Below are 72,089 nucleotides of genomic sequence, written 5' to 3' on the forward strand. Positions count from 1 at the left end.
GGATCAAAATTCTCTTAATGTTTCATAGCCGGGAAAGCTGTTGTTCATTCTGTAGTGAGTATGACATCTAGAAAAGTGACATCACATAAAGAAAGCCCCTTTGGACCATTCGTTTCCAGTTTAGGATAAAGGAACATCTTTTTCACCTTGGCTCCTAGAATGTTTTACAGATGTCACGTAATGTGCATTTCCTCTTTGTTCTACGATTAAAAGGATACTGGCTTGATAGGATACCCAAAAAGGAGGAACACCATGCTTATACGGAGCTGACAATATCTGCTGCTCGTGTAAGGACTCCTGAATTAAGAGTAACCTTTCCACAGTGGCCTTGGTGCTGGGCACATGGAGGCTGAGCGTTTAATTGTCAGGGGAGTTAGCCTGTGCAGTGCAGATGATCTCACAGGAAACAGGACGAAGGCCTCACAGCTACTTGTATACAAAGGAATAATTTGCAAGGGACACTATATACATTTTGGGCATTAACAACTACTTTTACTATTTGTTATGCAAATAGATTTCCCAAGAACATTTGCAGTTTGGCTTGATGTTTTCTTTTTAAATGAATGTCATCAGGATTGAAAATCAACCCAAGACGCATTAGGTCAGTAGAAATAGTAGTTAAATTTCAAGTGACCCATTTAATGTAACCTTAAGCTAGAATTGCGGAGGTTGGGGGAAAGCTTTCATTTTCGGGCCAGACACACTAATTTAATATCATTCTATTGGGCTTTCCTTCTTAGAGGAAAAGGCCACAAATTCTCTTTTCTCCATGCTTACATTTACATCTTATACCAACTATCAACAGAAATTACAAATACAGTGAAAAATGACTGACCTTTTACGATCTGGGTCCTGAATATTTTTATTTATTGTCAATGTGCCATTGAAAATAGGATTGGCCACTTATATAGGTGGCAGTAGCAATATCACCAAAATTCTTTCACTATCTTAATGCTCATGAGCTACAACATGAAATCCATCTAACCTAAAAATATCAAATGTGGCTGCCATTCAACTCAGATGGAATGCTGACCACAGTCACATGGAGTAGTCAATAAAGCCTTCCTCCTGAAGCAGAACCAGTTATTGCTACTCAAAGACAGGGTTTCTTACACCACTCAATACCAAGCTGGTGGATCCCTTTCTGTGTAAAAGGGCCATGGAGCACAAGAGGAGCGAGAAACACGTGACTCCCAGAATGACGATGCCCGATATAAGAGAGCTGGTGACGGCATTCATCTGAAAGGGAGGCCCACTCAAGGAACCTGTAAGAATCATACACACTGTTAGAAAGTCTTCAGGATGTAGTTATCGCTCTGCCTTCCCACTTTGTTCCTTCAGAATTTCCCCGATGACTATCTCACAAAATCACCCTGGAGCATGCTATATTGTATTAACTATAATTCAGCCAAGAACCAAAGTATTGTATATATCAGAAGTTTGGCATCACAAACACAGGCAAAACAAACCAAATTAAAAGCTAAAGATTCTATAAAAATTGACCAACACATCACATACAGATTTTAAATTCCTCTGTGAACTGTTTTTTAAAACTTAGAAAATTTGGGAAACTAGAGTTCATTTCATTAGTAGACTAGTTTCATAAAAGATCACCAAAACATTTGGAAACATAGGACTTTCATTTGCTAATATCTTACCAAGCTGTGAATTATTGGTTGGCGTCTCATCTGAGGAGAAATAACAGAAAAATAGAAGTGAAAATGTATCGCCAAACATTAGCTTTTGTGTGTTCTAACTCCATCAGTTTTAAACTCCATCCCTATTTATTTTCTTCACCAACCCCTCACCAGAGCTCCATGGAGAATTCATGAAGGAAAGCTTGTAACCCTTTCTGTTTTCCCATTTTCTACTCCCCATAAACCAGATCTCATCCTCAAGTCTACAAATACGCTCACAAAATATACTCTACTGTAGTCTTTCCTGCCAGATTTGTTTCATCATTTTTTCTCTGCCAGGTTAGTGAGGTCAGTAATTGTTAACAGCTATTACATATTTTTATGGACCTATAACCTACCATTTATTATTCTGTTGCAGAGAAATATTCATTTTTTAGTGTCACTCTATTTTAAGTGTTGCCAATTTGTCTAACATAATCTGCAGAAACATCATTCTGAGATACAAAAGATAAATTCACACTCAGTAACTAAACACAAAGCCAACTGGACTCCTGAGCTTGGGTTTAAGCTCTATTTGCAACTGCTAAGTAGAAGATTGAGGCTGATGATTTTCACGTTTCCTTGGTGGACATAACAGAGGCAATGAGCCACAAATACTTAGTTTTCTTATTCTCATGGCCCAATTTGCAACCATGTTAAAATTAGCCTTTAAGCCATCAACTAGAGTAGTCATGATTTACATGTATGTCTGTGGTTGTTCTTTAAATCATAACATATGCATACTTGCTTATTCATGGATTATACACTTTTTTGTTACAACTAATGCATTTGTAACTGTGTAGCACTGTAGAGATCATAAAGTGCTATTTCATGTATTGTCATATTTAATCCTCATGATAGCCCTGTAGCTTAGATATTATTGATACTCCAGTTTTTCACAGGTGTGGAAATTTTCATCTGTCATTGACTCTATGGCAAGGTAAATATATGATAAAATCAAGAGTCCAGTTCAAAGTGTTTTGTCTAAAATAATATAAATCAAGTATAAAAATATTTAATATCTGAAATATTATTCTCCACAAACAAAATATTTTACATACTTGGCTCTGGGGAAATATTTATAAAATATCTGATTATGTTTCCTTTCAGAAATTTGAATATTTTTATCCTGTATTATATGGCTAATATCCACTTATAAGTGAGTATATACCATATGTTTCTTTCTGCTTTTGGCTTACCTCACTCAGGATGATCTTTTCTAGTTCCATCCATTTGCCTGCAATTTCCTGATTTCCTTGTTTTTAATTGCTGAGTAGTAACCCATTGTGTAAATTTACTAAATGTACCATGATTTCTGTATCCATTCTTCAGTTGAGGAAATCTAAGTTGTCTTTAGATTCTGCCTTTTATAAATAAAGCTGCTATGGACATAGTTGAGCAAATGTCCTTGTTGTGTGGCTTAGCATCTTTTGGGTATTTGCCCAGGAGTGGTATAGCTGTATCTTGAGGAAGCTAATTTTCTGAGAAAGTACCAGATTGATTTCCAAAGTAGTTGTACAAAGTTACAGTCCCACCAACAATGGAGGAGGGTTCCCCTTCCTCCACAATCTCTCCACCATGTGTCATATATTCCTAAAGAAACTAAACAATACAGAGGACCCTAGGGAAGAGGCTGAAACCTCATTCAGAAGGGCAAACATGATAGACATCAGAAGTAGGAGAAGACAGAAGCCTTCCACAAAGGGCCTGTGAAAGACTCTACCCATCAGGGTATTGAAAGATATGCTGAAGCTCATAGCCAAACTTTGGGCAGAGTGCAGGGATTCTTATGGAAGAAGGGGAAGATAGAAAGACCTGGAGGTGACAGGAGCTCCTCAAGGAGATGAGCAGAGCCAAAACACGTGGGACCAGGCGGGGTCTGCAGAGACCAACACTCCAGCCAACAACCATGCATGAAGAAGACATAGAGCCCCTGCTCAGATGAAACCCACAGGCTGCTCAGTCTCCAAGTGGGTTCCCTAGTAAGAGGATCAGGAGCTGTCTCTGACATGAACTCAGTGGCTGCTCTTTGATCACTTCTTCCTGGTGGTGCAGACTTGCCAGACCATAGAGGAAGATGATGCAGCCAGTCCTGATGAGACCTGATAGGCTAGGGTCAGAAAGAAGGGGAGGAGGACCTCGGGTAACAGTGGACTAGGGCAGGAGCATAAGTGGAGAAGAGGGGGGCTACAGTAGGGATAAAATGTGAATAAATTGTAATAAATAGTATTAATTAAAAAAGAAAATAGGTTTCATGGAAAAAAAAAGAAGAAAGAAAGAAAATTGATTCATAGCAAAAAATACAGTCCTGTTACGAGGTCCTGAAATTCAGATGCCAAAGGTAATATGGCATCTACTCAGAGAACTATTTGCACTGTGCATGGACTCACTTTGGGGAAGCTTTGCAGTATGTATAAGTACTCACTAAGAAGATGTTTTACAATGTGCACTGCATTGTAGTAGCACAAAAAAAAAAAAAAAAAAAAAAAAGAAAAATGACAGTCACAGGAACATCCTAACCTCTAACATCTCTATGTAAAGGTACTGCCTTTCTCATGGAAATAAATGGGATGAATGGACTGTGGTGATTCATTCAAAAGACATCCACGTCTTGTTCACAAGATAAGCTGAACCCCCCCTTTTTAATATCCTTTTTATTTATCTTAATTCCTTTAAGCTTGCATTAAATACAAAGCTCCTTCTTAAGAAGTGTCCAGAATGAAGCACAGAAGCCCTGACTAACCGCCCCCTCCCACACACACCACTATTTTCTGAATCCCGAGGATTAAGAAAAATCTATCAAAACATCTGCATTCCCATTGCTACCCTCTACTGAAAAATCAGTAGATACCCCCATATTCTGGATACCCCCGTGAACACTTTGCTATGGACAAAATGTCCCCGTGTGTTAGAACCAAACCTTTCATGTCAAATGAAAACACTAGTTCCAGGTTCCAGAGCAGAAAAAATGAAAGCATTATAGTGCTGTCAGATAGCTTCAATCAAACCATGCACTGTTTGGATGCGGTTTGAAATTGCATTTGAAGAACAGATTCTAGTAGAAGATTGCCTTTCTGATTGTTGTTGTTGATATCCTCTAACTTAATGTGCTCCTGTAATAAAAAGAACTGTCTAGCCCCAAAGAGGAGGTAAATGTTTTTCTGGAGGGTTAGGTCACCACCCACTTCTGCATTTCCTCCATTCCTTTTGGTCTTGATGTGTACATACATGTTAAAAGAAAGGCATGAAGCATTAAGCAACAAGCTAAGTTTGAATATTAAACTCAGTGAGCTCCTGAAAGAATATTCAGCTGTCTAAGGATTCATACAGGAGAAGCAACAGTGGCAGTTCCACAGCTGTGTAAGCCAGTAATGGCATACACATTGCTACGATATGTTTTCCTCCCGTCTAAAAAGCTGTACTAAGTGAAAAATGTAAATATCACTCACTGAGAAGATATACACAGAATAAATATTTCCCTTATCTTTAGCAAAGTTAAAAAAATGTTTAATTACTTATGCTGTAAAATGAACCCCATATTTTACACTTTTAAAAAAGCACTAAACGTTAAAAAAAAATCTCATTACGTAATGTATGTTAATAGTCTGTCCCTGAACTCTACAATCCTTAAAGGGAAACTTCCTGGGTTAGTTTCTAACAGAGTGTCTGTTCTATGTAGAGAATAAATAAGTGTGCTCTTATGAATTATTAACTACCCACAAAATTCAAGGATGGTGCTTGAACAAGAGTTTGGCTTTGGGTTATTTGTAACAATTTATGTTAGCAACACAATTAAGTGTTATTGTTTTCCAGCATTTGTAGCAGAATTTTTTAGTACAGGCGTTGTCTGCCTTAGAAATGTTAATATTTCAAAGCTTTTAGTAAGAATACTGCAGAAACATTGAAGGTTATACATTTCAAAACATGAGCATTTTTAGAAATGAACTAACAGAAGGGGTTAAATGAGCAAAATAACCAAAGCAGATTTAATTTCATTAAAAGCAAACTAGAAGAAGATTCCTAAGTTTTTTCAACTTGGTGGATTTAATCCAAGCCAGACATCTCCAGGCAGGGAGTATCTGTTCACTCAATAAATTGAGCAAAATTTCCAAGGATCAGGACTTTGAAGAGGGAAAACTAAGCCTGAATTGGACTTATCTATAGACAACCCATCACTGGACCTGGAGAGATAACTTTTAGAAGACTCCAGGAGAAACTTTAGTGAGACAAAGGAAAAAGGATAGCTCAGGATAGCTCAGGTCAGGAAGCTGAGTATGAAGTTTACATGAAATTTGTCTGAAGGCAGTCACGGCCTGAATTCTGTATTCTTGTGGAATTTTGAAGAGTGCATGGATCTTGTAGTATTCCAATGTTGTTATATTGAACTGTAAACAATGAGGCCATTTTATGGACCAACCTCATGCTACTTATCAAAATAAGAGCAATAATAAAACAAGGTAGAACGATACTGGAGGACTCCCGAACAGCGTCTCAAGATGACCCTTTCAGGCTTTGTCAGTGGAGAAAGCTCTCCTGACACAGGAGAAAGTTCTCCTGTGTCATTCAGGACATGCTTGACGTGGAAACAGTTCACCAACCAGAAAGGACGAACTCTGGGCATGACAGCAGCGGCACTCTGCTAGGTCTCTCGGGTTTTCAGGATATAGACTTTGGTGGCTTGGGTGATGACACATCAATTAAAGTTTAGACCTGGGTCTTTTACAAACCTCCAAAAACTCATCTTCAAACCATTCAGACAAACCCTCAGAGAGTAGAGACTAAGTTTGAATATTTCACATTTAATAATCATCTGCATTATTTAAAGGTCCTCTTAGCATTTTTTCAATAATGGTATGTCTATTCAAACACAATGAACTGAATTATTAACTCAATTTCAAGCATTTTAAAGCTAAAAGTACTTTTTACTTAATTATTTATGTATTTCAGGCAAACTTGCATTTTTTTTTCTATTAGATGGGTGACACTGGCAAAAGGTAAAGGCAATTTAATGGAAAGACAATAACAGCCTTACAGATAATAGAAAATTGAGGAAACATTAATATCATAAACCCAAACCAAAATTGTTCCCTTTATTTTTTGAGAACATTTGCAACTACGTTATTAAGAATCCTCAAACCTACCTTTAAAAACTCTACATATCGAACACGCAAAAAAAAAAAATCATACCTCTAGAGAAATACAGTAATTAGCAGCCACATGGCTTTTTAGAATAAAAGCTAGACCTAGAGTCAAGTGTGTCCAGCATCAGTTTCAGTATTATTTACCACACATGTCTGTTTTATACAATCAACTCCAGAAGCTTCTAGAGTCATACGGAATTAAATCCATACCCCCCCTTTTTTTTTTTTGAGTCAATGTGATTTTGTGCATAAGCATGTGTGAAAAAAATGTTTGTGTCTATAAGAATGTAAGTGTATTGATACTGTGTCCATCTGCTCATATAAACGTGTGAGGGCGGATGGGTTCACTGGGTAGAGAAGGAAGCAATGAAGCAAGTGGTACCAAACCTGGGCAACTCAACAATGTTTAATAGTACAGTTAACGAAGAAGTAGCGAATTCACACGAGGAAGTAAGGTTTGAGGGTAGTAGCCTAAAGAAGGATTTTCAGAACACAGAGAGTGTTACGCTAGAAAGAAAAAATGTTGCCTTTTTTAAAAGATCCTGTCCTTTTTATTTATATGTGTGCATTTGTGCATGCACACACACACACACCTGTGTGCACAAGTGAGTGCGAATGTATGCCAGGGAAGGCTAGAGGCATCAGATCTCCAGGATCTGCAGTTACAGGAGATTGAGGACCGCCTGTATGGGAGCTGGGAAACAAACATGGGTCCTCCTTCCTCTGAAAGAGCACAGCCCGTGCTCTTAGCTATGGGGCCATCTCTTCAGCACCAAGGAAACTATCTTACAGGATCAATTTTCACTTCTGTGTGCCTGCCAGGTCTCCGACAGGGCCTCCTGGTCAAGTTCAATGATAAGATAGATAACCGGAGAAATAGATACAGTCTTCACAGGTGTGCCACAATAGGGAGACAATAAGCAGAAAGTGCACGTTGGAGGCACACAGATTAAGAAACATTTGCACTGTGTGTGTGTGTGTGTGTGTGTGTGTGTGTGTGTGTGTGTGTGTGAACACTGGGGAAATAGGAAAACGCTGAGATATTAAAATTGTTAACTAGTCTCACGGCTAACTAGTGTTTTTTACAAACATGGGGATCGCCTTAGAGGCCAAGAAGCTGGCCATTTTGGATCCCTCTCCTGATATATAAATATGGAGGGGCCTGCTTACCACTCCGAGTGATGATGGGGCCAGCAGACAGGACAGCATTTCCCGAAGTCCTCTGAGGGGTCCAGGTTGTCCCACTCCCAGCATCTCTCTTTTTTCTGTTGCCACAAATCTGAGGTGTTAATGAAAACAAGTGAAATTCCACACCAAGCACAAAATTGTTTCTTCACGGCCATTTGGAAAGCAGATTATTTTGGAAGACACACCACATGTTTAATTTTATTCGTTTCCTTCTGTGAGTTTATTTAATTACTTTGCATATAACTACTACAGTGCTTCTTCCCCTGGCTTGGGCCACATTTCTTATTTCCTCCCCGCTATAATTGTGCACTGCCTCATTAGTTTACGTAGCTCAACAGCTCTCCTGGAAACGAGCTGTGTTTATCAAACTTTGCCACTTTTATTTCTCTCAAGCCTTTAATAAATTCTTCCCTAAAATGTTGGTCAGCACAGACCCAGGGTAATATGTACTCTGCTTTTGCCTCCACCTCATTCAGTGAGTTAAGACAAAGGGATCAGTGAGTTAAAGAAACAACATCATATTTAGGCATAGATTAATTATAAATATAAACATTAAAGCTAATTTAAATTTGAGAAAAGTGCTTACATTTGTTCTTGGGTTACTATTAATGTAATTCTAGGGATATCGTCTTAATAAAACTTTAAACATTTTTAAATTCCCTGCTCGCTATATCAGTGTTTTAATGGTGGCTCCCTTCCACTTGGTCCAGATCTTTCAGAGACTTCTTTTTATTGAAAGGATTCCTTAACCCTCTGGCACTCATCTACCTTCTACAGTCATCCTAACCCTCGTGTTTCCCTTCCTCCCACACCATTACACGTGTCTGTAACTTCTGAGCATCCTTTGGTAGGGACTGTCTCTCACACTTAGTTTTGCCCTGCTGAGGTTCACCCATCCTCAAAATCACAAGCAGAATCATCTGCCCTGTCTATCCCTCCAACAGTCCCCTCTTTCTCAAAGGGTGATCACTCCCTCTTACTACAACCCCTGGACTCATCTGCCTTTGTTACCGTTTTTGCCTTGTTTTGTTTTGTTTGGGTCATTCTTTCATGATTCTAAAAGATAAGCCAACTGAATTCAAACCCATTATAGCTCCACCACTCCACCACTCCATCACCCCATCACTCCATCATTCTATCATTTCATCCCCAAGTTGGCACGAAGTAGACATTCAATAAATCCTTACTAGATGAACCATCAAGTCGTAGTTCACCCTGACCTATGACTTTCCTGAGATCTGATAGTCTTTCAGCTTTAGTTAATTCAGTGACTTGAAATAAAATTGCTTATAAACTTACTGGCATGAGGAGGGGACAGTCATCCGCTCTGCAGAGCTTCGTGAGGCAGTGCAGGAAGACCGTGGACATCTTCTGATTCTTGTGTTTCACGAAACGGAAGACCTCAAATGAAAACCGTCCACGCTGGCTTCTGCCATTTTCAATAACGGTTGTCTGAGGATCTTTGTCACAGCTACAGTTTGGAAATGTGAAAACAAGACACAATTGGCAGGTACATAAGGAAATCAGGTAGTTATGATGACTGCAAACAAATCAGAAAATGTAAAAAGAGCAGTTTCTGATCTCATGATAACTAACATCAAGTGTTAGGAGTGCCATACTATCCCAGGATTCAAAGGTCCTGATAATAAAAAGTAAAACCATGAAATCACCCATCCATCACCACACCATGCTCACATGGAAACCTCAGGAAAAAAAAATATTGTATCTATTTTGTATTCTGACAGGCTGTATGAAAGTAAGTTCATATTCATATAAAAAATACTGTTATTTTAGTCTATTATATATAGACCATGTTTTTTATTATATTAGTATTCATTTTACAGATCTTTTTTGTATATGTATTTAAAAGAGCCCTGCCATTATTTTTAAACAACTGTTTAGTGTTCCAGTGTGCACATATGCTGGAATTTGTTTAGTCAATTCCTTATTCAGGTAGTATTTATTTCTTTAATTATTCATTATAATCAAAAACTTATATCCTAGAAGCAAACAATTTTAAACATGTACAAAATATTACACATATCAAGATAATCTAATATATATTACCATATTTCCTTCTACAAATGTTTCATTTTTAATATATTATGTATAATATATCATGTATATATTAGTGAATTGTTCTCCTCTTGATTGATAGTAACAAGAAAATATCCCAATATAATTATGAGGTACACTGTTATTACTACAAATTAATCTGTCTTTTCATATACATTGTAAACTGTGTACTTCCTTTACCAAAATTCAACTGTAGCCTTGGGCTTCCTTTTTCTGATTCATAAAAGATTTTCATGTTAACGAGAATAGTTCTTGATGTAGTACGTATATTGCAAGTTGTCTTGTTTTGCTGTTCGGCCTTATTCCAAAGTTTTTCATTTGTTTATTTGGTTGGTTGGTTGGTTGGTTGATTTTTGTTTGGTTGGTTTTTTTTTTGTTTTTGTTTTTGTTTTTGTTTGTTTTTGTTTTTGTTTTCCAAGACAAGGTTTCTCTGTGTAGCCTTGGCTTCCCTGGACTTGCTCTGTAGACCAGGTTGGCCTTGAACTCACAGAGAGCCGCCTGCCTCTGCCTTCCCAAGTGCTGGGATTACAACCTTGAGACAATGCACCCAAAGTTTTAAAAGAAAGGGAATAGGGCAAAACCTTACCCCACAGAACCTCTGAAAGAATCTACCCAGCAGAGAGTCAAAGCAGATGCTGAGCCTCATAGCCAAACCCTAGGCAGAGTGCAGGAAATCTTATCAAAGAAGGGGGAAAGAGAAAGATCCTGGAGGGGACAGGAGCTCCACAAGGATACCAACAGAGCTAAAAAACCTGAGCCCAGAGAGGACCTAGACCCTCTGCTCAGATGAAGCCCATACACAGCTCAGACTCAACGTGCATTCCTTAGTAAGGGGGGCAGGGGCTGTCTCTGATATGAACTCAGTAGCTGGTTGTTTGATCACCTCCCCTTGGGGGGGCGTAGCCTTGCCAGGCCACAGAAGAAGACAATGCAGCCAGTCCTGATGAGACCTGATAGACTAGGGTTTGATAGTAGGGGAGGAGGACTTCCCCTATCAGTGGACTAGGGGAAGGAATACAAAGTGAATAAATTGTAATAAATAATAAATAAAAAGGAAAATGTGTTTTATGTATTTTATTTTCTACTTCTGAAGCCATATTTTAAGCATTTAAATTAATAATATATTTGGAGTTTATTAGCATTGGAGTGTGAAGTATAGAACTGATACTTTTCTCACAATTATTCATTGTCCAGAGCTTTTCTCCTTTTTAAATCCTGTTCATCTCTCATTTGGGGCCCTGTACTCTTGAGACACTGAATTCTCCTGTTCCAAGATCTACTTCTAAACTTATCGCTCAATACTTCCTCTTCCTTTCTAGCCCAACACTGCATCCTTTGCTAATTTTAGAGCTTTTGCTACAAGATCTGGTGGACCATGTTCTCTGCGTTTCCATTCTCACTCCCTACCTGACAGTTGGCATTTTCTGTGTATCAGTCAGCCATTTTTTCTTTATCTCATTAGCTGTGGCTATGTTTTTTTTTTTCAGTCTTTTTTTTCTAGTGAATTTTAATTTGTAAACGTACTGTCTTTTTAAAACCAAGTGTTAATTCTGAGTTTTAGAACTTCAAAGGAATAGAACATTTTGTTTCACGATATTACTATAATCACTATCTCTCAATATACAGATCGTTGTTTGTGTATGTTTACGGTTGTGGTTGTGGATGTACATGCCCACAGAGTCCAGGGTTTGAGCTGAGATACCTTCCTCAATCATCCTCCGCCTTGTTCTTTGAGACATGTTCTCATTTTCTGATCTCAGCTAAGTTTCTTGAGAGATAAAGTCTCCAAATTGTAGGGATTGTTGACTAGATTTTATCAGTTTCTTCTTGTTTCCACTTTAGGAAACTTTAAATTTCACCTCGTACATCTTTTCGCTAAGTCAATGTGATTTCTTTTATTTTTTGTTTGTTTAGTTTAGGAGAGTATTCTTAAATTATACTTTTAAACAATGTTCTATTATTTTGGATATTTGAAAGATATGTGTTTATAATATAATTGATATATTTCATATAATATATGTACACAAAATACATATGCACACACCAATATGTTTTTATTCTTATTTATCATTTCTACATAAATCTTTTTGTCTTTATAGTTGTTTCTTTTTATTTGCATTTATTACTTTTTAATTTATTATTATTATTATTATAAATTACAATTTATTAACTTTGTATCCTGGCTGTAGCACCTTCGTCATTTCCTCCCAATCCCGCCCTTCCTCCCTCTTCTCCCTCTCTGCCCCTCCCCATTTTCCCTAATTTATGTTCTATTTTTATCTGGCTCTAGTCTGTGACTATATTCTAATCACAACTCTTTCCATCTTAAATTTGTCCAGTTCCGTTTTCACATCTTCATAGCCCTACCTTCTATTTTTCTGTTTTCATTTTTCTGAGTTCTAAGAATTTGATCAGTGTTACTAAAGTAGCCTTTTAATAATTTTAGAATTAGTGTTGAGATGTTCAGTTACAAAAGTTTTCTATTTTATGATATTTCTTTCTGATGAATTCATATTTAAAGTTCTTTTTTGCCATTTTCAATAACTTTTAGTGCATTTCAAAGTCATTCCTGATGTGATCTGATAGACTAAGATCAGAAGGAAGGAAAAGAGGACCTCCCCTATTAGTGGACTTGGGGAGGGGCATGCATGAGAAAGGGGGGGTGAGATCGGGAGGGGAAGAGGGAGGGGCTTATGGGGGAATACAAAATGGATAAAGTGTAATTAATAGTAAAAATAAATAAAAAAATGCCCGCCTTTGATTACAGTTGCTGTCTGAAATATCTGGATTTAGCCGAACTTGTTGCTTTCAGAGGCTCCTAAAGCAAAGTAGAATGGTAATGGCCTTCTTCATGGTTTCTTCACCTCAAGGGTTCCATGCTTCCATTTCATGGCGGTAGAAGTGTTTAAATACACTGCAGTTCTATGGCTGAATTTCCTCTGCCTAGCTGAACTCTAAGACATTCAGAGACTTTGTTGACTGTCCTGGGCTCCAAGAATAGAGAAGGGCATTAGAAGGTGAGTCTTCCACCTTACTGACAGGATCCCTTCCTTCCGTTTACAAGTTCTACCACGGTGGGGTCTCCAGGAGCCCTCTCCAGAATCACTTCTGAGGCTCCCCAGCCAGGCAGCTGTTAGACACCAGCCCAGCTCCCAGCATCTCCAGTTCAGAGAAAACTTCTTCTAGCCACACTTCTTAGAGTTGCCTCTATTTTACCATCATCAGCACCTGTCTTTTACCCTCTAAAATTTCCAATAAGAAACCTAAATGATCCAGAAGTTGCCACCATATTTACTCCAGAAGTCCCATGATGACATTGTATATAATTGATTTGTGATCATTACACAAACGCTGAAAAACAAATGTCAAATCAAAATAATGCATAGTGCTTCCACTTATAAATACCCACAGTAAAATTTTTGGCTTATAGTCTTTTCTCATTATATACAAAATTACGTATGCCAGTTCTTAAGCTTTATTCTTTAATACTTAACGCTTTAATTTTCAGAAATGAAAGTATCAAGGAGAAAATGATAAAATAAATTGCTTATTTTTTCCATTTAATAACTCACTGCATGATAGTGGCACCAGTGGGAAGTCCTTGATTTACTGGTCATCTGTCATTTCATTCACTTGGTAAATTTTTTTTCTGCTGTATATGCAGTTTACCCCCATACTTTACTATTTTAATAAAACTGATAAACTAGAATACCATTAATGCTGCAAAATATACTTCTAAATCTGGAAAAGTAAAATCATGCAATCTGAACTCTTTTAAACCTTTTCATACACACTGACATTTTTCTTTTCATCCAAAACCTAGCTGAGATTAACATTTCCAGCAATCTAATATATTAAAAGCGGTAGCTCGGCCATACCCTCTGCACACCATTTTAACCTTGGTTAGCCAATAAAGCACATTCGTTGGTTTCTCATTATGCTTCACCCATCATGTGTCAATAACTGCAATGATCTGAGCCAAGCACATTTTACAAGCTTGATTAGAAGACATTGCTTAACTCTCAAGTCTGTTCTGCTGTCAGATAAAAATGCTGAAAGGGAGCTGGAATGATTGAGTGGTTTTATGATCAATGTCCCCTTTTCCTAGACATAGATTGCATTCACTCTATCACTGTCTATTGGGGAACAAAGTTAAAGTTATTGGCGCTGGTTAAAACAAAAAAAGAGTAGCATGCTATATTGTACATCCATATTAAATACTGATAAATGAACAAAAGTGCTTTGGGATCTAGATTTTTCAACCATTACTTTAATTTTACTGTCTTTTTGACGTATGATAAGATAGTAGAGCTGCCAATGCACAATATCGTCCTGCTTCCTCTCCTTTATTGAGAATGATAACCTTACTGTGCAATACACATAAGACAGTGAAGTATCCCATAGCTCCCAAACATGAATAAAACATTGTTAGTGGATGTAACTTAGTTACAGTTCTCATTCTGCAATAGACTTGTCAACATTTTGTGTTGCAAACTTTTAATTTTTTTTTTTTGTACTTCAGTCTAGAAGTTCAAATTGTAAGTTTAAAGTCCAGCAAAATGTACAGCAGTGATGTATAATTTATCTGGCCTATGTATTACATTTTAATTGTTTATACCTGGGTCTCTGGTTTCCATGTGGGGCTTAGACACCTACCTAAGAAAGAGATCATACCGAGTGTCATCATTAGGGTTCCCAGATGGGGTTGTGTAGCAATAATCCATTAATACATTCCATCTGCAGGGAGAAACAAACAGGATCTGGTGTCAAGGTCCTTCCTGGAGTGTTGTAATTAATCCAAAGACATTGAGTACTAGCCAAGGTCTTACCACGGGAATCATGTTCTCAATACTTGCTATTTGCACAAGTTTCTTGTTTGTTAAGATTTCTCTAAAATCTGTGTATTTAAACATTCTGCGGCAATTGTCAAGTGGAATGGAGACCAATGCCACAAACAGTAGAAGATAAGGCAGGTGAAAGGTCAAAGCCTGAAGAACAAAACTGCCAAGGAAGCTGCACCTCTACCCAGGTTGTTTCAAAATGAACCCTACTCTGTTTATAGAAGTTACTGTAAACCCATAAAAAGAGAGTAATAATGAACAGAGAAAATGTGTTTGCTGTATGCATTGACTTAGTAACAGTAGGAGTGGGATTTCCTGGTGGCACTTTATTAGAAGAAGCCATAAGGTGGGTGCATAACTTTCTTCCATAGGGTCATATTGGAATAAGATTTATAAATTTCATCATTCCGGTTCTTCACATTATGAAAAACTGGGAAAAAAAGAAACTACCAGAGGAAATAAATGTCAATAGTATGAAAAGAAATTCCTGTAGTTGGTAAAAATGACTTTAAACAGCTGCATGTTGCATAATCCATGGTTAGCGGAACAGGGAGAACATGAAGAGAGAAGAGACACCCCATTTCTATGGTATACCAATCTCCCATGGAGTCCCAAATCTAAAATACAGTACATGGCCCCCAAATAAACCACCCTGTATCACATAGTTTTAACAGAGCTGGATTCAATCTTTAGTTGTCTAGTTCTCTCATAAGATTTTTTTTGTTTTGTTTATGTTTTAAACAATATCATGATATGATCCCTTTAAGTTTTGAGAGGGTTTATTTTTGAGGTGGGCTTTCTTTCTAGAAAGTTTAAGTGAATTTTGCAGATGTTGCTTCTTTAATTGCAGAGTTCTTTCTAGAAACTGTTTTATAGAATTTCCATACAAGATTCTTTCAATGACAGATATTGTTATGAATTTTAAATACACACACACAGAGCCAATACACAAATCACAAGTGTATAAAATGACATCAGGCTAGTCATCTTTCTGATGAAGATATATAGAACATTCTGGCATTCCAAAAGATCTCTGAATGGTCTCTTTCAGTCACTGCCCCTGTTTGTTTATGGAAAGTTTAGTTGTTTACCAATTAATGACATAAAGTGAGTAGCACCGCCTTCGACCTTATAATTTGTCGCTTATTTTTATTAGCATAACTTAACGGTGTGCCAATGACCACATATTTCAAGTAAAACTTCAAAATGAATAAGCTAATATTAGACTGAGGAGAGTTAAGCATTTGAGCTAATTCAGCTAGCAGTGCACAATTACCTGCCATCCAGATTCGTAGCTTGCACAGCTGCAAACACTTTGGTTTTCAAGGGTAATCCTATACTTGGGATAATTAACTGCTCTCTGTAGGTTGAATCCTAATGATGAAATAATAAATAATCCACATGTCATTATCTTCTATGAATAGAAACTTTACTACTTAAAACTGTTAAAGAAACAAAGAGCAATTAAATCAACATCTATCTACATAACTGATTCCAAGGGGATTTATTTTACCTTCATCTTGGCAGAATGTGTCCTAACCCATATGAATGCAACAAGTTGATTTTGGTGCATAAATTAATCCTTGTTTGCATTATTTTATCACACGTGTTGGTTAATGTTTAGTACATGTAATTTATATTTGATAGTCACTGGTAAGTATTTGTTTAGTATTTAACTACCAATATTGAGTTGATTTAAGTTAGGATTCCATTTATTTATATTAGCCTCTAATTTCAGTTTTCTTTAATTAATTGAAACCTTTTAATTAATTGACCACCTGACACTTGTTTGAGTGTCAGGTGGTCACTTTGGTAATCTTTCATTTACTTAGAATCACGTATCTGATTGACAAAAAATTCCAAAATTTAATTTAAAGCCAGAGGGGGGGGGGGGAGAAGACATAGAGAGACACAGACAGAAAAAAAAAAAAAAAACATAATAAAAATAAAAACATAGTCTTTGAGTTGTCAAAATGTCTGCCACAGAAGTCTTGTTCAAAATTTCCTTTTCCTTAAAATTTTTAGAGCAATTCTAAATAACTTATTTTTATTATTCCTCACACAGTAATACAGTATCACACTAGAAATTGCAAGTTGCATCTACAAGTTGATAATAAAGAGAAACAATTAAAAATATAAAATACCAAGGGAAAACATTCATGGAAATATAAGTAGTCAAATTATCTAACCATCAAAAATATTTTCCAAAAATTAATAACTAATGAGCTTTCTGTTTTACAGCAGAATAATTTTTGCCATTCCCTGTGAAAATTGAGTCACCAAAGAATACGGAGCAGATCATGTTTATTTGGCTAGAAGAAAGCAGCACTTTAGAATTTTTAATAATAAATTTTGGGCGCTTGACAGATGATAGAATTGTATCCATGAGAGAACACTCCATTTTTGAGACAGACAGGTACATGAGAGACTGCATGCCACATTTGGGGAAATGTTAGCTCCTACACTTCTAATTATTGTCTATGTCTGTGTGGTAAGTAGTGATGGCTTCTATATTCATGGCAGAGAGCTAGTATTTTTATTCAGAATGTTTCTGGATTCCTCTCCCAATTTCTGCAATTTCAGTTCATTGCCTATCTTGCTCTTGCATCGTATGTTTGCAATAATATTGCCCCAAAGAATGCTGGCTTTCTTCACAAAAAAGTAAGCTCAGAAAACGTCTACAAATGATATGCAACCCCTTTGTGGTTGGGTCATGAGTCATCAGATTTTTCATGACTGTTTGCACGGCCCTGTTTATTCAGCCACTCAGCACACACTAATAGTTAGGAACAAGTCAAACATAAAAGGTGTCTTCGCTTTCTCTTTCTACAGAGGAGAAAACAGTTGCTTTTGTGTTACACAAAGAGAAGGACTCAATTCTAGCTGAAATAATTCTCATGTATAGAAATTTTATTATCAATAAAAGTTATTTTTCACAAATATAACTTTTTCAAGAACCTACACCGTGTTCTATCATACATAAACACGAACGATAGAAGAGGGCTGTGTCCAGACAGTGTGCAGCTGTTTCTGTCCTAACATCAAATCAGAAAAAAAAGAGTTCAGCAGTTGGCATGTAAAATAACTTACAAGCATGCCTGAGGACTTATAAACAAAAACTCTTCTAGGGGAAAATACGGTTCTTAATGGCTATAAAATGACATTAAAATTTAAATGCTACAATACAATTACATTTGGGTGACTAAATATTAATACCCCAAATAAATAATAAATGTGGCTTGGAATCAATTAATGAAAGCATTCCAACATTTTCTTTTCTAATATAAATTCTTAATCTTTAATATCTTGATCTATAGCAAAATAATATGACATTAAGACTAGTTTAGAGCAATGATATTTATATGTGAGTGCAGTGAATGATACATGTCCTATGATTTTTAAGACTCACAGAACATATAAGAAGAAGGTGAATTAAACATAAATGATCACTCTTACCTAACAGTAATGTCTCCATACTAGTCCCTTTTTTTTTAAAGTAATAAACCATACTAGTAAAAGACACAGAAGTAGAGGAAATGTTTACAAGGGTATAGGGGTGTGTTGGGATGTTTTCTCGATTTATTTTAAGTCAAATTGTCTATAAAATTAAATTTGCTCCAAAAATAGTAAATCTGATAATTTTAAAGAAAATATCAAACCTTGTCTAGAGAGAGGGCTCAGTGGTTCAAGGTCTCTCTGGACAGGGTTCATCCCCTCCAAAGAACTCAAGGTCAGGTAAACTTGGTCGTCCACCTGTAATTTCAGCATTCAGGCACACACAGGGATCCCTGGAGCAAGATCCTTTACCAGACTAGTCTGCTTCATGGACAAGCTCTGGGTTTAACTGCAAGATCTTGACTCAGTGTGGAAAGTCGGAAAAAAATGGGGGAAGACTGCTGACAATAACCTAGAGCCTCTACATTCGCTTCTGTACACACGTATGCATCCACACACCGAGAAAAATACACATACACACACACACATCCATCACAGCAACACATAAAAGAAAAAATAAAACTCTTTGTTGGAAATGATTTCTTTTTAAAATGTAATTGGTAAGAAACTTTTAAAGTTCAATTTTTATTTTAATTCAATTATTAATATTTTTATTGAATACGTATTAAAATTCAACTTTTGGCATTCTCACTTACAGCAAGAGAAAAATGATTATATTCTACTATAAAATTGAAATATGGAGATTATTAAGTAATAGGCTTTTATTTGGCACCAATAAAAACTCTGTGGGAATACGCCCGGGCCATAGGACTGTCATGCTATTTCTAATGGTAAAGACATTTTAACATGAAGATTGTCCTCAAATGTATTCTGCCATAGTTTGAGCTTCTACTTTTCCAGTGGAAAAACAAGTTTAATTTCACAGAAAACAAATATAGCATTGAGTGACATATGGATATATTTTTCACTATATTAATCACAGAAATTCTTATCTCTGTTTCAATAAGTATTGTTGAATCTGACATGGTCCATCTTGATTCTACCTCAAAGAGTTTGCACACAGAACTCAACAGAGAATAATCTTGCAATTACAGGCTACTTTTCTAAATACTTTACACAAAAATAATACATACATGGCCATCTTCTGAACAAAATATCTGTTCATAGCAGCAAAATATATAGAACCAAGTAGACTTTCTGAAAACAGTTTACAAATGACAGAAAGGCAATCTTCAGTCCAACACATTTTAATGTGTTGTTTAGAACTCTGTGGTGTCAAACCACAAACTTATAAACATGATTTTTTAAATGCCTTTGCAAAATGTCCTACTACAATATTTATAGCTCATTATATTCAAAGGATAAAGCAGTGACTTTTAAATCAGTTGCATGAATTATAACTCAGTGCCATGATGACATGAATAATAATGCAAAAATCAGATTCATAATTTACAAAAATGTTGGTTGATAGATTGAAAAATTGATATTTAAATCAGGCATTTAAAATATATGAATAAAAATTTTAATCAACATGAAAATATCATTTGGGGGATTAATGTTACAGTTATAAATAGAAACCCATGTATTTTTCACGTGTTACTGCCACTCTTGATATTTACATGACAAAAGTTTAGACAATCCTATGTCATCATTCCAAATTATTTCTGATGTGACAGAATTGTCATCAGCCAAAACCCATGTTCAAAATATTAACACACACATTCATCACCATTGATGCATCCAAGAGAAGTATCATTTGAACTGTGTGTAACTCTCTCTCTCACAAAGCCATTCCCCCAAATCATAACCCTGACTATGAACAAACAAACAAACACACACACACACACACACACACATAGGAGTGGGGGGGGAGTGATGCAAATTAATGTAGATGGATTCTTGGAGTAACCATTACAGAATTATATTTATGGTATGAAATTTCAATCACTTATCAATTTTTAGAAAATTTAATGGTGCTTATATCACACCTTTATGTCTAAGATATATGAAAATGAAACTAAAGATGGATAAATGTTACAAAACTGCAGGAGGGTTAATGTGACTCTCAGCAGGTTTTTAGAGAAAAGCTATTCACATAAGTGACTCCTCACAACAGTGAAAGGGGAAATAACGTCTTTCACCCATCAACTTACGTTATAAAGGAGCAAGTTCAAAGTGCTGACAAATGTTCCATTGTTCTCTCTCACAGAAATAGCAGCTGAGGACCTAAAACAGATTTGAAAGAGAAAAGGTCCTGATGAGATTGTAAATTAAAAGTTTTGTTTATACCCAGATATTATATTTTAGACAATAAACTCTTGAGTTAGCGTGACATACTTTCAAGTAGGCCTGCAATAGTTGTGGTGTTTAAATCACCGAGATGGCAAGTTATCAAAAAGCAAAAAAGATCAAATGAAGACAGACTGCCATTTATGATTTTTTTATTGAAAAAGTCATCTTTTTATTTGGCATTACATATGTAAGAATTCTTTTTTTCAGAAAAACTCATTTCCTAAAATCTTAAATTTGAGGCAAATAGAATTTCATCAGTTTCACAAGAAGTTCTGTGATGCCAGGGATTTGTTCAACTTTTTTTCATATTAGAACAAACAGTATACGGTAAGTAATAGTGGTTTGGGCTTAATAAGCATTGGTTGAACAAATGCTCAGGTATGCCAGGAGAAGACAGAATGAGGGATGTGTCTCCCCCGATCTTTATCCTCAAGGCCTTGCCAGAGCTAATCTTCACTGTTGACTGAAGGACATGCCATCAATGTGCTATGAAAAACTTCTTTATTTTTTTAATCCTAAAGCAAAAAGTAATTTCCATATTCCCATATAGTAAAAATTAAACAATAACTGGAGCCTTATAATACAGACCCTCAAATTATAAAGAAAAGCTTTTGATTCAATTAATCCATTTCATCAAAAATAGTTGACAAAGTTGGGTGATTATATTGTGGACAAACTGTGTCTTCATGTATGTATTTTTGGAAATGATAAATAAGGACATGGATATATTCTATAGCTCCAGTTCTTGTCTAGAATTCCTTGGACCTGTGTCATGTCACCTTTCTGTGCCCCTCTCCAAAAGTCATAAGAACTCAGAGTCTGGAACTGTAGAATCCAACAGTAAGAGCAAGTGGCAGTTGGGCCAAGCGGGACCCAGCAGTACAGTGATCAACTGCCCTACGCATTGGGAACACTGCAAAACTTCAGAACTACATAAGTACTCGTGGCATTTGTACAAAGGAATTAAGGACAATACCAAATAGATAGATCATAAATAGATATATGATTGACAGATGATAGACAGATGGACAGATAGATGATTGATAGATGATAGAGATAGATAGATAGATAGATAGATAGATAGATAGATAGATAGATAGATGATACGTAAATAGATAGATAGATGATAGGTAAAAAGAGATAATAGATAGTTGAGTCAATGCTGTGCTCCATTTCACAGAGTTTGACTACAAATTCAAAATCAGAAACAAGCAGGAAGACAATATAAGAAAGCAAGAATAAATAAATATAAATAAAGCATGAACTCACGAAGCAAGCTGTGTGTTATTAACCAAATATTCCAATGGATAACTACAACTAAATTTGTAAAGGAGCCCAGGAAGGTAGCTAATGACTGCTGGTGGGTCTGGAGTATCAATATATCCAGAAATATTTCCTATCTGTACTGAGGTTGCATTCCCAGAAGTACCAACGCCAGGAATTGTGGACACCTGTTAAAACAACAAATCAAGTTCAATGATTAAATGTTTGCATATGCAAATATATGCAATTTACATGCAAATAAAACATTATGACAGCCTATTTCTCATCTTGTTTCAGCTCTAACCTAGTATAGATTTGAAATTATACATACTTTATAAAATTTATAAGTGACAATGCACTTTTAAAGTCAATGGAACTTTATGTGTACCAAAGACATTTGACTCCTATTTATTCTATTGGAGAGGAAAAATAACATGTACAGAAGTCTACAATTAATTTTTTTAAACCTCATTGATAAATCCCAACTTTTTTGGTGACTCAGCTATTTAAAAAAAGATGTCAGGAATTTTACAAGCAAGTGGGTGGAACTAGAAAATATCATCCCAAGTGAGGTAACATAGACCCAGAAAGACACATGTGGTAAGTACTCACTTGATAACCAGGCAAAAATCCATAGACCCAAAGATGCCAAGTAACTAGGAGGGCCCAGAGAGGATGCTTGAATCTCATTCAGTAGGAAAAGTAAAATACACATCTAGGGTAAATGGAGGAAGGGAACTGGGTAGGAGACAGATAGGGAGAGGAACAAGGGTGGAAATCAGGAAGGAGTAGGGAGGAGGGAAGGATGGAAGAAAGAACAGAAATCAACAAAGGGGCACATTTCTGGGATGGGGGAGGCCTCTGGGTGTCTATGGGAGTGACCCACAGACTAAGACTTCTAGTAGCAGGGAATAGGGAGCTTGAAGAGGCCACCTCATGTGGTTAGGTGGGACTTCCCCCGATGAGAGGGGAACACTAATTCACCCCCAAAACCTTCCCCCCAAAATTTACCCTGCCTACAAGCAGTGTGGAGATAAAGATGGAACAGAAATCAAGGAAATGATCAACCAATGACTGGCCCAACTTGAGACCCATGCCATGGGAGAAAGCCAACCCCTGACAATATTAATGATACTCTGATATGCTCACAGACAGGAGCCTAGCATAACTGTCTTCTGAGAAGCTTCATCTAGCAGCTGATGGAAACAAATGCAGAGACCCCCAGCCAAACAATAGGTGGAGCTAGGGATTCTTACAGAAAAATGGAGGGAATTATTCAGCTAACAGGAGAGAAGGACACCACAAGAAGACCTGCAGAGTAAAGTAAGCTGGGCTCCTGGGGCTCATAGAGCCTGCACCACAAACCAGAGAGGAGGCATGGCCGCAAGCACATATGTAGCACATGTGAAGCTTATTCTTCATGTGGGTCCTCTAACAGTTAGAGCAGAGGCTTTCTCTGACTCTGTTGTCTGATTTTGGATCCCTTTCACATAACTGAGCTGCTTTGTCTGGCCTCAGTGGAAGAAAAATGCATATAGTGCTTCTGTGACTTGAGATACCAGGGTGGTTGGTATCTGTGGTGGGCCATCCCTTCTCTGAGGATAAGGGAACGGGGAATGGGGGAGGGAGTGTGAGGGTTGGATTGGGAGGAGTGTAAAGAGGGAAGCTGCCATTAGTCTTTAAAGTGAATTTTTAAAAAGGGAAAAATTTTGTTTTGTCTCTGTTTGTCACACTAATTCCAGATTGTTATTATTGTTTCTGTTATTGTTATGCATGTGGCCTGAGGGCCATGGTGCACACAGGGTTCAGAGGACAACTTTGTGGAATTGAAGCTTTCCTTCCACCTTTCTGTGGTTCTGATACTAGAGTGCAAGTCTCCAGTCTCTACCTACTGAGCCATCTTAAGAGCCTGTTTGGCCTTCCACTCTGGGTAGAACACTCCTGCACCAATCCCCTCCTTGCTCTGATCTTTGAGAATATTCCTTCAGCTGTCTTCTTTTCAGCTCATCAGGACCTGTTACTTTTTTTTTTTTTTTTTTTTTTTTTTTTTGGTGGATCATGGAGATTCCCATTCTCAGACAAATTTCAAGGAGACCAAGAATTCACCTTACAGGAAATGTTACTTACATTTACATTTTCTTAACTCTGCCTAGCTTTCATTGGATTCTCATATCCTATTAAAACTGAAGAACAATTATCTTAGGAAAATAATGTTTATGATTTTCATGAAACTCGGGAAGGACACGGTTGTTCCCTCACCATGCCAAATGTCACACAGCATTCACTGAATACTTGGAGGAGATATTTCTGAGATAAGTAATATTATATTTTCAGTAATAGGATAAGCTTTTATGTCTGAACCTAACAGTACAGAGGCTAAGGCAAATAGTAGCTCATGCATCAGGCAAAAATCAGTAGGAAGAGAACATTCGTCTTAAAACTAACACATTGATATAGTAATCTGTTTACTTTTTCTCATGTAGGAATGTCCTCTGAGGAAGCTCCAAAGCTAGTGGCATCCAAGGAAAAATATGAAAATTAAGAAAGTCTTCTCTTCCTTCACTCATTTGCCTGACTTACTAGGTAAGGATATCAGTTTTGTGAAACATACACACACACACACACACACACACACGCTTTAGTATCCACTAGCTTTCTAAAATTCAAAAAGCACATATGTGCAAAACAGTATTTTTCCTGCCTCTTCTCCTGAGTTATTTTCTACCCAGCAAGGCAACAGTGACCTCAATCTATGAAAGTGAGGCTATGGAACATGATGGGAGAGAGAGAAATTCTGCTGGTCCTTACCTGTGCTCCTCCACTAGGAAACAAGCATGCAATAATCAACTAGCTGCCCTCTCCCTTAGGCCTGCTTCATAACCTCTGTGAACACAACTCAGAGAGATGAATAAATGTTTTTAATAAAAAGAGTCAACAATACACAACCTGCAGGCTTAGAAATGGTCATGGGCACAATATTCTAACTGCCCTTCGGGATAAGATAAAGAAGGAGGCTCAAACAAATCTCTTTCCTATATCCTAGCCCCAATCAAATTTTAGAAACCATGCCTTAGGATGACCAAGCCTTCCTTTTTAATCCCTAGGAATAACTTTTAGGGCAGAAAGCCATTTTCCTTCTTTGCTGCACTAAGCAATTATGAGTATTGTATGATATTCGCTAGGATTTTTTGATAAGATGATATTTGAGCAAGCGCTTATAAAATATAGTACTAGGTGAAATTTAATGTAATTAATGCTCCTACCACATATTATTAATTTCAATTAATCTTTATTCCCTTGAGTGTCAATTTTTCTTTAATTCTATTTTTGCTGTTGAGTGAATTAATAAAATAGTGAACGATATTAATTATGAAATCTCAGTCAGGGTACAAATGTGCAAAGCACTGCTTTGGTTGTCAAAATAACTGGAAAAGGGTGCTACCAGAATGTTATGGGTAAAATTGGGTATGGAAAGCATTTTTAAATGCAAAGGGCAGTCTCAAACCAAGAAGAAATTCATACAAGAAACACAGCCTTCTAATACGAGGTATCAGTGGAGACCAGTCATGGGTAAATGTGAAACAAGAACTCAAGTTTCCTATTCTACCTTCAGTCTTTATTACTGAACGAGGGCATCAGATCTCGATCACAGCGAAAAGACAAAAACTTATCATCTGATGCATCCATAAGAGCATAAAGAATATGGCTCATGGTTAGAGATGCCCATCAATGTCAGTCTAACAGAATGCTGCTTGGAGTAGCACAGCTGATCCCATACCTCTCCACGGCCCAACTCCTATCAACACAACCATTATTAAAAGACAGAATTGCATATTTGGGAGTTCCAACTTCAAACAGGCAAAAGAAAGTGATTTGTTTGGCTTTCTTAGAATTTTTTTTTCCCTAAAGATAGATTGGGCTCCTGATTATTTCATGAAATGGAAGCTTGTTTATTTACGACCTTAGGTATAGCACAGGATTTCATAGTAATCTTACCACTAAGTTGTTTCCACAACCCTCCAAGGTGCTGAGATTAATGATGAAAATGACCACTGCTGGAAAGGTGTTGTTATTGATGAAACCCCTGCAGTGGGAATCCCCATGCCTTCCATTCAGTGCCAGATCTGTTTCAGAATAACCCGAAAAAAGGACCGTGCAAAAATTAATCTTCATCGTAATGGCCTGCACTCCACAGTAGACACTGATGTCTCTTTCAGCTGAAAAAAAATGCACAAAAGCAAAAGTAAGTCATAAAATCACAGTAAAAAGCAGGTGAATGGTTTGCGTGTCCTCTGCTTTACTTAACATCTTCTTTGTCTAAGTCATTTCTAGTCCTGAGCCAATGTGCAAGTCATTAAGAAAAGTAGGTGTGAAAACAGTCATTGATTTAGTTATATAAAGAGAGATTTTTTACTTATTATAAGTCACCTCTGTTTTCTTGAGCCTGCTGTTCAGAGGATATGCATAAAGTGTAGGTTCAGGGTTGTTGAATGACAGGAGAATTGAGTGGGGAAAATCGGGTTACTGAAGAAATTTAGAACTAGAGTAACTGAATTATTCAGATCTCTTGTCTAGAATGAGGCAGTATAAATACTGTTTTTTCTCAAGAGAAGGAAAGAAGTTAAAAATGCCATCCACCAAATTATTCAGTGCATTGCTATTTGATGACTCATCCTGCCCAGGACAAAAGCCATCTTGAATAGGCCCATTTTACTTAGCATATAATAAATCTTATCAGAGAAAGAAAATGAAAAATAGTGTGCTGATACTATGTACAAAATGCTTTAAGAAAATCAAATGTTGCCAGTGATTACGCATGCTTTAGCTGGGCATAGAAAAGCAAAATGTACATTGCATGGTTCTCCGTGGCTCAGTGAGTTATCAGGAAACATTCTAGACATGAGCACTCACAGAAACACAAATGCACACACAAAAGAAAAAGAGACAGAGACAGAAAGAGACATTTCATGTCTCTATTCATTTTCCTATAAATAGTGAAGAAAAGCACACAGAAAAAGGAGAGCTCAGTGGATAAGTAATTCCTAGCAGCAGGCTTTACTTTTGCTGGGCTGTGTCCAATCCGAAGAAACAATAAAGCAGAGCTCTAACCTCTCTTGCTTCAGACCTTATTAGAAAATGGGAGTGCTACAAATTTAATTAGTTGAGTGATGATGAGGTCACTGCAGTAAAGTGAGCTCCAGCTGAAGATGACTGATGCAATTAGAAGACCGAGGAAGAACATGAACTGATGGCAAGAGTGGAACCATGTGTCTGGAAGACAAGGCACATCAGGATTATCTGAAATACCATCACCAAGCTAAAGAGGGACAGAAAAGAATGCTTAGCAAACTCTTGAAGGGAATCTACCTTGATCTTGAATTTCTGGCCTTCGGAACTGTGAGATAATCATCTGTGCTTTTAATTCACCCTTGTGAGACAATATGTGTCTGTTGTTGTAAATCACTTTCTGGGTGGAATGTTGTTATGTCAGTGTTAGAAAATGAGTACAGTGCGTCCACCGCTCTTAACATGTTTTCCCAGTAAGATGAAACATCAGAGCAGACATCAAATTTACAAAATGTGGAAACAAACAAGAGCTGATTGAATCACTTGGATAAATTACCTTAATTATGACAGGGATACAAAGTGAATAAATTATAATAAATAACAACAATAATAAATTTTTAAAAACTAAACAAAATAAAATAGTTTTGACATATAATATAGAATGTTCATCTAGAAATATGTAAAAACCTCATTCAAGATATTTAGCAAAAATTTAATTTGCTTAACCAACTCAAATCTCCTTAATAGTGTCAGTAATAGAGATTTTAAAATGCGATTCTCTATACTTTTGCCAGTAAATGGACTACATTTTGAGAAAGTAGCTAAGTCAATATGGAAGTTTTCATGTTTAATAATAATTTCAAATTCATTACAATTATGTGAAATGACTGCAATCTTTTGTGGACAAGAGAAAAATGGTAGTCTAGGTGTATGACAAAATCTTAATAATCCATTCATAGCTTGAATGGAAACATAGAAAATAATAAATTCACTTAATTTGGGGTATAGCTCTACAGCCATAAGCAACATTAACTATTTAAATGCAACCTTATCTTTTAAATGGCCTCTTTTCTAGAATAAAATTGTTTATTTTATAGGGATATATTGAGTATATATGAAGTACTTTTGCCCCGTTTAATTTTGTGCACTGTAACTCAAATATGTCACCTTATTAGAGCCTAAATAGTTGGTTATCTCATATAGGCCAAAGCTCATAACTCAACCAGGTCTGCAAGATTCTCTCTCATCTTTAACACACCTCACTCAGCATTCTCTTCTTTATATCATGCTTGCTTCCCACATTGATTTTCCATTTGTTTAAAAGGGTTAAACTGAGTGATAGATACCAGAATGTATTTACCTAATGGAGCAACATGTTCTGTCAAAGGGACATAAAGAATGTTTAGAGCAGTTATAATGAGTGATCTATATGGGATTTCTTTAACTGTATCCCAGGACAAAAATGCCAATATTTCAAAGTGCATCTTTAAGATTGGCACGTCTCACTACCAATGCTTTAACACTCTACAAGATATTGTAGCTCTTCCTATTCCCAACCTTTACCTCAGTAACCCTGACTCACCCTTCAGGTCTCAAATTTTCTTTCTTTTCACAAAGATGTCCCTGATCCCAAATACAAAATATGCCACTTTAGTTTTTGTTGTCATTAAAATTATGCATGCATTTTGATGTTTGTCCAATAAACTGAATATCCCAAAGGTAACAAACCTATTATATTCACTAATGCACTCTAGAGAGGATTTAATTAATTGTATAAAGTATTGGAGCAAGACTGCATTGAGGATTTTAAAAGCAGTGGTCCTGCATATATCAGTCTATTCAGGGAAGCAGGCATAATAGCATAACTCACAGAAAAATTGGACAGAGTGTGTGAGGGATGACAGAAAAAAAGCCAGAGCCGCCCAGATGCACTCATTAAAAATGGCTGCTCAACATCCTTAGTCATCAGAGACATGGGAATCAAAACATCTCTGAAATTCCATCTTATACCCATCAGAATGGTTATGATCAAAATCTCAAGTGACAGTGCATACTGGTGAGGATGCTGAGGAAGGAGAACACCTCCTCCTTTGCTGATCAGGATGCACATTTGTGAAACCATTTTGGAAATCAATCTGGCCATTTCTCAGGAAATTGGCAATAGAACTCCCTCAAGAGCCAGCTATACCATTCCTGGGCATATACCCAAAAGATGTTCTACTTTATCACAAGAACACTTGCTCAGTTATGTTCATTGTATCCTTATTCATAATAGCCAGAAACTGGAAAAAAACCTAGATGCCCCTCAAGTGAAGAATGGATAGAGAAAATATGGTACATTTACACAATGGAATAATACTCAGTTATTAAAAATAAGAAAATCATGAAAGACAAATGGATAGAACTAGAAAAGATCATTTTGAGTGAGTTAACTCAGACTTAGAAAGACACAATTGGTATGTACTCACTTATAAGTGGATATTAGACATATAGTACAGGATAACAATATTAAAATCCACAAACGCAAAGAAGCCAAGGAGAGCCCAAAGGAAGATGCTTGAATCTCACTAAGGACAGGAAATTCAATAGACATCCAAAGCAGATGGAGGGAGGGAACTGGGTGGGAGATGGGGTGGGGAATCAGGTCTGTGGAGAGAAGAGGAGAGGGGATAAGGAGAAAAACTGGGTGAGAGAGTAGAAATCAGTAGAGGGCCATCTCTGGGACAGGGGAGGCTACTTGGAGTCTTTGGGGAGATACTAGCTGAGCTTCCAAGCAAGGGGAGTTAAGGAGCATGAAGTTTGCACCTCCTGTAGCCAGGTGGTAGGAAGGCACAAACCCACACATGAAACCTTAGATGCAAAATGTGACTTGTCGACAAAAAGTGTAGAGACAAAGATTCAACAGAGATGGAGGGAATGGCATACCAATGACTGGCCCAGCTTGAGACCCACCCCAGGAGACAGCACCTACCACAGTCACTATTAATGACACTCTGCTTTGGTTGCAGTCAGAAGTCTAGCCTAACCGTCTTCTGAGAGGCTTTGTCCAGTAGTTGATGGAAATAGATGCAAAGATCTAAGGCCAAGCAATGGGCCAAGCTTGGGAGTGCTGTGGAAGAGTGGGAGGAAGGATAGAGGCAGCTGGAAGACCTATAGAAAAAGAAGATCTAGAGAGTAATCTAACCTAGGCCCCTGGGGTCCCACAGAGACTGAATCACCAATGAAAGAGCTTGCCTGGTCTGAATTTAGACCCCTACACATATGTAGCAAATGTACACTTCACTGGTCATGTGTGTCCCTAAACAATAGGAGTAAGGGCTGTTCCTGAATCTGTTACCTACCACTTTTTTCTAGCTGGGTTGCCTTGTGACTCCCTGGTGGGAAAGGATCTGCTTAATCATACAGTGACTTGAGATACCAGGGTGTATTGGTACAACTGGAGGCCTCCCCTTCTTTGGGAGAAAAGAGAAAATTGGGAGGAGAGGAGTTTGGGGGTGGGACTGGGAGGAGACGAAGGAGGGGAATGGGACAGGGATGTAGAGTGATTAAATAAATAAAACATGGAGAAGAAAAAAATGAATCAGGGCTTTCTATAGAAGATGGCATCGAGCTTAGACTTGAATGAGTTAGCAATGTAAATTAAAAAATATGTAAAAACCAAAGAAATAATGTGACCAAAGAATTATTCAGAGTTTTGGGGATGCAGGCAGTTTTATTTTCATTGTGATTTTAAATTACAAGGCTAAAACAGTAATAAAAACTTCATGGTCCTGGCATGGAAGCAGTCTGGTGGGTCAAAAGAATCGAATCAAAGACCCAGAAATAAACCCACACACCTACGGAATCTTAACTTTTGACAAAGAAGCCAAACTATACAATGGAAAAAGGACAGCATCTTCAACAAATGATGCTGGTCTAACTGGATGTATACATGTAGAAAAATTCCAATAGGTCCATATTTATCACCCTGCATAAAACTAAAGTCCAAGTGGATCAAAGACCTCAACATAAAACCAGACATATTTAAACCTGTTAGAAGAAAAAGTAGGGAAAAGCCTTGATCACATTGCCCAGGAGATAACTTCCTGAACAGAACACCAACAGCACAGGATCTAAGAACAACAACCAATCAATGGGACCTCATAAAACTGAAATTCTCTGTAAAGCAAAGGACACTATCATCAGAACAAAACAACAGTCTACAGACTGGGAAAAAGTTCTTCACCAACCCTACATTTGACAGAGGGCTAATATCCAGAATATATAAAGAACTCAAGAAGTAAAACACCAACAAAGCAAGTAATCAAATTAAAAAATTGCCAAACTTTGGGCAGAGTGCAGTGAATCTTATAAAAGAAGAGGGAGATAGAAAGACCTGGAAGGGACAGGAGCTCCACAAGGAGAGCAACAGAACCAAAAAGTCTGGGCACGAGGGTCTTTTCCATCAAGGATCATGCACGGAGATAACCTAGAACCCCTGCACAGATGTAGCCCATGGCAGCTCAGTCTCCAAGTGGATTCCCTAGTAATAGAAACAGGGACTGTCTCTGACATGAACTCAGTGGCTGGCTCTTTGATCACCTACCCCTGAGGGAAGAGTAGCCTTACTAGGCCACAGAGGAAGACCATGCAGCCAGTCCTGATGAGACCTGGTAAGCTAGGGTCATAGGGAAGGGGAGGAGAACCTCCCTTTTCAGTAGACTTGGGAAGTGGCTTGGGAGGAAATTAGGGAGGGAGGATGGCCTTTGGAGGGGATTACAAAGGAGGGGGCTACAGCTGGGATACAAAGTGAATAAACTGCAGCCACTTCTGATGGGAACTGATGGACTAAGATCAGAAAGAAGGAGAGGGGGACCTCCCCTATCAGTGGACTTGGGGAGGGGCATGCATGCAGAAGGGGGGGGGTGGGACCGGGAGGGGAGGAGGGAAGGGCTTATGGGGAGATACAAAATGAATAAAGTGTAATTAATAAAAGTTAAATAAAAAATTAAAACAAATTGATTTTTTTAAATGGGGTACAGAGCTAAACCAAATTCTCTGTAGAGGAATATAGAATGGCAGACAAACAAAAAATGCTCAGTGTCCTTAGTCATTTAAACCAAATGCAAATCAAAACGACCCTGAGATTCCACCTGACACCCATCAAAATGGCTAAGATCATAAACTCAAGGAATTTATGTCTTCTGTCTACAGAAGTTGTGGAGAAAGGAGAACCGTCCTCCATTGCTAGTAGGAATGTAAAATTGTACAACTACCTTGGAAATCAATCTGGTGCTTTCTCAGAAAATTAGGAATAGTGCTACCTCAAGATCCAGCTATACCACTCCTAGGCATATACCCGAAAGATGCTCAACCATACAACAAAGACATTTGCTCAACTATGTTCATAGCAGCATTATTCATAATAGCCAGAATCTAGAAATACCCTAGATGTTCCTCAACTGAAGAATGGATGCAGAAATTTTGGTACATTTACACAATGGAGTTCTACTCAGCAATTAAAAACAAGGAAATCATGAAATTTGCAGGCAAATGGTGGGAACTAGAAAAGATCATCCTGAGTGAGGTAACCCAGAAGCAGAAAGACACACATGGTATATACTCACTTATTAGTGGATATAATATAGGATAAACACACAAAAATCTATAGTCCTAAAGAAGCTAAATGCAAAAAGAAACCTAGGCTAGAGGCTGAAACCTCATTCAGAAGGACAAACAGGATAGATATTGGACATAGGAGAAGACAAGAAACAGGACAGGAGCCTTCCACAGTGAACCTCTGAAAAACTCTGCACATCAGAGTAAGAAGGAGATACTGAGACTCACAGCCAAACTTTGGACAGAGTACAGGAAACCTTATGGAAGAAGAGAGAACTAGAAAGACCTGGAGGGCACAAGAACTGCAAAAGAAGACCAACAGAGCCAAAAAAATCTGGGCCAAGGGGCCCCTGCAGAAACTGACACCCCAACCAAGGAAATGCATGGAGAGGACCTAAAACCCCTGCTCAGATGTAGTCCATAGACTCAGTCTCCAAGTGGGTTCCCTAGTAAGTCATACAGGGGCTGTCTCTGACATGAACTCAGTGGCTGGCTCTTTGATCGACTCCCCCTAGGAGTGCAGTCTTGCCAAGCTACAGAGAAGATGATGCAGCCAGCCCTGATAAGACGTGATAGACTAAGGTCAGATAGAAGGGAAGGAGTTATTACAAATAAAGCTGCTACAAACATGGTTGAGCAAATGTCCTTATTGTGTACTTGAGCTTCTTTTGGATATATGCCTAGGAGTGCTATAGCTGGATCTTGAGGAAGCGCTATTCCCAGTTGTCTGAGAAAGCGCCAGATGAATTTCGAGAGTGGTTATACAAGTTTACATTCCCACCAGCAGTAGAGGAGGGTTCCCCTTTCTCCACAACCTCTCCAGCATGTGTTGTCACTTGAGTTTTTCTTTTTTTTTTTTTTTTTTTTTTTTTCCTTTAGAGCATTTCGTTATAATATTTTTTTTTTCAATGCAGTTTATTCAGGAACATTGAACAATCCTCGGACCCCGGGGAAAGCCAGCCCCCACAGCTTAAATAGCCTCTGGGTAGCCAACCCAGGCGTGCCACGGGGGCAATGCAGATAGGTCCACATACATGGAAGCAAGCCAGATCCTCGGCCTTAGCCAAATGTGGAGTTGTTCGTGACAGAGAGCACTCACCATCGGGAAGGTGGAAGGCGGAAACCAGCTCCATCTTTAAGGCATAGCATTCCGCAGCTCTCTACAGTTCCCCCTTTTTGTTTTAGACGCATCAGGCAAGAGTAGAGGTCTGATCTCTGATATTAGAAATAAATTGGGACTTTGTACCGATGTTCATTTAGGTGTCATCCACCCAAAGAGCATCAGACCCGTCTGATACCTTTTTCTCAGAGGCGGGACCTGGGGCATCAACCCACATGCAATCAGACATGCTCTTCTCTGGGTCCAAAGCGGCTGACCCTGAGTGCAGTGCTTAGCCTCGCATCCTGAGCGTATCATTTTAGCTTTTTATGGTATCCAACCATGCTTGGGGAGAATGTCCTGCTTCAATGGCTGTAAAGGCCTGAATGATCATGGCTGCATCACACTGTTGTGAGACTCTAATCTTGCATATATACCATAGGCAAACCAAGGAGACCATCACCAGAAGGCCTGCTAACACTCCCATGCCCGCCCATTCCTTCAGATGATTCATGGCTGCAGCAATCCATGTTGATAATCCTGTGGCTAGTCCTGCGTCCACTCCATTCTGATGGGTATAAGATGAAATCTCAGGGTCGTTTTGATTTGCATTTTCCTAATGGCTAATGAGGTTAGCATTTCTTTAAGTGTTTCTCTGCCATTCGATATTCCTCTACAGAGAATTCTCTGTTTATCTCTGTTCCCCATTTTTTAATTGGATTACTTGATTTGATGCTTTTCAACTTCTTTAGTTCTTTATATATACTGGATATTAGCCCTCTGTCAGATAGAGGGTTGGAGAAGATTCTTTCCCAATCTGTAAGCAGTCGCTTTGTTTTGATGATGGTGCTGGAAACAGCCCAGATGCCCCTCAACTGAAGAGTGGATGCAGAAATTGTGGCATATCTACACAATGGAATATTACTCAACAATGAAAAACAAGGAAAACATGAAATTTGCAGGTAAATGGTGGGAACTGGAGAGGATCATCCTGAGTGAGCTATCCCACAAGCAGAAGAACACACATGGTATATACTCACTCATATAGACATATAGACATATAATATAGGATAAACCCACTACAATCTGTACACCTAAAGAAACTAATCTACAGGGAGGACTCTGGCTAAAATGCTCAATCCTCATTATGAAAGGCAAAGAGGATGGACATCAGAAGAAGAAAACAGGAAACAAGTTAGAAGCCTCCTACAGAGGGCCTCTGAAAGGCTCTGCCCTGCAGACTATCAAAGCAGATGCTGAGACTTATGGCCAAACTTTGGGCAGAATGCAGGGAATCTTATGAAAGAAGTGGGAAATAATAAGATCTGGAGACGACAGGAACCCCACAAGGAGAGCAACAAAACCAAAAAATTTGAACACACAGGTCTTTTTCTGAGAATGATACTCCAACCAAGTACCATGCATGGAGATAACCTAGAACCCCTGCACAGATGTAGCCCATGGCAGTTCAGTGTCCAAATGGGTTTCATAGTAATGGGAACAAGGACAGCTTCTGACATGAGCTAATTGGCCTGTTCTTTGATCACCTCCCCCTGAGGGGGGAGCAGCCTTACCAGGCCACAGAGGAAGACAATGCAAGCTCTCCACTTGTGATGAGACCTAACAGACTAGGATCAGAAGGAAGAAAAAGGAACCCTCCCCTTGGGGAGGAGCATACGTGGAGAAAGGGAAGATAGTGATTGGGAAGGGAGGAGGTAAGGAACTAGAGGGGGGACAGAGGAGGGCTTTGCAGCCAGTCCTGAAGATACCTGATAAAACAGGATCAGATGAATGGGGAGGAGGTCCCCCCTATCAGTGGACTTGGAAAGGGGCACAGTGGAGATGAGGGAGGGACTGGGTGGGAATGAGGGATTGGGACACGGCTGGGATACAGAGTTAATAAAATGTAACTGATAAAAAAAAAAAAAGACATAGACTTGAACCTGTAAAAAAAAAAATCTTATTTAATGTTCAAAAAAAAACAAAGTAAATAAAGTGTAATTAAAAATTAAATTAAATTAAAATTAAAAAAAAGAAGGGAAGGAGTTCCTCCCCTATCAGTGGACTAGCAAAGAGGTATAGGGAAAGAAGAGGGAGCATGAGTGGGACTGAGAGGAGACTGCAGCTAGGACACAAGAGATACAAAGTGAATAAACTGAAATAAACAAACAAACAAACAAGCACATGAATGGATAATGAATAAATACATAAAATTTTAAAAATACAAAGTTAAAAAAATAAATGTCAGGAAATGAGGCCATATGGCAAGCACAGTTAAGATCAAGGCAACCTTCACATAAAAAACGGACAGTCTCTTTACCACAACAAAATGTCTACCTAACAGTTAAGTGGCATCTCCTACTATTAATGGGTTCATTAAGAGTTTGCTTTGTGCTCAGTGAACAGGTAAGATTATATTACTTGATATATTAGAAACTTACAAAAAAAGAACACATCGATATACATGTCAAAAGAGACAGATTTCCTTTCCTTGGCTTAAGCCAACCAGTCTTCACCTTCAGCACCTCTGTTTGAGGGGATTAATTGCTGTTTAGAATTCTCCTTAGCTGATGAAGATGGTTTCTGTGTCCAGATGTAAGGAGTTTCTATTTTCTGCTGTACTGCAGAAGCCTTGTAACCCTGCAATCGAGCTGAATTCACCACAAGCTGATTCTACTTGAAGATGTGGTAACAAATTAAAAGACTTTTGCAGAGGAAGAAAGCGATCTGTTCAACTCCATTCTGGCATGGATTTCTAAAGACTTCACTGTCCTTCAGAAAAACACATTTTTTTCTTTTTCTTTTTTCCTGGTTGTAGGTACTAAAGATATTCATTCAGCTCAACTGTACCATTTGTGAAGATTTGAGACAGAGAAGAAAAATATTTCGAGTTACCAAAGGAGAGTTACTGTCAAACCTAAGATATTTTCCAGCTATTGTATTATACTTGTTTTCAATAACTAAACTTCTTGGAAGCTTTGATTGCAGTGACTAGTTGGATGACATTTTCTTTCATGATACTTAGGTATTAACCCAATGAGTGTGCATTAATGACAGCAGAAAAGCAGTGATTGTCCCAACTAGATGACTTCTAATGTTTTCTGTTTAAAGAAAGGGAGGACATGCAAGCCACAGACCTGCTTACACAGTCTGTGTGCACTTACAGTGTCAACATGCCAAGGATTTTCACTGAGATCTTAAACAGGCTAAGCTTCTCATTAAAAAACAGGAAGTACGTTAATAAATCAAATCAATCTGGTAAAAAAATATTTTATTTTTTTAAAGTTTTTATTTAACTTTTATTAATTACACTTTATTCCTTTTGTATCCCCCATAAGCCCCTCCCTCCTCCCCTCCTGGTCCCACCCTCCCCCTCTTTCTGCATGCATGCCTCTCCCCAAGTCCACTGATAGGGGAGGTCCTCCTCTCATTCTTTCTGATCTTTTTTTTTTTTTTCTTCTCAGTGCAGTTTATTCAGGAACCTTGAACAATCCTCAGACCCTGGGGAAAGCCAGCCCACAGCTTAAAATAGCCTCTGGGTAGCCAACCCCAGCGTGCCTCATGGGCAATGCAGATAGGTCCACATACATGGAAGCAAGCCAGATCCTCAGCCTTAGCCAAATATGGAGTTGTTTGTGACAGAGAGCACTCACCATCGGGAAGGTGGAAGGCAGAAACCTTATTTTTTTATTTATGGAAAATTTTATAATGTCCTTGTAATTTAAAGCAGCAAAGGGCTGTACACACCAGAAATGGGAACAATACATCAGTAGAAGGTGAATATAGCAGTGCAGAGAACATCCCCATTAAGAAACAGTGTGGCTAGATCCCACATGTCCTCCACATACCTCTCCACCAACATTCTCGCGAAGAACAGCTGGCAGCCTGACTTCCTACTATAAATTAATTAGCAGCAGGATTTTTGAAAAGCAGAATATACTACTAAAATTAAAATGTGAGGGGACTTCCATTCATTACTCTAAATGTTAAACTGTATGATGTCTTTTAACAACATCCGCTCACCTCTGACTTATGCAAACGTTTACTCATGCCTAACCCACACTTTGGCTAGAAACCTGCCACAGAGGGCCTCTGAAAGGCTCTGCCCTGCAGACTATCAAAGCAGATGCTGAGACTCATGGACAACTGTTGGGCAGTGTGCATGGAATCTTATGTAAGAAGTGGGAAATGTAAGATCTGGAGAGGACAGGAACCCCACAAGGAGAGCAACAGAACACATATATATATATATGTTATAGTCCTTCCACCTATCAATGTGGCCATGCCTTTGTCTGATATAGATTTACTGAAGTCAAAGAATAAATGTGCCCTCACTCTGCCAACCATCTAACTCTTTGTGCATGAAAAAAGAAATGTATCCTAGTTGGGAATTCATAGACTATACCTACCATATGAACAGAGTTAAAGACATGATGAACCTCAGATGAATAAAAATACTACACAACTTCTTTCCCATGAGTAAAATCCCATTCCTTGAAAAACGTAATTGACTTTTGTCTCTAGACAGTACTTACTAGTAACATGTTTGCAGAACATCGTTTATATATTTAATAACTAGAGCTGCTTTTGTTCTTTTTCTCAACAATTCATAGTTAATTTGTGTCAACCCAGCAGAATATAGATGAAGCCACAAATTCTGAGTTTGTGACAGCCTGACTCCTTTTCATCTCATCTTAGTACTTTTAACTTGGAGAGCTACATCACTTTTTAGTGCCATTCAGAAGGCACTAACATTGTCAAATTATATTATTGAATTGTAAAAACATGGATCAATGCAATTAATCACATCAGCTGTATGCTTTTATCTTCTGATGTTAAAATAGAAATATCCTAAAATCTAGTTGCAAGTTTGTACTAATCACTGGAGTGAGGTGGTTCCAAATGCTAATCTTTTTTGTTATTATCATTTATTACAATTTATTCAATTTGTATCCCAACTGTGGCCCCTCCCTTGTCTCCTCCCAAGCCCTCTCTCCCTTCCTCTTATTCCCCTATGCACCCTAGTCCATTGATAGGTGAAGTCCTCCTCACCTTGTATTTGACCCTAACCTAGCCTATCAGGTCTCATCAGGATTCTTCTCTACTCATAGAGGTATCTAAACAGAGGCTGAGACACATAGCCAAACTTTGGGCAGAATACATGAAATTTTATGAAAGAACGGGGTGGTAGAAAGACCTGGAGGGGACAGGAGCTCCAAAAGGAGAAAAAAAAAAAAAAAAAAACAACTGAGCTCTGGGGGCCCTGAAGAGACTGACACCCCAACCAAGGACAGTGCACGTAGAGAACCTAAACCCCCTGCTCAGATGTAGCCCATAGACTCAGTCTCCAAGTGGGGTCCCTAGTAAGGGGAGCAGAGGCTTTCTTTGGCATGAACTTGGTGACAGGCTCTCTGATCATCTCTCCCTGGGGGGCGGGAGGGGTGCAGCTTTGCCAGGCCACAGAGGAAGACGAAGCAGCCAGTCCTTATGAGATCTGATAAGCTAAGGTCAGATAGAAGTGAAGGAGAACATTCAGGTAAAAAAGAGAGAGAGAGAGAGAGAGAGAGAGAGAGAGAGAGAGAAAGAAATAATAAAAAAGCAGCATCAAAGCCATTCTTTGGCATGACTACCTAGTTTCCCTGGTTCTCATGTGCCTTGCTCCATATGGATTTAAGAATGAGGACATAAGACTGGCAGCATTGTCTTCTTCTGTGGCCTGGCAAGACTACTCCACCCAGGAGGAGGTGATCAAAGAGCCGGCACTGAGTCCATGTGAAACAGACCCTCCTCACTTTACTAGGGAACATACATTGAGACTGAGCGGCGCATGGGCTACATCTGAGAAGGGTTTCTAGGTCCTCTCCATGCACAGTCCTTGGTTAGAGCATCGATCTCTGCAGGCCCCCTTGGGCCCAGATTTTTGGTTCTCTTGGTCTCCTGGTGGAGCTCCTGTTCTCTCCAGGTTTTTCTGTCTCCCCCTTCTTCCATAAGATTCCTTGCACTCTGCCCAAAGTTTGAGACTCAACATCTGCTTTGATACCCTGCTAGGTAGATTCTTTCAAAGGTTCTATGTGGTAGGTTCCTGCCCTCTTCTCTATCTTCTCCTGATTCTGATGTCTATACTGTTTGCCCTTCTGAATGAGGATTAAGGATCTTCTGTAGGGTCTTCCTTACTGTTTAGCTTCTTTAGGACTGTAGATTTTAGTATGTTTATTCTACATTATTTGGCTAATATCCACTTAAAAGTGAGTAAATATCCTGTGTGTCTGTCTTCCTCTGGGTTACCTCACTCAGGATGAGACCTGATAGGCTAGAGTCAGATAGTAAGGAAGGAAGAACTCCCCAATCAGTGGACTAGGAGAAGAAGGAGGAAGGGTAGGACTAGGAGGAGATGAGGGAAGGAATACAGAGTGAATAAACTGTAATAATAATAATAATAATACATACATACATACATATATACATACATAAGAATGAAGCCATAAAATCACTTTTATATTATCGGTGAGTAGATATTTTTTCCTTAGATTATAAACTTATCAAAAGTTCTAGTTTTTCTTCCAAAGTACCTAGCAATAATGACAAATATTTATATTACACACTTGTTGTAATTGCTTCACAAATAGCACTCATGGTTTCTAAGTATTTAATATGAGGTTCTAAGTTTCACAGACAAAGAAAATGCATGGCAACAGATAGATTCACTTTGACTATCAGTACCATATTTCTGTCTTGACCATTTGCCTAAGAATGTCTCTACCTTCCGAACTTCATAGTGAACATCAGTAAACATATTGGCAACTATTACCTGACTTCACATTGAAGAACTTAAACAGTATGAAATTCATGGGGTCTTATTATTTCTTATTTTTAAATTAGTCTTGGTAACTTGTTATCTTACCTCCTCCCTAGTAATTCTAAAATCACTTCCTCTTCCCATTGACATATTTGGTGATGCCTGTCCTCACTTACAGCAGCAAGTGTCAGGCAACCAGTCGTGGCTGTAGATGGCACTCATATGATGGCTTCGGTACGTAAAGCCAGCAAGAGCATCATGTGCTAAGTGTCACCTCTTACACGTGATGGAAGAAGTGAACTAGAGAGGAACCTCATTAAGATACAGACTCTGCATCAGTAGATTGTAAGTGGGGCCTGCACTTCTCACTTCTCTCACAGGCTCCCAGGTGATGTTTATGTGATAAGTCTCTCTGTCAGTTCGGTTGCTAAGATACGGCTAATTGCTTTGATGTGGGCAGAAGCTCTTAGGATGATTTCATTTGGGGAACTAAGAACTCCCACCAAACATGTATTGGCTGGATGTACAGGTGAAGAAAAGGGAATGTTCAAGTATAAAAACAGTAAGAGACTATGTGTATGTCTAACTCCCTTCTTAGTCCAAGAAGATATCTCATTTTGAATCTGAATGAGATAAAACAGGAGTGTCTTTAGCCTGAATTTACCCCTGCTTTAATACACTACTAACAGCTCATGTGACAGAACTGAAAAATAAATAAATAACACACACACACACACACACATACACACACACACACACACACACACGTCTCCCTTTTCATCTTTATGCCCCATTCCACAAACAAGAGCAGAACAGTCCACTTCAAAACACCATTATGCCCGGTGGAGTGGTGCCTTCCGAGGTGGTGCTTCTGGCAAGGACAGTGCATCACAGTCAAGAGACTGAGAAGAAACAACTCCTCCCTGCCCGTGACCCTTGAATGATAAGCAGTGTGCAGCAGAGATGGTCAAGTGTGAGCAGATAGAGGCTCTGCATCCTTCAGATGCGAGGATCATGTGAACAAAACCACACTTATGTTCACAAGCTGATGTGCATGCCCGAAAAAGAAGTGTTGGTGCCGAGTTGACGCAAAAACAAAAGCCAGTTGACTAGAAAAGGACACAATGAAGAACTCCAGAGTTTCATAGAACATTTCGCCTGGAAATCACTGACCTCCTGGACTGAAATAAATATTCTAATACTAACTTGTGCTATCACCGTAGGCTTTAAGAATACTTTATATTTTTATGCTTTACATAATGTTTCTGCTTCTTCCATTCCTAAAATAAAAGGGGAAGTTATTCGTGCTATCTCAGCTTACAAATTACCTAGAGAACAGATGTGTGTGTTTCTTTAACTCATTTTTAAAGTTATATTTCCTTTCCCAAAGTTTTTATAAAACAATGAGGCTTTGGTACTAAAACAGCAAGAAGTCCTTAAGGGGTATTGATATTTCATCTACGCAAAATACCAGCAGCTGATGAAGAATTTAAAGTGGATTAGGGATTCGAGTTTCCTCTCTATATTGAACAGGTTTCTTGCCACCTTATTTTTTCATACCAACATCTGTTTCTCGTTAGCAAATACAAGCTGCTGTTTCCCGGGCTTTCACATATTCATGTGGCGTCGGAGGCAAACTTTGAAGACTTATAATCACATTTGCTGCTATACTTTGGAACCAAAGAAGTCTGCTACACGTTTGAAGGCAGAAAAAAGGAAGTGGGGGGTGAGAAACACAGGATTTTACTTGTACAACGGAAACGCAATTTTCACGTAGTAAATAATTTTACTATTAAAGGAGGTGGGACTGGACCCAGAATTAATAAGTTGCTGCTCTTTCTAATTGTTCTTTTTCTCACAATACTTTATCACTATCCATTAATAAGAATGTGACCAGTATCCAATGCCTGGTTCAGTTCTTCAGCCTCATCTCTGTAATAATTATGGTCACAGGTACAAAGCAGGAAGCAGGCATCCCTCTTGACAAATGGAAGACCAAAATACTGCCTCAAGTAGGAAGGGAGAGGAGAATTGGCCTTTTTTTTTTATTTTAAACAGAAGACCAGACACGTTCCCTGAAATTATTATTCTAATACCTCCTCTTCAGGAATGGAACAATGCAACAGTTAAGAAGCAGAGTGCATGGAATCTTATGAAAGAAGTGAAGATAACCTAGAACCCCTGCACAGATGTAGTCCATGGCAGTTCAGTGTCCAAGTGGGTTCCATAGTAATTGGAACAGGGACTGCCTCTGACATGAACTGATTGGCCTGCTCTTTGATCACCAACCCCTGAGAGAGGAGCAGCCTTACCAGGACACAGAGGAAGACAATGCAGCCATTCCTGATGAGACCTGATAGACTAGGATCAGAGGGAAGGAGAGGAGGACCTCCCCTATCAGTGGACTTGGGGAGGGAAAGGGAAAGGGATGCATGCGTGGAGAAAGGGGAGAGAAGGTGGGATTGGGAGAGGGGGGGCTTATGGAGGGATACAAAGTGAATAAATTGTAATTAATAAAAATTAGAATATAAAAGAAGCAAAGCCAAACACAAAATGAACCCATTAATTCTACCCGATGGATGAGTGTCTCTGCTTTTATTTTCTGGAGAGCACTCAGGATCATTTAAATATCTGATAGACATAACCAGAAAAAAAAAAATTTTATTCGTGACCAAATCTTGGAAAGGCTAAACAAATATACTCACCATGTGGCTCTTTGATTCTTTAATGAAGGGATACTTTTATGCATGATTCTTTATCCTAACATCATTTTTAAACTTGCTAAAAAAAAAAGGTCACTGTGGGGCAGGGGCTTCAGCATCGCTTAGAAAGAGTCTAAGCTTTAATATCACCATCGAGTGCTAACCTGACAATACTGGACAAAATCTGATTCCTTTTTCCTACTACAAGATGAGGCTTAGAAGTGGCTTTGCTTATTTGTTGTGAGAAACAATATAAGGATGTACCTCACACTCAATATATAAAACACTATGTAAACATACAGTGTTATTCTAAATAGAATCTACCACAAAGAGACCAACAAATCTAAAAGTTCTGAGCTCAGGGACTGATGTACTAATGGAGGACCATGCATGGAAAGGACCTAGATGCCCTGCTCAGATTTGGCCAATTGGCAGCTCAGTCTCCATATGGATCTCTGAGCGAGGGGATCAGGGGTTGCCTTTATCATGAACTCAGTTGACTGCTCTCTGATCACTTGCCCCTGGTGACGCAGCCTTGTTAGGCCGTAGAGGAAGATGATCCAGGAAGTCCTGATGAGATTAATAAGCTATGGGCAGATGGCAGTAGTGGAGAACTCCCCCTTTCAGTGGACTAGGGGAAGGGGATGAGGGGAAGAGAGGGGGGGTGGGACAGGAGGAGTTGAGGGAGGGGGCTTCAATTAGGATATATAATAAATAAGTAGTGAAGAAAAATAATAAAAATAAAAAGTCATGAAACATGGATTTGCTCAGGATTTCTCATAACCATAGTCCAGTCTATGATAGTGTCAGAAATAAGCATTCTTGTTCCCAATGGTCTCTTTGGTTGTGCCTTTATCATTAAGAACTTCTTCATAAGGCTATAAATTTTATCTAACCCTTCCCTGCTAATCCGATCCAAAATTAGAGGATGGTTCCAAAAGATATCCCTCAATCTCAAAGGCCAGTGCTTTTATCCGTAGGTTTAGCCTGTCCAAATATAACTTTTAGTATCTAAAAGTTATCTGTGGCTTTAGTCTGGGAAGTGTGTAAGTATCATCTCAGTGGCTCGTGATTCTGCTCCTTGTCATTAGCTAGGGCAGCAAAGGGTTCACTACTTTTAAAATTAGATGGTATTTCTTTAAATTTAAACAAATTAGGACCACTGTGGTTATCTTGGCCCAAGAATAAATGCCATGGAAATTAGAGAAAATAACTGTAATGCTCTGAAACAGCAGAGGTCAGATAGGGTGAGATGATAATCCCCATCTTTATTAGCAGTGCTTTGCATTTAGATAGTCCTTCTCTTTAGCCAGGCTCATTCGCATTCCATCTCAGTGCTTAGAATCCCAGTAGATCTTGGAGCTCCTAATGACCCCAAGAAGGACCCTGATGTGGAAAAGAAATGGAAAGTCAAAGGGCAATGAGCAATTAACTCTTAGGCTCTATTTGCTCACCCCGCACTTTCGGGAAACAACCTGTGAAGAAAGAAAGGATATGAAGGAATGCTCATAAAAGCCTAAAGCCTCTCCTGAGACTTCTACTTTATTTGGGTTTTAGGAGTTTTTTTACTTTATTACAAATATTAAATTTTAACACAGGTATATGTGGGTGGCTGCAAATGAGTATGTACATTTGGAAATATGTACGTTTGTCACCCATGACAGCGTTAACATTTGTATGGTTGAAACAGGAGATTAATCAGTTTTCTTTGTTGAAAATTAGAGACTTCTCCATCCTCCCTGATTTTAGAGGATTTGCTTAAAATAACTTAAAATTGTGAGTGTCCTCCCTGAAATGTCTGCAAATTGTTTAGAAAAGGAAAATAGCACTTGGTTATCCTTTACAGAGTAGGAGTCTGTTATGTCTGTATGAAAGCATCACCTGTTAATAAAAAGCTAATGGCCTATAGCTGAGACAGAAAATAGGAGTTGGGACATCCGGCAGGGAAAGAATTCTGGGATAGAGCCAGATACACAGGATTCTAATCAGCAAGATGTGAAGAGAACAGACGTATGGTACCTGAGTCCAGGTAACCTGCCACATGGCAGAATGTAAATTAATGTAAAATGTGAATGGGTTATTAAGTGATGAGCTAGTTAGAGAAGAGCCTAGCTATATGGCCTAGGTATTTGTAAAATAATAATTGAATCTCATGGGTCTCAATTTTAGGAGCTTGAGTACAGGAGGAAAAACCTCCTACAACATATTTATGGCCGAGGGATTAAGTCATTATATAACAAGGGAGTTAATACCACCACTCTCTCCTAGACACTGTCAGAAGGGAGAGGCTTGCTCTTAGCATAAACTTTACTTCAAACAGAAAGGCAATTCTTGCTATAAGAATATAAGAAAAATATTTTTTTCCTCTGGATAAACCTGATAAACTAAGACAGGCAGCCATGGCAATTACCAGGTAATATTAGGATACATGACTAATGGTACTGCTGCTGTCACAGTCTTATGCCCAGGATAGACATTGTTTGTCCTAAAAACATTCAGGCTATAGATGTTTTACTTGACTAGGTTAAGAGTGCGTGCCTTTTACACAAGACATATACACATGACATAGGGAGATTAATGCTTATTCTATGCCAAAGGTTTTTTTTTTTTTCTCTCCTTCTTCTTCTTTACTATATAGTCACAGAGGATTTTAGACCAGGAGGTTCTATTTTCAATGTCAGTTTCCTGACACATGATTTTTCTTTTTAATGGAACAATGGAATAAAGCAAGAGCAGAGCACACTGTAACATACTATTAATCATAAGTGTATATTAGGTTCATTTGTATGGTCTAACTACAGATTTTGGTCATTATATTTAGAGACTACAAGGCGATGTGTTCAGGATAAAGTAATGGATCCTACAACAACTCAAACTGATTTTGTTGTAAGTTGTCAATAGCTACTAATAACTACTATATGTCTTCATTTTATAGCATGGGAGAAATAGAATATTTTGGTCTCCTAATTACTTTGTGGCCAAACAACATGTTTTACTCCACGTAGAGAGAAAGGAAGGATGTAGAGGTGGGTGGGTGGGGCAGTGGGAAGGATCTGGGAGGAGTTGGGGGAGGAGCAGCCATGATCAGAATACAATGAATAAAAAATATTTTAAAAAATAAAAGGGAAAACATATATAAGCAAGGAAGAAGAAAAGGAGGAGGAAGAGAGAAGGAGGAAACAGAATTACATCAGTCAGATTGTCTCTGATCAACAATTCCCTTGCCTCCCCACATAAGGCCTGTTTATATTGCCCTACCCAGCCTCTGGTCTCTCAGCTCTCAGGAAGGCTACCTCCCACTGCCCGATTCTGGAAACACAATCTGTGCCTCTCTGACTTTTTCTGTTTATGTCTTTATTTCTCCTTCTTTCTTAAATAACAGAAACAGCTCTTACACTCACAGAGCTGCATCCCCTGCCTATACCATTCTACCCTTTATTTCTCCACCAACAGGAGCCTTTTACTTTTACCAACCTGCCATATTTATGTCACTCCCATTTCCTGTTCACACACTGAACAGAGATTCAGTTCTAATATAGCTGTCTTCACTTTTGGCATTCCCTTCTCAGACCCAGGTCTGTACTTTCTTCTAGGAGAGAGCTGATACCGCTATCCATTCCCCAGAAAGTGCCCCTAACCCATTATTTCCAAACACCAAATTTCTTTTTAAAGTACACAATATTTTTAGTTTTCACATTAGTTAACAGAATTAACACCGGTTTCCTGTGGGCAAAACATCATCCAGCCTTTCCTTTCTCCCAAATCAAATCAATCTCATGCTCTGCTGAGTCCAACACAAACATTTCTCTTAACAAAGCTGTCTCCTTCTATTACTCCCACTGCCAGTAACTCCATAATCTTTCTCTCTGCCCATAGTCTCTTCTAACTTGACTCTTACATTTCCAAACAATACAATGTTTTATAAAGCAAAACAAACAATTAAACCTATCAAAAACCATGTTAAAAAAGACTCAGTATCTTTTCTGCCTACAAAAATAAAGTAAGAACATTTCCCTTGCACAATGTAAGAGAGAGCATTCTTGCCAAAACAATTGAATATAATTTAATCAAAACTGCAGCTCTGTCTCTCTCTGACCTCTCAGACCTAAGCTAAGCACTAGAAATTTGTACTCTTCAAAAATTACATTATTGTGAAACTCCCACCCACAACCAAAATGAAGCTGATCAAAGTATCTGTCCTTATATCTATTTTTTGATTCATTTTAAAACATATTCTATGTTTACCTTTGAGGTCTAACTAAGTACTTTGTGAATGATTTGCAACATCCCTATGAATTTGTTTAAGGTCTACACTCCTGTACTGGCTTGTTCTGCACTGTGAAAAATATATTGCTTTGTTATTATTCAGAATGAAAAAGTTGTAAAATAAATAAAGAAATAAAGATAAAATGCAAAAAAAAAAAAAAAAAACTGCAGCTCTAATTGATTCACAGGGTTTGCAAGAAGAGCATGCTGACAGCACCTCTGACTTGTGTTTAGTTGCATCAGAGGGTCAGGATCCTGTAGAGCACATAGCATAGAACAAATGACCAAATTAGAAACAACTTGACCTAGCATTAAGGCATATCAAGGAATTACTAAGTATATCAGATATGTGCACAAAGTTTAATAATTTTTTATTTTATTTTATTTATTTATTTATTTATTACAATGTATTCACTTTGTATCCCCTATGTATCCCCTCCCTTGCCTCCTTAAAGTCTTCCCCCCACCCTTTCTCTTCTCTCCTTATGCCCTTTCCCTAGTCCCCTGATAGAGGAGAACCTCCTCCCCTTATATTTGACCCTAGCTTATCAGGTCTCATCAAGGCTGGCTGCATCATCATCCTCCATGGCCTGCCAAGGCTGCACCCCCTAGGAGGAGGTGATCAGACAGCCTGCCACTGAGTTCATGTCAGAGACAACCCCTATACCCCTTACCAGGGAACCCACTTGGAAATTGAGCAGCCAATGGGCTTCCTTTGAACATGGGTTTTAGGTCCTCTCCATGCATGGTCCTTAGTTGGAGTATCAGTCTCTGCAGGCCCCCCTTGGCTCAGGTATTTTAGGGCTATTGTTTTCCTTGTGGAGGAATGGATACAGAAACTGGTACATTTATACAATGGAATACTACTCAGCAATTAAAAACAAGGAAATCATGAAATTTGAAGGCGAATGGTGGAAACTAGAAAAGATCATCTTGAGTAAGTTAACCCAGAGGCAGAAAGACACACAGGATATATACTCACTCATAAATGGAGATTAGACATATAATAAAGGATAAAAATACTAAAATCTATACCCATAAAGAAGCTAAACAACAAGACCCTACAGAAGATGCTTAATCCTCATTCAGAAGGGCAAATAGAATAGACATTTAGGAAGTAGACAATAGGAAGAAGGAGAGGATAGGGAACAGGACAGAAGCCTTCCACAGAGGACCACTGAAAGACTCTACCCACCAGGGTATCGAAGGAGATACTGAGACTTGTGGCCAAAGGGAGATGGAAGGACCTGGAGGGGACAGGAGCTCCACAAGTTTAATGATTTTTTTATAGTTTTTCTATTAGATATGCATACCAAAGCATGAAAAATAAGTTTAATTTTAAACATTCCAGAAATAGGAGTGCAAAGGAGATATGAAACAAAAATTATAAATGTGCATAGTGAGTAAATCTGTATGAAAAGATTTTTTTAACTAATCTTACTGATATGTATGTTTGAAATTGTCCATTCTAGAGATATTATTAAAGACGAATTTATTTGGGGCACTCAATACTATTAAAACCTCATATTCACTCGCTCTACAGATTCACCTTTGAACATTTGCCATGATGAACTTGCCTCACAGGTGAAGAGTCCAGACAATAGGTCTGAGTTTATGAAATCATTTGGCCACACTCCAGTCTTGATTCTGATGTGAAACTCTCGTTTCAACAAATGAAACCACCTACTGATTGTTCTATTCAAGTTTATTGCTCTCACATCCTCCAAAAATGGGAATTTGGCAAGTATGAAGAATGCAAATGCAGGCCAAAGATCTTGCAGTTCACATGATGGACTTGAAAAAGCATTTCCTGATGCCCTGACCTTAACTTTGTAAATATGGAGTGAAGATGATGGAAGTCTAGCGAATGGAGAATGACACTTCCATAAGGTATAGAGATTTGTCTTCTAATATTGCCAAAATTTCACAACTGTTACATTATTAGGTTTTTGTAAAAATTCATTCAAAAGCTGACTTGTGCAAGTTTAATGGTGACAAATATTTCATTGAAACAATATTTTGGAAGTATCACACAGTATTTCATAATTATTTCATTAAATATGGACTTCCAAATAAAGATAATCATATGTAAAGACAGTTTTAAAAGTCTGAATTAAGTTGAGAAAAAAAGTCATCAATTAGGCAAATATTTTCGAAGGGAATTAGACTCTCACATTTTATTGCCCACTGGCCAAGATTTTTTCACATTTGTGAACAGTCATTATAATAATATTAACTTTGATGACCACTATGTATGTTAATGCGGATAAAATTGAAATTCCAGAAAAACATGCCTTGATCTCATCTTCCATTTCTTAATACCCACTTAAAGTAAGGAGATAGATGCCATTTGCTATATGTATTTAAATGCTTGACTATTCCCACACAACTTTTCTTTCCAGAAGTAATTGGACCCTAGACGAAGCTCAGACTCACCAGGAAATCTGCTGTGGAGGTTGGCATCACAGTTGTAACTGTTGAATTGAGCAGACCCTGGAATCACTCTAACCGCTAGGAGGAGCAGCAACCATATCCGTTCCATGGCAAAACCTAGCAAAGAGTAACAAGCATGAAGACGTCACAAATATCACCCTTTCTTGCTGAAAAGACTGAAGCAGATCTCACCCCTTTGCTGGATAAGCAACTTGTAGCTACATAGCCAAAGCCTGGGGACCATAAAAAGTAAACATAAAAACTGAGGTACAATACCTCAATATTATTTTAATTCCTTGTCTTCAATTTGATAATGGTAAAAATGTTATGTTTTTGAACTGGAAGAACTGATGCTAAATCAAATGAAATACTGAAAAGAAAAAATACAATTATTGTAAATAGTATGAACTCAACCCAATATCTAGCCTGTTCACACAGCACAGCTAAACAGACTAACAAATCAATTGGCAGAGTACATGTATAATATCAAGGCACAAGTCTAGAGTATTCAAGCATCCAATGCTCTATTCTGAGAATATTATCAATGACCAAATATTAGTAATGTCTTTCCTTCAACAAAGTAATTGTAGATCATTGCATTGCTAGACTATTGTTTGTGTAATACTTTCTCAGGAAACACAGGAATGAAGCAAAAGACTAGGAGAGCTGTATGTGTGCGAAAAACACAAGCTGCTCGAATGAGCGACTGTTCCTTAACAGGATATGAAGACTAATCGCTTTGTCCAAATACGCTGAATTCCTGGGATAAAGTAAAGGAAGTTTTCCTGTAAAATGCCAATGTAGGTTTGAAAAAATAAATGGGCATTGACTAGATGTTCAATAATGTTTTCTTGGATGAGCTTTTATTGGCCTGATGAAGTTAAAATGGCTTCCAGAAATGTTCAATTTATTCCCACAGTTTAGTTTGTACAGAAAAAAAAAAAAAGAAAGAAAGAAAAGAAAACACCATTTTGGTTTGTGGTTTGAGTCTGCACATAAAAAGCACACACACACACACACACATACACACACAAATAAATAAATAAATAAAAGCACAAATGTTTACTCAATCAAGTTCATTTTAAAGGCTTGGGCATTGGGGATAAAAACTATGTTTTAACTACCCTTAAAGATCTGTCTTGTATGATTAATTAAGTCTTCAGTAAAAGGAAGGAAATACGCCTCTCTTTTGAATCATCATTTTAGAACGAAAAGCTTATGGTGTCAGAGACACTTTGGTGAGGATGTGGGAAAGGAAGGCATGATTTTACTCTCAAAAATAGACTGAAAAAAATAACTCAGCAGGAGCATCCTTCCTTTGCTGTTATACCTCGTCTCCGTCACAAAGCCTCATGACATTGGCAAGAACAGTCTATCTGGTTACCTCTAACCCTTCGTAAGCAAAGCACTCACACCCTCACGTTTACTGCCCAGACCTACATCACCAGGGTCTAGGTCCTGAAGACACTTTAAACAGAACAGAACAAGCCCATTCTTCTATATGCTCTGGAAAACGGGTAGGACAAAGAGCTGGGCAGTCTGAGCGGAATGCTGCACTGCTCCGACCTTACTTCTAAGGATCCTATTAAGCCCCAGAAAATACTGGAAATTCTAAACGCACACTCTTTTCTACCCCTCCCCCCCCAAAAAAAAGAGTGTGTCTGGTGGGTCCTTAGCCAGGAATTTTATCTGGTTGGATTATTTTTGTTAGACTGAAACATCAACCTTTTTTTTTTTTTTTTGTCAGAAGCGAAGCACAATTTACCAAGTGGGTACTCTGTACCTAGGTGAGGCGGATATTTACCTGTACCTCCTCATCTATATTCCTTTCATGAATGCATGCGGCTGGCATCATTACTTTATGTACTGAAGAAGAAAACGAGTCCTAGGGAGTTTAAATGACGTGAACAAGGGAAAGAAGTTCAACTGTATTTCCAGTGTTTTCTGATAGCAAGCCTGGTGCATGAGCTAGCTGAGCATCAACAGTTACTAAGTTTTCATTTGCATTCACCATCACTGGCTGTTTCCTTTGTATTCTCATTTTTTTTTTTTACTCTTTAATAGATCTTCCCCTCTGTAAATTAACAAACAAATTTTGTCTTAGTAATGCAAGTTTGAAAACAGATATGGGATCTTTGAGGGAACCTGTCTTCTCTCATTGTGGAAAAAACATAAAAATATTAGACATGTCTATGTTATAAAAAAATGGATGAATACTCTTGCTATTTGAATGAGTTTACTAGAGCAATAGTAAAATGTTTTCCTTAAAACTATACATCAAATCTGAGATTGTCCAAAACTTCCCCATCCATCTTTTTTCCTTTTCCTTTTTTTTGCACAAATGTTACAGCAGCATCCTGCAGATTAAAACTTTCTGCAGTTTATTGATTTAACACTTTTTTAAACTTTATTTTTACTTTTTATTTACTTTTTTATTGATGACAAAGGAGGCAGAAGTGGAAGGCAGCTTACTCTAAGAAAAAACACATTTATTTTTAAATATTTTTTTATAATTTATTGACTTTATATCCCTATTGCAGCCCCCACCCTCATCTCGTGCTGGTCCCACCCTAACACCCTCTCCCTCCCTATGCCCCTTGCCTACTCCTCAGAAAGGGGGAGTACTCCTCCCCTACCATCTCACTCCAGCCTATCAAGTCTCCATTAGGACCACCTGCTTCTTCTTCCTCTGTGGCCTGCCAAGCCCCTCCCCAGTCCCAACCAGGGAAAAGTGATCAAAGAGCTGGCAACAGAGTCCATGTCAGAGCCAAACCCTGCCCCCCTTACTGGGGAATCCACATAGAGACTGACCTTCCTTTGAGCTGTATCTGAGCATGGGGTCTAGGTCCTCCCCATGCGTGGTTCTTGGTTGGTGCATCAGTCTCTGCATGCCCCCATGGGCCCAGATTTGTTGGCTCTGTTAGTCTTCTTATGGAGCTTTTGTTCCCTCCAGGTCCTTCTATTTCCCCACTCTTTCCTATGACTCCCTGTGCTCTGCCCAAAGTTTGGCTGTGAGTCTTAGCATCTCCTTCAATCCACTACTGACTAGAGTTTTTCCGAGGACATTTATAGTAGACTACCATCTTTTTCCTCTCTTCACCCACTTCTGCTGTTTATTCTATTTGCCACTCTGAAGAAGAATTAAGTATCCTCCTTAGAGTCTTTCTTGTTATTTAGCTTCTTTAGGTCGGTGGATTGTAGTATGGTTATCCTATATTATATGGCTAATATCCACTTATAAGTAAGTATATACCATGCTTGTCTTTTGGGATCTTGGTAACCTCACTCAGGATGATCTTTTCTAGTTCCATCCATTTGCCTGCAAATTTCATGATTTCCTTTTTTTTAGTAGATGAGTAGTATTCCATTGTATAAACCTAGCACAATTTCTGTATCCATTCTTCAGGTGAGGGACATCCAGGTTGTTTCCTGATTCTGGGTATTATGAATAAAGCTGCTATGTACGTAGCTGAGCAAATGCCTTTGTTGTCTGGTGGAACATCTTTCAGGTATGTGGTATAACTGGGTCTTGAGGTGGCATTATTTCCAATTGTCTGAGAAAATACCAGATTGAGTTCCAAAATGGATGTATATGTTTGCATTCCCACCAGCAAGGGAGAAGTGTTCCCCTTTCTCCATATCCTCACCAGCATGTACTGTCACTTGAGATTTGACTTTAGCCTTTCTGATGGGTGTAAGTTGGAATCTCAGAGTTGTTTTGATTTGTATTTCCATGATGACATAGGATGGTGAGCATTCCCTTAAATGTTTTTCTGCCAACTGATGCACCAACCAAGGACCATACATGGAGAGTACCTAGACCCCCTGCTCAGATGTAGCCTACTGGCAGCCCAATCTCCATGTGTGTTCCCTAGAAAGGGTAGCAGGGGCTGGCTCTGTCATGTTGCCTGCCTTTGATCACTTGCCCCTGGGCACTGCAGCCTTACCAGGCCACAAAGGAAGAGGATTCAGGTAGTCCTGATGAAACATGGGCAGATGGCAAAGGAAGAGAACTTCCCCCCTCAGTGGACTACAGGAAGAAGATATGGGGGAAGATGGAGGGAGGGTGGGACGGGAGGAGTTGAGGGAGAGTGCTACAATCGGGATATATAATGAATAAATTGTGAAAAAAATTAAAATCAAAAATTAAAAGTTTCCATTGGCGGCTGTTGGAGCTACCACCGGGGCATTAGCCATGAGTCATACTGGGCAGACTGCTCAGACCCTGAACAATCATTTAGCCAATGTAGCTCAAGCCTTAGTTGTACATACAGGAATTAATGCTCAACTAAAAGGAAGCTTGATGGTGTTCAGTCAGAGGATTGACCTCGTGCAGGAGCAAATTGATACCCTATGGCAAATCGCTCAACTTGGCTGTCAATGAAAATATGCTGGACTTTGAGTCACTAACATATAACATGAGAATTTTTCCTGTGCTGCAAATCTGTCTAAACAATTGTCGAGCTATATTTTAGGTAATTGGACTGGAGAATTCGATACTACGATGGAGCAGCTGAGAGTGGCCATTGTCACAGTAAATTCTACCAGAGTGGATGCAGGACTAGCCACAGGATTATCATCATGGATTGCTGCAGCCATGAATCATCTGAAGGAATGGGCGGGCATGGGAGCGTTAGCAGGCCTTCTGGTGTTGGTCTCCTTGGTTTACCTGTGGTATATATGCAAGATTAGAGTCTCACAACAGTGTGATGCAGCCATGATCATTCAGGCCTTTACAGCCATTGAAGCAGGACATTCTCCCCAAGCATGGTTGGATACCATAAAAAGCTAAAATGTTATACTCAGGATGCGAGGCTAAGCACTGCACTCAGGGTCAGCTGCTTTGGACCCAGAGAAGAGCATGTCTGGTTGCATGCGGGTTGATGCCCCAGGTCCTGCCTCTGAGAAAAAGGTATCAGACGGGTCTGATGCTCTTTGGGTGGATGACACCTAAATGAACATCGGTACAAAGTCCCAATTTATTTCTAATATCAGAGATCAGACCTCTACTCTTGCCTGATGCGTCTAAAACAAAAAGGGGGAACTGTAGAGAGCTGCGGAATGCTATGCCTTAAAGATGGAGCTGGTTTCCGCCTTCCACCTTCCCGATGGTAAGTGCTCTCTGTCACGAACAATTCCACATTTGGCTAAGGCTGAGGATCTGGCTTGCTTCCATGTATGTGGACCTATCTGCATTGCCCACGTGGCACGCCTGGGTTGGCTACCCAGAGGCTATTTAAGCTGTGGGCTGGCTTTCCCCAGGGTCCGAGGATTGTTCAAGGTTCCTGAATAAACTGCATTGAAAAAAAAAATTAAAAGTTTCTTTGCCATTAGATATTCATCTGTTGCAAAATCTCCATACTTCTGTACAGAGAAATAGCTCTGTACCCCATTTTTAATTTTGATTATTTAGTTTGTTGGAGTTTAATTTCTTGAGTTCTTTATATATTTTATATATTAGCCCTCTGTCAGATATAGGGTTGTTGATGATCTTTTCCCAGTCTTTAGATTCTATTAACAGTGTCCTTTGCTTTCAAGAAGCTTTTCAGTTTCATGAGGTCCCATTTATTAATTGTTGAGCTGAGAGCCTGACCAATATGTGTTCTCTTCAGGAAATTGTCTCCTGTGCCAATGAGTTCAAGGCTCTTCCTCATTTTTTTCTTCTAGTAGATTTAGTGTGCCTGGTTTTATGTTGAGATCTTTGATCCACTTGGATGTTAGTTTAGTACAGGGTGATAAATATGGATCTATTTGCATTCTTCTACATGTAGACATCCAGTTAGACCAGCACCATTTGTTGAAGATGCTCTCTTTTCTCCATTGTATGATTTGGCTCCTTTGTCAAAAATCAAGTGACCATAGGTGTGTGGGTTAATTTCTGGGTCTTAAATTCAATTCCATTGATCTACCAGTCTGTTTCTATGCCAGTACCATGCAGTTTTTTTCTTTCTTTTTTTAATTCTTTATTAATTACACTTTATTCACTTTGTATCCCCCCTGTGGTTCCCTCCCTTCTCCAGTCCCAATCCCTCCCTTCCTCTACCCTCTGCATGCATGCCCCTCCCCAAGTCCAGTGATAGGGGAGGACTTCTTCTCCTTCCTTCTGATCCTAGTCAATTAGGTTTCATCAGGAGTGGCTGCAGTGTCTTCTTCTGTGGCCTGGTAATGCTGCTTCCCCCTCAGGGGGAGGTAATTAAAGAGCAGGCCAATCAGTTCATGTCAGAGACAGTCCCTGTTCCTATTACAATGGAACCCATTTGGATACTGAACTGCCATGGGCTACATCTGTGTAGAGGTCTTAGGTTATCTTGAGCACCAGGGCCTTTCCTGAGACTGATACTCCAACCATGCAGGTTTTTTTTTTTTTTTTTTTTTTTTTTTTTTTTTTTTTTTTTTTTTTTTTACTGTTGCTCTGTAGTACAGCATGAGATCAAGGATGGCGATACCTCCAGAAGTTCTTTTATTATATAGGATTGTTTTAGCTATCTGGGATTTTTTTTATTTTTCATATGAAGTTTGGAATTGTTTTTTCAAAGTCTGTAAAGAATTGTGTTGGTATTTTAGTGGAAATTGCATTGAATCTGTAGATTGCTTTTGGTAAGATGATCATCTTCACTATGTTGATCTTACAGAACCATGAGCATGGAAGATTTTTCCATCTTCTTCAATTCTTTCTTCAAAGATTTGAGGGTTTTTCTTTTTTTAATGCATAATTTATTAAAATCAAGAGTTTAAGTTCTGATATTTCTTTTTTAATTAATTTTTATTACAATTTATTCACTTTGTATCTCAGCTTTAGCTCCCCCCCCATTGCCTCCCAATTCCACCCTTCTTCCCTCTTCTCCTCCCATGCCCAGTCCACTAATAGGGGCGAATATGTTTGTTTGTTTGTTTTCTCATACAAGTCTTCACTTGCTTGGTTAGGGTTACACCAAGATACTTTATGTTTTGTTTGTTTGATTGTGTGTGTGTGTGTGTGTGCGTGTGTGTGTGTGTGTGTATGTGTGTGTGTTTGTGGTTATTATGAAGGGTGTTTGTTTCCATAATTTCTTTCTCAGCCCACATGTCTTTTGTATACAGAAGGGCTACTGATTTCTTTAGTTAATTTTGTATCTAGCCACTTTCATGAAGGTATTTATCAGCTTTAGAAATTCCCTCAGGAGTCCTGAGGTTGGAGAAGAGTGCCCTGGCATCCAGAGTATTCACTGGCCAGTGAGCACAACAAACAGGCATGTGGCTAGATGCTGGAAAGCAAGCGCTGGCAGGAACCTGAGAACTTTTACAGGGATTAGTCAGGTGACCTGCATTTGGACCTGCTTTTTTCTCTCGTAGTGGGATTTTGGAGACCCAGTCTCTGGTGCTTTGGGGACCATAGTTCATTCTGGGACAGTTTGCACAGCACACAGCTATGAGCTAGGCTCTGGAAATCCCTCTGTCTTTGGGAGCCCAGGAACTTTTCCAGGGATTAGCTGGGTGACATGATGTCAGACCCACTTGTTTCCCTCACAACGGGGTTTCCTCTGGACTGGGAGAACAAGCCTCTAGCATTTTGGGGTGCACAGTTCAGTCTGTTGGTTGCTGTGCAGTCACTACTGTCCTGCTGATAGGACACAGTGTGTGATCAGTGTCACCATCTTGGATCCTCTGACACATTTACTTTTATGTTAGTAAATATGGATTCAGATTCTTCTTAGCCATTTGTTAGATTTGTCATTTCAAAACCAAGACGCTGGTCTGAAAACATTATTACCCCTAAATTCTGAATACACATAAGGCTTTGAGATTATAGTTCAGGTTTACCACACACTGATATGAGTTCTGTCCTGCAGAAGAGTCTCTAAGGAAAAGGACAGTGACTAGATTTGCAATCCCCAACTAATCATGTGTGCTAGACTTACACCAGACACAATGGTGTCCTCTGGCTAATGATAGCCCTAATTATCTGAATTGCATTGTATGGTTTCTAGTGGTATTTGGACTGACTTGACTTTTAGTGTTAAAGAATAGTTAGTACATATCCTGTACAAGTGGATCTATATTTTGAATTCATAAAATATCGGTGGTGTTTGTGGCATTTTTAAGACTTCTTGAAGCCCTTTATATTCTACTCACAAGGAAAAAAATACCAAAGCATTTAACATGCAAAATTCCTATCCTCAATTCTATCTCCATTTTTCCCTATTGCATAGGAAATAGGAGTCTCTGCTCACAGGAACCAGAAGGGAGATTCATAGTGCCTTTTCTTTCCTTTGTTTTTTTTCTAAAATGAAATTAAATTTACATTCATCACAGGATGGTGTCCTGTCTGCTCAAGATCCCCAGCTTCTCATTGATCACATGGGTTGATTTATTTCTGTCCTAATCCTACTAAAAAGCTTTGGGATAAACCGCTATCTGTGGTCCACGATGGGATGCCTTGAACTGTCTTTTGTCCCATTTGGCTCCAGGAAACCCTATAGAAAATCCTGCAGTCTTCTCCACCACAGCTAAGTGCAGCAACCAGCACACTTGCTTAGGCATGAATAGTGGTTTATGAGGTGGCCTTACACAGTCAAAATTACAAATACCAGGGCTGTGCTTAGATATTAGTATCCTTGAAAGTACAAATACACAAAAGATTTTGGCATCTAACTTAGTACCATCATGAACTTAAATTGAATGAAGCAGAGAAAAAAGAAAAGATTATATGGGTAAATGTTGAATCTTAAAGACATTCAAAGCAAGACATGGTAGTGTCCATGTTTTATCTTAACAATAAGGAGGCTGAAGCAGTAAGACTCGGTTTCAAAAAGCCAAGTAAAAGAGAAAGAAGTTGCAAAAGTCAATTTAATAAAGGCACCCTGATAGTTATTAAACTACACTAATAGGTATTAACAATACAAAAGAAGCCTTACTGTATTACAGTTTTAAAATGGGAGGCTATTTAAGAGCCTGACTTTCTAATTTCCTTGCTTAGGATTAAATTTATAAAGCAAACAAATAAAATGTCACTTTTCATTTAACTTTGTACAGACTGATATATTTTTTCATAAAGATTCTTTAGATTTCATTATAAAATAATATCTTAAACTTTCTTTTTCTTTAAACTTGGTATGTTCCAGCCACAGAGCTGTGCTTAATATCCAACTACTAATATATATTTAATTTTTACCCACGCACAAAACTTTAATTGAGTTATACAGGGTCACAGACTTAGGAAAAGGCAGTCCAGAATTCAAAATTCAGCTTGACCTTTGCAATGTCTGCACTACAGTTTGATTTCATTGAGGTTTGTTCAATAAATAAAATTAATGTCCTGCTACTTTACAAAAATAAATTATATTAATAATGTATGCCCTAAGCAAAATTATTCAGATGATTAGGGCAAAATATTTCTTAATATCTACATAAATTTCATAACTCTATTTCATTTAGGCAGTGAGAGCATGAAGAATATTATTCTTTTTGCAAATTGACTTAATAAAAGTACAAATGAGCTTTTTTTGTTAGAGCTGACTGTGTACCAGAACGTTTTAAGCACTTCGCACATACATTTTAACCAAATGTGCGATTTATTCTCTTTATTTTGTGGGAAAGAACGTAAAGAATTTGAATGTTCCAAAACCAGCTCAAAGCTAAACATCCAAATTGTAGCAGGACTTATGCTCCAAGACGCTTGAAAGTCTGCCTAGTCATTACGTGACACTAGTCCAAAAACTAATCCACATAGCACCAAATCAAATGGAAGTTTAGTATTCCCAAAGTATGCTTAGTATTTTTCTTTTATTCATTTATCAAATAACTATTGAATGATTTCATGTACCTGGTACTATAGGAGAAGGATGGGACTAAAGTACAGCAATAAGAAAAAGCTTGCATAGGATTTACATATTACTAAAAGAAATCAGAAAAAATCTATGAGTACAATATAAAATATGTATGTGATAAATGCTGTGGGTAAAAAATAGATGAGGAGTAAGGAATGAGGAAGTGGGGACAGAGTGCTGAAATTCTATATGATACAGCCGGAGATATATCATCAATTCATATGAACAGGAATAATTTATAAACAACCAGTTCTTTCTGTCCATAATTAATACTTCATTTATTTCTATTTAAGTTCCACCCAAACTAAAAAGAAAGAAAACTTCTTTAGTGCATAAATTATTCTGTAGGAATAACCAGAACACTTTAAAAAGCTGCATTTGCCTTTTCAGGTGTGTAAAGGTAGATGGTAAGTAGTGCCTGAGAAAAGTAAGGACCACCGCCATCACCACCACCACCCCTGTGACCTTCAGTGAAAAAATTACTTGGAAAGGGGTAGGAAGGAGATGAGAGAGGGAGGGTGGGATTGGAAGGGAATGAGGGAGCTGGATACAGCTGGGATACAGAGTTAATAAAATGTAACTCATGATAAAAAATGTTCAAGAGTTAAAAATGGAAATGGAATAAAAGAACACACAACTGGAAATGAAAAAAAATGAACATGGCTGAAAGTACCATTGTCTACTCTTAAGAAATAACTTTGCAAAGACAAATGGGCACAACAATTTGTCAAATTCCATGCATTCTAAATTGTATGGGTTTCATATGTGCTAAGTTATATAGCTGGAAAGAAAAATGGAAAATGCAATTTAAATATATATAACTCCTTGAAATGTGTAACCATTAGTCTAAGATTGGTGCTTTTTTTCACTAAGCTGAAAATTTGAAATGGATACACACATAAGCACACACACGACTCAAAAAATTCTTCAGCAGCCAGCCCTGAAGATACCTGATAAAACAGGGTCAGACGAAAGGGGAGGAGGTCCTCCCCAGTCAGTGGACTTGGAAAGGGGCAGGGAGAAGCTGAGGGAGGGAGGGTGGGATTGGGAGGGAATGGGGGAGCGGGATGCAGCTGGGATGCAGAGTTGAAAAAATGTAAATAATAATAGCAAACAATAAAAAAATAAAAATAAAAATTCTTCAGTGTGTTCTTCGGCACTGCTGTTCCAGACCTCTCCTTGGCCTTGCTCTTGCTGCCCTCCACAGGTGTTCAGTCTCTGGCAGGGAGAGGCACATTCCCCAAGTTTCTGCAATATCCATCCTGGCTTCCTCCCCAAGGAGCATCGTAAACAGCCCAGGCAGCTTTTAAATGCCTAGAAACCAATGTTTCCAAGGAGAAATGGGCAATAAATGTGTGTATTTCAACAGATGCCAAAGTTTGAGATAAGGAAATGAAGGGCCACTCCTTTCTCAGAAGCAAGCGTCAGGACCTACTTAAGAGGCACTAATACTTTCCAGGGAAGCTCACTGAGTTATGAATCCTGCTGCTGCAGTCTTCCTGCTAGGGGAAAAAAAAAGAATGCCTTGGCTCATCCTCCAAAAATCACTGTTTTTAAAGTGCTGGAGTGCTGGAGACCATAATTCTGTAATAAAGAAAGATGGTTTTTGACAGAATGTCTAGACAGAAGCTCTATACTGTTTATTTCTATTATCCTTGGACACTAGAAGCAACATATATATGGAAAGGAAAATGAGAATATAAAGCCTTCAACTGAAGCATCCATTATTATGCACATATATATTCTTTAACATAAAGTGTCCTTGTCTTGCTAAACAAAGAATAAAACTCGCTGTGTAGTTTCAAAATAATGCCTCAAATAAAGAAGGAAATGTGTGTCACCATCAAGAACACACTGCAGAATTTTGTGGTTCTGACTGGTGCTGACGGACTTACCACAAGAAAACATGAAAGCTAAAAGCTGCTCCTGTGAGCAAAACCCATGTCAGTATTCCCTGAAACAGAGGGAATGTTCATTTATTTCCTCTAGCTCCCTCCTTCATTTGTCTATCTGCTGAGGGTTTACTCAATTCATCTAGTGATTAACTGATGCACACTGTTTAGTTTAGAACATTTGTTCTGGTACCTTAGTTTGAGGGGAGTAGCAGAACTGACAGATTGAACTGAATCACTTTAAAAGCTTTCTTTTCTTAATAATTCATCAAATTATTTCACAAGATATTTGTATTTTTTAATCATTCTGAAGGGGCTTTGAAGCGATGCCAGTATATTGACTTCCTTCATCTTACATAAAGTATAATCATAACCAATTAATAATAAAATGATAATTTTGTTGATAAGCATAATGAAGCACCTCAAATTAGACAATTGACTGTTAGTATGACTATTATTAAAATACCTTTTTTTATACAGATGATTTACAAAATATTTACTAGAAGATACAACAAAGGAATCAGCCAGTGACAAAGATACTATGATGAGTCATCCCAGCTGACTATAACTAATTTCTCAATAATCAAAAATATATTCACGCTAACAGTACTATATAATTGAAATATAACTGCATGCTTTGATTAATCCTTACCTAACTCTATAAGAATCTTTTCACTATTTTAAATTTCTACTTCAGTCCACTCACTCTTTGTTCATTACAAATAATTATTAAGCATTTTATTTAAGTTTGAGAGGCAGACTTCCAGAAGTCTAATGGTAGTCACGGTCTTTACTGGCACAGAATTTATAGCCTAAGAGAAGATCAGCACCATACTAGTAATCACACTTGTGAGAAGATGTTTACAAATGTATTTAGTAAAGCTGAAGAAGGAAGTCTAATGCAACAGCATAGTTTAGCTAGGGAAATCAAGAAGGGCTGGCTTGAACAATCCACAGTTTAAATTAACTATAGAATTAAACTACTGAGAGTTAGTCAGATCAAGACTGGACATGCTCACTCCAAAAAAAAAAAATATTTATCAATGACTGTAAAATTCTAAAAGAAGTAAAATTTAAACTTAAGATGTGGAAGGATAAATTTTGGGGGAATTTATCTATTTGATTGATTAGTAATCCTTAAAATCTTGGAATGTCTCTTCCAGCATATCAATGTGTTTTTATGTCTCACCTGCATGAATGTTGTCTGGTGAGAAGGCTTATCTTGCAAAGACACCTGCTTTCAACTCTGACAACCTGAGTTTGACCCCACCACCAACATGGTGTAGAAGAAACAGAATCATAGAAATTATCCTCTGACATCCACATACCAACCAATAGCACATACTTACGCATGTAACATACACACACATAAATGAAAAGTACTGTTGAAAAATTTACACTAGATATAACTGTATGTGGCAGTCACATTGAAATTAAACGCAATGTAAGCGAATCTGCTTGAATTGTGGTAGTGATGAACTCAGTAACTAGAATAATGGGAAGACTATTTATTCAGTTTGTGGTTCTTGTGATTGAATTTGTTGACAGTCAGTGCTGGGGAGGAGTGATAAGCATTAGTATACACAATATTTGTTTATGATCTTAGCAAGTTTGGGAACAAAGAGGAAATATTTTAGTTCTATCATCACTGTGCTAACAATAGTAAAGAGTAGAAATTAATTTAGGGTATATAACCCAGGTGCAATGAAAGATTCCTTGTCCTTAAATAAATGTCTTGCCATCATAAAATGTAGTCTAGGCATGTAACAGCTTTCTCCAGCTTCCAAGAGATATTTGCTAGTACATTATCTATTTCCTATAATGTGATAAATATGTCACAATTACAACAAAGAAAAGCTTTGTATAAACCGAACAGTGGGCTTGAATTTTGCCTCTCTTCTCTGCTAATTATCAGTGTGATCTGGCAGTCACAGGTGAACTTATGTCCATCATCTCAGTTAAGAAGTGTGAGGCTCTAAGTCTAGGAAGCTTTAGCAGCTACAGAAAAAAAAACCACCTACACCCATTATCCAAAGTTAGATTTCACTACATCAGAAGGCTTCTTCCTTCCTTCCATGGCAGTCGATGAAGGTGTAGATTGTATACCCAGATGACTCATATCTACTTGTTTTATTCTAAGAGACAGCCTACTCTCCACAGTGCTAAAGAAGGCATTAGCCCTTTTACTTTGGGATAGTTTGGTCCTTCCTTCCATGAACAAAATTAAAATATAATATAATAGTAAAATTTAAATAATACAGGAAAGTACATTGCCATTGGCTGCATGTGTTTATTTAATGTCTCCTTGCTGTGACAATTTTGGTGTTTTTCCTCAAATGGCTTCAGGAAGCAATATTCACAAAATAAAATTGCCCACTGGTAATTTGTACTAATATTTTATTTTGCCTAAAATGCACATTTGGCCCTGATCTCATTATTGTCTCCAGGTTCTTATATTATTTGTTAAGCTGTTTCAGTGGACATAATAATAAGTTTTGTGGCCTCCCTCTGAATAATACCAGGGGAGCAAACAAATCACCTTTATCTGTTAAGCATAGGAATTGACAGCAAGCAACAAAAAGCATGAATAATCTGAATGATGAGAAGTAAAAATTAGCTATAAAAATATTTATAAAATTCCTAATTTAGTTATTTGTGAAAAGCACACTAACATACATGTAATGAAATGAGTAGGAAAAAAATAAAAACTAAGATCCACTCAAGTTGTAGTTGGAGCAACTATCATTTTACACAGAAGTTATTTAAGATAAGTGTTGTACTCAAAGAGAACCTGAGAATCAAATCTCTATACTTATTCTTCCTTTCAATATTTTATTACATTTATTCATTGAGAGAGAGAGAGAGAGAGATGGGGAGGTGGGAATGAGGTCTTGGGTATGTGCCATGCCATGTGTATGGAGGTCAGAGAACAGTTTGCAGGAATACTCTCTTCTACACAAGTCTAGGTGATTCAACTCAGGTCATCAAGGTTGGCAGCAAGTGCCATGTCCCACCAAACTATCACTCTTGCTCTACTTAATCTTCTTAGTAATCTGCATTTGGCTTTATTTTATTAATTTTTTAAGAATCACTCATTTGTGGATCACTAAAATTGACCACTGTATCAAATCTTTAAAATCAGTTTAAACAACTTTTTTATTAAGAAGAAATAGACATTACTTCTGACTTTTAAGTAGCAACTGCATTTCTATTTTAAATGGGTCAGCAAAAATAAGTGTGTGTGAGTTACACAAAATATTAATGATTAAATTAATTTCAATGTTGTATATTTAAAATGCTTCATATGAAAGCTTGAAAGTAAATAATCTCTAAGAAACTCATTCTGTGGTATCTATAGCACATTGTACCTTCCTATACTATTCATGAAATAAAGATCCAAATGATTAATTAAGTAAATAGCTTATACAACCAGATCACACATGTTCGGTTAGTGGCTTTTCATCCTTTCACGAGCTCAGTTAGACAAAGAGGCAGCAATCAGGATAACTTATTTAAAGAATTGAAGTCAAAACTATCAAGGTTGACATGAGAAGTTCTGACAGAGAGAGGAGTTTTGCATGACCACATCTTAAGTATTACCTGTTAAGGTAATAGAAGGCATATGAGGTTTAGAGTCCGGATGGGAAGAGCCCAATTCTAACAAGCTTATAGTGCTGCAATCACCAGAGTTGGGAACACAAACACTACTACAGGCTTGACTCGCAGCTCCTGTCTTATTTAACAACAGTGGCTTTGGGAATCTGGAGGACCAGTCCAAATCTAGATTCAGCTGTGGGCCACAGCAGGTGTTGTAAGCTGTCTAAGCTGAAAAGATCAGCAGCAGGCCAAGTGACCATGGAGGAGAATGGAAGAAAGTAAGCATCAAGAAAGAGATATTTGGCTGTGCATCAGGCGGCAGATAATGTCACGATCATAACTAGGCTACTGCTACATGAGACAAATTTAAACAGAAATCTTCATAGGCATTGAGATCTCATCTCCAGGAGAATTTACTTTACAATGTTTTGGTTAATGTTCTACTAAGAACAGTGTGAAGAAAAAAAAAAAGTTCGTCATAATGTGTCTATAAGAAGACACATAAACAGATGTCACTGGCAACAGGCAATTAGTCTCCAACTAAACTGCAATGGGTGCTTGATTTACTTCCTTCATTGGACAGCTCTTTTAAAAGTTAACACACTGCATGAGGAAGAGTAAGGATTAGCTATTAAAATGACTGCATCTGCTTGCTTCTTGGGTCTATTTCTTTGTCTAGAATATCTTTTTCCATCCTTTTACCCAGAGGTGATATCTATCCTTGACAGTAAGGTGTGTTTCTTGGAAGCATCAGAAAGGTAGGTCTGGTTTTATAACCCAGTCTCTTAGTCTATATGTTTTTTATTGGAGAATTTAGACCATCAGATAATGTTTTTCACATGTGGAAGAATCCCCTTGATAATGTACTTATTTACATCATCTTGAAAATGCAAATTCTCTACAAAAGGGAGTCTGGAGAGATGATTTAGTAAGTAAGAGCGCTTCCTGGGAAAGCAAGAGGACAGGAAATAAATTCAAATCCCCAGGGACCCTGTAAAACCCAGGCTTTAATCCCAGCACTAGGGCATCAGAAACAGGCAGAATCCAGAAGCTCAAAAGACAGTCAGTCTACCCAAAATGGCAAATAAGATTCATTAAGAGACCCTGTATCAAAAAATCAGTGAGAGAGAAGGATAAAACAAGATAGAGGGATGAATGTATTCAGAATGTATTTTATAAACATAAAAAATGGTTAAAGAATAAACTAACTAAAAAAATAAGCAGGAAGTGATGCAGGAACACACTGGACACGTTCCTATGGCCTCTAAATGTGCTTGCTGCACACATACACACACACACACACACACACACACACACACACATACACACACAGCAACTTTTATGCCTGGATAAATTTTAGAAATACACACTTCCATATCTCTCTCCCAACTGTTCTAACAAGTGTCCAGGATTGAGAACCACTAAGGCAGAAAAACAAGTTTTCTCTATAATTGAGATCCTCTTTCTCTATTTTGCATTGTTATTTTATGCTTTTATAATATTTCTTTTCATTTTTATATTCATTAATGCTTTGGCTGCACGTATATATATCTCCACTGCATGAGTGCCTGAAGAGATGAGAAGAGGGCACTTGATCCCCTGGAACTGGAGTTATACATGGCTGAAGCCACCATGTGGAAGAGGAACCTGTGAACCTGTGCTCTCACATGCTGAGCTGTCTTTCCAGCTCCTAAATAAACTTTGTTTATTTATTTTTAACCATAGTTAGATTCTGAAAGAAGGAATCTCAAGAGAGGACAATGCTCCCTATCACCAGAACTCAATGGCTCAATCCTGAAAGAATCAACCAATCTAGCAATGAGCTATGAAATTACTAGGAATAAATTTTTGTATCTTTGGTATAATTCTTACAAAAAGCAAAAGCTGTTGAATCAAAATCATATTTATAGGGAAACAAGTGGAGAGTCCTTTCACCTGGAGTTCTTTTCTAACATAATGCTTAAATGATTTTGTTTCCTGCAGAGCCCTAACAATTCACACCAAGGTTCTTGTATCCTACTGTAGTCTGCCTGATCATGTCAAATCTGTCCCTCACGCCCTTTCTCCTTTCCAACATCTTTCAGGAAAAAGCCCCAACTCTGTGACTCTGCGATATGCTAATAAAATAAATTCTTATCTGTGCAAACCTAGGTTTGTATTTCCCTCCACCCATCCTATCTACTAATGGATTCTTACAGCTGCCAGCAATAAGCTATTTTGCATATAACTTTATCCTGATTTGTTTTGTTTCCTCTATGTGGAGACTGCTTTTCAAGAGGTTTTTTTTTTTTTTTACAGCTAACTCTTCTTTCAAGACATTTCTCTATCAATGCACTCCCCCCTTTCTAATGCTAATAGTGTTTTTCTGAGTTCCTGGAAAAGTCTGTGTCCCATTCTATAATATTGCTCCTAAAATTGTACCGCACTGTATTTAGAAATTCTTGAAGTATTATTGGTAATTTGGTTCAGGAAGATCTTTGTTGTGGCATGTTTAACAGCATCTTGGCTCTTAGCCATAGTATGCCAGTTTCACTCTCCTCTCAAGCTGTGACCCTCAGAACTCACCAGACATTGCCAACCATCTCCCACTGACAAAAGTCACCCTTGCTGACCTTCCTTTTCTCTTCTGATAAGTCTGTAAGGTTTTTAACAATGAAAATGTGCCTTCGTATTTGTTAATTAGTATCTAGAAGAGGATAAGATGAGCTACATACTCTCAAATTGTTTGTTAATAGATGATTACCTTATAACCAAAGGAAAGGTGGAAAATTAAATGAATTGACATTTAGTCCTTGTCCAGACAGTACCTTAGTGCTTAGATATTCCATCACTAATGGAATTAAAACTTGCAATTTCCTCTAAACATTAATCAAATTAAAATCCAATCAGCTCACCAATAACTAGAAGCAATTTATATTGAGTTAATATGCCTTAATAAAAAAAGAAAAAATAAATGAGATTTGTGGTATGCAAATTGATTTAAAATTATGTCTATTTATGTAAAATTCATGAATTAAACCCCTTGAATTTAGTTGATAAATTAATCCAGTTTTTTGAAAAATATTCAACTAGTATATTTATGTTCTGTACTTTGATTAATTCATTCACTTAATTTTTTTCAGCTAGTATTTTTTATGCCTTATACACGATATCAATATTTATCAGATGAAAGAACCCTTAAAGGTAAATAGTGCAATTTCTTATTAAGTATTTATTCTCATTATTAATAGTGATAGCATTCATTTTGATAGACATGATAATCCAAGGATTTTTAGAAACTAGAAATATATAATTGCACTGAAATTTTAAGGTTTATTCAAAATAAATTTCTGTTTGGAGTTTTTTTTTGTGTGTCAGAATTTAAACCCATGAGCACAAATTCATGAGTTTTAAAGATAAAAATATTCTAGACATGATTTAAACATCTGTAAAAGATTAAAATTGCTAAAGGTTGCAAAATTTTTATAACTTACCATATGTAAATTTTCATAACACATTTGAGATAGAAAAGTTGAGCATGAATTTTTTCAAACATCATAATATTTCTTATCTAATAAAAGATAATTTAACATGAAAGTACAGTTTCTGAAATGTAAATATTCCGATCCTGTGGCTTAATGATAACATGCTTAGGTGGGGATATGCCTGGATACTTCTAAGATAAACACATTTAACAAACCTCACATTCTGACATAAAATAACAAGTGGTGTTTATTCTTCCTCACTCTGTTGAATGAAGCAATTTTACATTTAGTGAGGGTAATGTCAGAGAAAGTTTCAAGGAAGCCTTGTTTTTATAGACTTTTAACTTTTAAAATAATAAAGACACTGATTTTTTTTAATTTTCTCTCAGCTCTCATTTAGAGAAAGTAGAAATAAAAATACCTGTTAGATATTTGATCTTTAGAGTCTGGTGTTTTTTACTCACATAGTGATAAAATCACTAACCTTTCACAGAAATCTAGCTTCAGCTTTGGTGTGCTCAGGGCTCAGCAACTTTGGGGGTTCTTTTATTGGGTTCCATTGTAGATGTTATTTTCTAAAGCATTTTAAATGCTTACGTGTATAATTTTATATTTTTTGATAGTAGTATGTCATTTGTGAGTTATAGACAATGTTTTATACCAAAGAATCATTAAAATATATCTAAATGTTGCCCAAAACCTATTTTTTGTATGGCCCACGACCTGAGTAATTTCTACAGTTTTACATGTTTAAAAAAAAAACAAAGTAAGACAATAACATTTCGTTTAAAAATGTAAAAGCTTCATAGAATTCAAATATAGCATGTCTGTCAATACAGTGTTACTGGAACACAGCTTGTTTGATACACAATTTTCTATGGCTGTCTTTGAGCCACAGTGACAAGAGTAAGAAAGACAGATATTTACAAAAAATGAAACATTTTCTACCTGGCCTCATATGAAGGGCTTTACTTAGTATATATTCATATATACTAAGTGAATGTGAGTATATATATGAATATATACTAAGTGAATTAGTATATGAATATATACACATAAACTCTTAAATCCAGAATGTAGAATGTGATATATTTCTAAGAAAATTTAATGCAAAAAATAGGTTTTCTCTGTTTGCTATTATTATTATTATTATTTATTATTATTATTATTATTATTATTATTATTTTGTGAGCCTGCTCATTAGCCTTAGCATGATTTTCACTCAGCGTTTGGAACAGCAGTGTTCAACTAGCGGGATTGATGGGCCACTGCTTCAGGTACCTCTTTTCCTCATCACTGAAGAAATTGAAGCTGGGGTGCTATATAATTTCCCACTTGATATCACCTTAGACAGCTAATAACAATGAATAATAACTCTTAAGTTTGTAAAAATTCAGCTTAAGGCTTTCATTTGCTGTGTCTTGGCAAAGTTACAATATCTACTTTCCAGCTAAACCATTTTGCGGTGAAAACAAAACACAGCAAACCAATCAAACCTAATATATAGTCTTGATCTAGTTTATATCCCAGCATAAATCCATAAAAACAATGCATAAATTTGATAAATTAGTCAACAATAGCAGTTTTTTGCAAGCAAATATTACTAACAGGATTTTAATGACACAACGTATTACCAGTCTCCCCTAAGAACCTCATGGTGCCGGGGGCCATGAAATGAGTTACAAAAGCGTGACTCTTTGGCTACTTAAGGTTTGATGCCATAACTGAATAGATTATAGTCCAAGCATCTGCCTTTGATTTCACTGATAAAAATCTACCTTTTAAATATAAATTTTTAGCAGTGAAATTCACTTATCTGCATATTATAAGCCCTCTGTAAGAGGTAAAAAGTAAGCTTTAAATGTCATTAAGTGTGTAGTTTACTGGAATACCTATACTAGTCTTGTTCCTGTAGTAGGCTACTATTAAGGATGATGGTTGTATTTTAAGAACACTTTTGAAAAAAATTCTCAAACAACATTACATGCATCATAGTTCCAATTTTTTATATTTTGCTAAGTATTATAATTGTAAATAAAAATTCAAAAGTTACTTAATGACATTAAAAACTTATAACTAGAAGCTATGATTCAAGTAAGAATTCTGAAGTGTGTCACACTCAGAAAGGCCAGAGGTTGGAAAGAAAATTTAAACAGATTTTTCCATATGTATGAAAAAAGATCCTAGGAGTTTAAATAAATTCAAATTCTTTGTTTTCATTGCAATTAAAAATTGTTTTGCCTTAACTTATAAAGTGAATTATATGAAACTAGCCAAGAGAAACAAAGAACCAAAAGGAGTAATGTCTCAAATATATGGACCCAAGAATTAAAACCTCTGCTTTAACACCAGAGACTAACTAGTTCTGGCAAATGTAAAATGGGAAGAGCCCTGGAAAGGAAGGAACCTCCAGAGAAATGGCAATCAAAGGTATCCAATCAGTCAGGTTGACTCCTCACAGGTCATGTGAGATTCCAGGTCAATACTTAACAATGTGAAGCTAGAAGTTAAAATTATTTTCATTTACAGGAAAATCAAGCCATAATTATTTTCAATTATCATATCATCTTTGTAACTAGAGATGATGCCACCCATAGCCAGCCAGTTTCTCTGGGGCAGTGGAGCCTTGAGAAGAAATCTCCAATATAAACTGTCTGTTTGCTTTCACTACCAGAATGTCTCTGGGGCTACATCAGACTGGGAATGAACAGAGGTTGGAGTTTACAGCAAAAATATGATGGTATGGAAATCCTGCACAACTTAGAACCTCAAGTTCCCCTCCGCAGAATGAAAGGCGCTGCTGAAACAGTTGGTCTTTTTTCCAAATCTCATCAAAACAATCACAGAGGTCTGATCTAATTTTGCATCTACCTTTCTGAAGTGAAGTGCAAAACAATTTCATTACTTTTGCTACTTCTACATGTCCCTTTACCTATCGCTAGAACCAAAAACACCCTCAAGAGTTTTCCTAGTGATTGTCCTATGTGAGTACAGAAAACATTATTAATGTTTTTTAATGCCATGCTCACTCAAAGGCAGCATTAGAAGCCACTTTGGGTGGCTCCCGTGCTGGGCACTTACCCAAGTCCCTGGTTCTGTAGAGTCAGCTGTCCTCCATGTGCCTAGTTCACTGCATGTGACCGTGTTCAAATGCCTACCAAACTTTTTCAGAAAAGATTCCAGCCTTCAAATGAGAGAAGAGTTGCTCATTATGAAAAGTCTTTTCAAAGGGAAAAAAAAGAGAGAGAAAAAAAAAGCTGCGTTTTTTGACAAGTAAAAATGCTTCCACGGGTCTGAGATTTTGCAAGACTAATCATCACCAACATGAAACTGGAGCTGCTTTCAGCGTTCATTTCACTCTCATGCTCCTCTTTTTCCATACCTGCTTTTGATCTTCTATTTGACACTGGACAGAAGTCTTGAGCGGTATGTGTGA

General features: G+C 37.8%; 1 protein-coding gene across 1 annotated transcript; it reads right to left on the reverse strand.

Moving 5' to 3' along the window:
- Positions 1 to 1,089: 1,089 nt before the first annotated feature.
- Positions 1,090 to 50,003, reverse strand: Zpld1 (zona pellucida like domain containing 1). Its single transcript, XM_021654147.2, has 10 exons — positions 49,898 to 50,003; positions 25,930 to 26,150; positions 21,940 to 22,121; positions 20,532 to 20,604; positions 16,199 to 16,296; positions 14,738 to 14,818; positions 9,305 to 9,476; positions 7,988 to 8,096; positions 1,659 to 1,688; positions 1,090 to 1,265 (listed from the first exon to the last, which is right to left on the reverse strand). Exons 1-10 carry the CDS (start codon positions 50,001 to 50,003, stop codon positions 1,090 to 1,092), a joined length of 1,248 nt encoding a protein of 415 aa, XP_021509822.1.
- Between the last annotated feature and the right edge of the window lie 22,086 nt (positions 50,004 to 72,089).

This window comes from Meriones unguiculatus, chromosome 17, assembly GCF_030254825.1.
Source record: "Meriones unguiculatus strain TT.TT164.6M chromosome 17, Bangor_MerUng_6.1, whole genome shotgun sequence".
Taxonomy (NCBI): Eukaryota; Metazoa; Chordata; class Mammalia; order Rodentia; family Muridae; genus Meriones; species Meriones unguiculatus.

What these genes read in the sequence shown, in the direction of transcription:
- Zpld1 (XM_021654147.2), bottom strand. Translation starts at nt 50,003, where the DNA reads ATGGAACGGATATGGTTGCTGCTCCTCCTAGCGGTTAGAGTGATTCCA. An exon ending in AATAACACACAGCTTGCTTC is followed by an intron (nt 20,605 to 21,939) that starts GTGAGTTCATGC and finishes AATCTGTTTTAG; the next exon opens with GTCCTCAGCTGCTATTTCTG. An exon ending in CGGTATGATCTCTTTCTTAG is followed by an intron (nt 9,477 to 14,737) that starts GTAGGTGTCTAA and finishes TCCAAACTGTAG; the next exon opens with CTGTGACAAAGATCCTCAGA.